This window comes from Hydra vulgaris, chromosome 04 (genome assembly GCF_038396675.1).
Source record: "Hydra vulgaris chromosome 04, alternate assembly HydraT2T_AEP".
Taxonomy (NCBI): Eukaryota; Metazoa; Cnidaria; class Hydrozoa; order Anthoathecata; family Hydridae; genus Hydra; species Hydra vulgaris.
Window position 1 is genome coordinate 51,051,702 of NC_088923.1, and position 61,535 is coordinate 51,113,236.

General features: G+C 27.2%; 1 protein-coding gene across 1 annotated transcript; it reads left to right on the forward strand.

Annotated features, from left to right (window-relative positions):
• Window positions 1–9,328: 9,328 nt before the first annotated feature.
• Window positions 9,329–36,310, forward strand: LOC136079898 (carbonic anhydrase 7-like). Its single transcript, XM_065796575.1, has 7 exons — window positions 9,329–9,453; window positions 17,370–17,501; window positions 31,087–31,424; window positions 31,521–31,577; window positions 31,860–31,944; window positions 32,021–32,199; window positions 36,051–36,310. Exons 1-7 carry the CDS (start codon window positions 9,378–9,380, stop codon window positions 36,174–36,176), a joined length of 993 nt encoding a protein of 330 aa, XP_065652647.1. The 5' UTR covers window positions 9,329–9,377; the 3' UTR covers window positions 36,177–36,310.
• Window positions 36,311–61,535: the final 25,225 nt, after the last annotated feature.

Sequence of the window (61,535 nt, forward strand, 5' to 3'; positions counted from 1 at the left end):
TAGCCCCCCTCGGTTCCTTGAATGGTAAAAATAGACAACTTTAAGGCCTTATAACTTTTTTCTAACTTTCAGCAAGTGGCTCATTTTTTCTAGAACTATTTTCTAGATATTTCTGTCTTAAAATTTGTGATTTTCATTAGCTTGTATCATGTTAGAAAAAAACTACAGCCTCCTAAACTTTGGAAAAATTCTGAAAAATGCTATATAAAGGCAAAATGAAGTTAACCGTAGTATTTTTCTATTCATCAACAAGTCCTTACATGTTAGTTTTCTAATTAGCTACAATGGTCTACAACAAATTGGCAAAATATAAGCAGCTTGTTACATTTTAGAAATCAGTTTTATCTAAAAATATATAGTCCACTTTACTAAAAAGTCCCATTTTCAGCCATTTGGGGATGGCTCGTAAATTTTTCTAACACTTTGTATTGATCTGATATTAACAGCAAATAAGGCCATTAGATCTAACTATATAAAAATGTAAACATCACAAATTTGTCATGTTCACAACAAAAATGGAAGGTTTTATTAACCCTATTTTTCAATTATCAGGGCTGAATAGTGTTATTGGAAACCAGTGCCCCTCCAACCTGCTTTCTGGCCCATGTGAGGGATGTAGCCTATCATAAGTCATTTCTTAAAAAAAAAGAGATATGGTTGGTTACTTTCTCCCTGATCTGGACTTTATACCGGATAGGAGCACAACTAAAGGGGTAATAACTATATAGAGCCTGCATTATTTTTAAAAGGTGACACTCAAAAAAAAATTTAGTTAATCATAAAATTGCGATTTAATCTTTATTATGATGATTTTTTTATAGTTGATTGAATTGCTAATAATTCAAGGCAATAGTAGGACAGTGGGTTCATACATTACTGGCAATATGAAGTATAACAAGACTAATCAAGCCATTACAATATTGATTTAATATTTTGTTTAAATAAGTTTTTTAACAAAGTATGAGTTTCAATTTTATTAGTTAATTTTAACTATTTATCTAAAAATGCAATGATTCTATATAATATACCCTTTTGCAAATGTAAATATATAAGCATTTATAACTCAAAACAACTTACCTTGATAATTTTCTGTTCAATAAACTTTGCTATTGCAGTTTGTTTCCATTTTTTTCATTACATTATTTGTATGTGTTTTTAATTGTTGGATCTTATGTATGTATGTATGTATGTATGTATGTATGTATGTATGTATGCATGTATGTATGTATGTATGTATGTATGTATGTATGTATACATACATACATACATACATACATACATACATACATATATACATATATATATATATAAATATAAATATATATATATATATATATATATATATATATATATATATATATATATATATATATATATATATATATATATATATGTAATCAAATCATTATTAAACTTACTTCTCCTATATAACTTCATTGAAAATTATACATAAGAAGGTTAAATAATATTTCATCTTAATTAAATTTATTAGATAAACATGAATACTTGTTCTATTGGTATTGAACTAAAGTTAGATTGTCATAAAAATACATACTGCAGTCAGTCTGAAATTTCAGAAATAGTAAATGAAGATAAATACCTGCTGACCTTAAGAAGTGGAATAAGAAATATTCATTTGTATACAATTTGCACTCACCATAGGTTACAATTTATTAATTACTATTCAACATACCATAAATCATGTTGTGACCCGTTCTCAATTCATTCAAAGATTGTTAAAGGAAACCTGACAACTGTCGCTCTGGAGCATAATCAACTGGACTCTAATTTAATTCCTGGGAAAAAAATACGTTTTGGTTGTGTAAGAAAAATCAAGAATGTTGAAGAAGTTGACAAGAGACATGATCCAGATTACATATCACCTGATAACTCTGTCACACAAATTGATACTATAAATCCTTGTCTTGTTAAATTTGGTGTGTCTCCTATTAAAAGATCATCCAGCATGAGTATGCTACAAATAGACAATAAAATAAAAAAGAAAGTTAAGTTGCTAAATGAATCATTGAATGCATCTGAACGAGATGAGCTTCAAATTAGTATGCTCAAAAGTTCCTCTTTAGATTTTATTGTAGAACAGCTTAAACAAAAGTTTTGTAATGAGATCAATATTTCACAAAAATAAAATTGCTCACTTTAGCTCCAGTCCATTGGACTATTCAGGAAACAATAAATGAATTTAAAACAACACAATATATGGTGAAGCAAGCTAGAGCTTTGCGGGATGTTAAAGGAATCTTTGGTGAGAGATCAACAGACATAAGAAATCCTAAAAAATTGACTACTGAAGTTGTAAATCAAATTGTCAACTTTTATGAGGATGATAGTAACAGCAGGTTATTGCCAGGAGCAAAGGATTACATTAGCATAAAGACAGTTGATGGTAGACAGCACATTCAGAAACGACTCATACTATGCAATCTTTCAGAACTTTACCAGAAATGGTTAGAAGAATCAAAATCTAATGGTGTAGTAAAGGTGGAACTGACATCATTTGCTCTTTTAAGGCCACAACATTGTATTGTTGCAGGAAAATCTGGCACGCACACAGTCTGTGTTTGTATTGACCATCAAAATCCAAATCTTATGGTTAAATCATTAAAAAATGAAATAAAGTCAAAAGATCTGATGGCCTTAGCTGTATGTTCAATAGAAAATAAACCATGTATGTTTCATGAGTGTGAGAAGTGTCCTGGAAAAAAGAGAATTGAAAAAAAGTTAAATGAACTGTTAGGGGATTCACCAAATGAAATAACTTATAAGCAATGGTTGAAGACTGATAGATGCTCCTTGGAAACTATAGTTAAAAGTTCTGATGAGTTTCTAGAAGAGTTAACAGACAAGTTATATAACCTCACAAAACATCATTATGTCAGCAAATCACAGACATTCTTTTTAAATCAGCTCAAAGAAAACATGAAGCCAAATGAATGTATTATGCAAATGGATTTTGCTGAAAATTTTTCATTTATTATACAAGATGAAGTTCAGTCATCCTATTTTTCCAAAAATCAAGCAACTCTCCATCCATATGTCATATATGTGCAATCTTTAAATGGAAACCAATCACCAGAAAGCAAATGTTATTGTGTTATATCTGACAATCTAATTCACAATACTGAGACAGTTTTCAGCTATGTTTCCAAAATCATACCAATTCTGAAAGAGGAATATCCACAAGTTCAGAAGATCAATTATTTCACTGATGGTGCAAGCAGCCAGTATAAAAATAGGTTAAATTTTCATATCACAATATTTTTAAAATTTTTTGATAACAATTACCTATTCTAGACAAACTATTTTCAGCCCTTGAAATGATGTTTTTGAAATTGGATACAAAATTGATAATCTTTAACTGAATAGGTTTTTTTCTTATTGTATTTTAGGTTTAATTTGAAAAACCTGTGTTTTCATGAAAAAGACTATGGACTAAAAGCAGACTGGCATTTTTTTGGGACTGCACATGGAAAAAGTGCATGTGATGGAATAGGTGGTACAGTGAAAAGAGTTATTCATAACCTATCCCTTCAAAGGCCAATTGGCAATCAAATTTTGACACCGAGGGACATGTTCTTAGTCGCTAAAGAAAAAATTAAAAACATCAGATATATATCATGCTATTGTCAAAGTGTATGTACATTTAGGTTATGATATTTTTTCAAATAATTGATGTCTAGTATCCTACATCATAATAGGCATTTAAACAAAAATAATAAAAATAACGTATGAATGTTATAAAAAATCAAATAGTATAGAAAAGGATTCCTTAAAACAAGACCTTACTAAATACATATTTGGAAATAGAATTATGATTTATGTTAACTCTTTTTCAGATTTATCTACATTTCTGAAACCAAAACAGCTGCTATTACACATGAAGTGCTTGCTAAACAATTTGAGAATGTTCCTGCCATCAAAGGTACTCGCTCATACCATTATTTCTCACCTCAATCATGCTGTTTAAAAGCTTATGTAACATCAATGAGCAGTACATTTGACTCTTTTCACATGCTGGAAGATACTTGCATTAATACACAAAAATCGATGAATACTGATATCAATATTAATGATTGGGTATGAATTCTTTCCTGGAAAGATAACTGATCTTAAAGGTGACACAGTTTGTATTAGCTGTTTACAAAAAGCAGGCAATTATTTCAAGTATCCAACAACCACAGATATCCATTGGTATCCAGTTAGTGACATTATTGCCACGTTACATGACCCTGAGCTCAAAAACACTAGAGGATTTTACTCTTATCTTATTAAAAAAAGGATGAAATGAATCATCATATATAATTGTTTTCAACTACATTATTATGTATTGCCATTATTAAGGGAGAATACAAGAATTTTATAAAAAAGATAACTATGCTTTTCACATAAACAACAATGCTGGGCTAGAAATGGTTTTTATAGCAATTATATAAAATTTTGTAAAACAAATTACAGATAGTGGGTTACATCCCTAAATGGGCCAGAAAGCAGGTTGGAGGGGCACTGGTTTCCAATAACACTATTCAGCCCTGATAATTGAAAAATAGGGTTAATAAAACCTTCCATTTTTGTTGTGAACATGACAAATTTGTGATGTTTACATTTTTATATAGTTAGATCTAATGGCCTTATTTGCTGTTAATATCAGATCAATACAAAGTGTTAGAAAAATTTACGAGCCATCTCCAAATGGCTGAAAATGGGACTTTTTAGTAAAGTGGACTATATATTTTTAGATAAAACTGATTTCTAAAATGTAACAAGCTGCTTATATTTTGCCAATTTGTTGTAGACCATTGTAGCTAATTAGAAAACTAACATGTAAGGACTTGTTGATGAATAGAAAAATACTACGGTTAACTTCATTTTGCCTTTATATAGCATTTTTCAGAATTTTTCCAAAGTTTAGGAGGCTGTAGTTTTTTTCTAACATGATACAAGCTAATGAAAATCACAAATTTTAAGACAGAAATATCTAGAAAATAGTTCTAGAAAAAATGAGCCACTTGCTGAAAGTTAGAAAAAAGTTATAAGGCCTTAAAGTTGTCTATTTTTACCATTCAAGGAACCGAGGGGGGCTACCTGAGAGTGTTTGTAAGGCTATAATTTCTAAACCGTTGCACTCGGAACTCTGAAATTGCACATTTAACCTGTTTACATCATTTAGATAATGATATGTAAAAATCAGGAAAATCAGAGATGGTACCCCACAAGCCATTGGTCAGGGTTAGGGTTAGGGTTAGGGTGATAATGATTTGACCCATATAATGATTTGACCCTGCTAATAATATTAAAATTGAAGCATTTTTACTTCCTACCAGGATAAAAAAACTAACCAGAATAAAAAAAGAAAATTATAAACTAAAAAATCTTTAATTATTACCCATAAATGAAAAATACATATGTAATATTGCAAATATTACCACTTTCAAATAAAATATAATTAAAAATAGCACATTTTAGTGAGCGATTGGCCATCTTTATTTTTAATAAGAACTTTTATTTGTCTCGATACCAAAACGAAAATAAAAAGACACGTTGATTTAACGTTGATTAAATCAACATTAGTTTATTAACAAAAAATCAACGTGGAATAAACGTTGAAAATTCTGACGTTGAGATTTCCACCTCGATAAGACGTTGAAACAACGACTTTTTCTTCAACGTTAGTTTATCAACTACAAATCAACGTGGAATAGACGTTGAAAGTTCTGACGTTAACATTTCAATCAATCTAAGACGTCGACATGACGTCGTTTACTTTGCTTTTGCTAAACTCCACACGTAATATTTAACAAATTTGATAACAAAGTTTCATCGGCGTAAACAAATTGTTTACGAGTTAAAACAATTTTTCAACCATTTTAAAACATTGCCTTTAATACCATAGTTTTTAATATTTTAGCAAAAATGTTATGATCAATTGTGTCAAACGCTTATGCTCAATCAAAAAATATTCCAAATGTGAATTTAGACTTGTTAAATGAGTCTGATATACTTCTTGAAGGCTGATTATTAGCATGCTTTTTTCTTACGCGTTCAAATAATCTTACGAAACTTTTATAGAGAGTCTCACTCTCAGTTGTTTTTGATTTTAAATATTTAATATAAAATTTTTGCTTATATTTAGAAGATTTTAAAATATCCTTAGTCATCCATGACAATTTAACTTTTTTATGTTTGTAATTTACTTCGACTTTTGGAAAAGCGATGTCATAAACTTGATAAAAATTGAAAAAAAAGTTATATATATTAAATTAATGTCTTCAGAAAAGTTAATAATGTCCAAATTAATTAAAGATAGTTGATATTTAAAAAATTCTAGGTTTTTAAAATAAAAATTTCGTTTTTTAAATGATTTTTTTCATTGTATAAAATTTTCGCATAAATATATATTGAAAAGTAAATAGGGAAATGATCAGGTATGTCACATTTTATAATGAATTTTTTGAGCGAATTATTAAAAATATCTTTGCTTTTAATGTTATGAAATTTAGAAAGTTATTTTTTGAGTAATCTTGGTTTGGTTTGTTTATTTAAGGAACTGCTCCATTTTCAAATAGGCCATTTATAAAACCCATTAATGTCTTTTTTGACGTAATAATCAAAGCAATTTAAATTCAGATCATCTAATATGTAAAGTAATTTCTCTTCATGGTTGCTTATATTTATAACATCACCATGTAAAAATGCACTAAAAGTTTTAATTTCGCCAGTAGGTGGGCAATAACAACAGCTAATCACATTGTTTATAGTTTTATTGATAAGTATTTCAGTCGTTAAAACCTCTTTATTGACGTCAGAAATACTCAAATCATGCCTAATATAATAACGTAGGTTACTTTTTACATAAATATTTAATTCACGGCTGTTTTATCTGTTTTCCACCCTAATGAAACCAATTTATTACCAAATTATTAATATATTAGAACTAAACCAAGTTTCATTTAGACATCTATGCCTAACTAAGCTATGGTTATGCCACCTCACGTCCCCAGTTGTTGGGTGGGCTCAACAAGAAATATGTTTTTGTTTTGTTTTAATACAAAATGGAAGGTTTTAAGATTTTCAGGCCCAAGTAATAATTTTTTTTGATAAAAGGCCTTTGATCTACTTGCTACAGCATTGAGGTAAATAATGCTTATGAATAATTCATTTTATGACTTCTAAACCAATATCGTAGAATGCATAGCAAAGTATTTTTATTGAAAAAAGATTTCTAAATTCTGAGTTACTACTATTGAGTTTAATGACAAAAAATTCTCTTGTGCACACAAAATTTATAATGAAATTGAAAATTTTTGTTACTGCTGATAGATGGCGTATAAATATAAGCCATCTATAAGCAGTAACAAGCTTTGAAAGCTTGCTGTTTAGTAAGAGTAAAACGGGTTACGGTTTTTCCATATTTTTTTTAGCTCTGTAGCTAAAAACGAAATTGACGACTGCAAAGTCTGATACTTGACAACCATTTCTAAGTGAAAACGCAAAACTGAAAACACAACTATTGATGGAAAAAGATGCCAGCAATGTTTATGAAAACTTTTAGTCAAAACCAAAGAGATATAAAAGCTTAGTTGTAGCATGATTGTAGTATATAGCAAATTGTTTTTAAATCCAGCAAAAATAAAACTTTGGTATTTATACTTAAAGTCTAAAACTTTGATATTTATACCTATAATTGAGGTGTGCAAGAAACCATTACTTCACCTTAATCGTGACTTTAGTTGTAAATAGTTTCTTATTTAATCAAATAGTTGTTAAAAATCTATCTAATAAACTTTTAAGAGACTAACCCACTTTGATAACAGCTTTCAAAACTTACAAACTATATTTCAAAACTTTGTAATTTTTTTGCCAAAGCGCCATTTTGACTTGCCGCTGGATTAATGTTACAACAAAGACTATATCGGGTTTAAAATCATTTTTGGCTTCGTTCTCCCTCCAGCTATTCTATCTCTTTGGTCAAACCCAATATAGAAATTGCCAATATAGACATTAAATTCATCCTTGAGAACATATGCTGCAATAAAAGCTTAAAGCCATTAGGTTGAGCGTGTTGAGCGCCTCTAGATTTAAGGTATCACGGAGCAAAATCAACAGCAACATTAAAGGCACATATTTCTATATCCTTTTTTTTCTATCCAATTAAAAGGTTATTATAGTGGGTGCCGTTTCTAATAGAAGAATATACAAACCATCAGCAATAAATCTCGCTTCTTGACAAGCTCCAATTAATAATTTTAAATTATTTAAGCTTATAAGATTCGATATTAAGATAAAAAACCAAATATTTAGCAAGGTGGTTATATTCATTTTTTTTTGATAAAATTTTATTCTCCAATACTTCGTATAATCATTATCTGCATTAATTACAAAATAGTTTAGAAATTCTTCTAAAATAAACCAGAAATGCTTAAAAACCAAAGCAGAGTAAGTTAATATTCTATCTAAATTTATGCCAAATATTTTTGTAAGACAGAAAAATAAAAAAATGAAAAACTTTAAAATAATTTCTTACTGCAATTTACTATCATGAATGGTACTCAAATGAATATGAGAAAATCCAAGAGAACTTACTGAAATTTTTTTTAAAAAAAGTGTTATCTGCCTAAAACTTTACAATTTAATGATAAGTTTTTTTTTCTCAATGTGATTTGAGATGAATTAAATAAAAACTTTGTATCTAAATTATTGATTTTTTCGGCAACAATCCAGTGCCTCATTAACTCATTTTGACCTAGTGAAGATAAAATTTTATTTTTACTAGGTCAAAACAAATTAAAAAATATATATATGGTTTGTAAAAACCTTAAATACCTAATGGCAATCATTGGATTCTCAAAATTTTAAAAAAGTTATCAAAATTTTATTATGTTTTTAACGCTCTAATGAACTTAGTTTCGATGTTTCGTTTGATAATTTTCTTTATAAAAGCGCACGAAAAGGCTATTTACTTATTATACTTTATATATTGCCTACATAATTACCTATTTATATATATGCATATCGCTATACACAGACACACACACACACACACATATATATATATATATATATATATATATATATATATATATATATATATATATATATATATATATATATATATATATATATATATATATATATATATATATATATATATATATATATATATATATATATATATATATATATATATATATATATATATATATATATATATTTAAAATCTCTTTGCGTAGTTTTACAATTTAAGTGTAGTACTTTAAATTAGTTTTAATTTAATATTATACATTTAAAATAAATCCCTTGATTGTTTAAACTTTAGTAAAGTAAAATCAAATCAGAGTCAAAAGTTCTAACTTAAAGACGAGATGAAGTTGGTTATGCTGTTCACGATTGTTTGTTCTTCAATGGTTCGTAGCAATACTTTAAGTCAAGAAAACAACGGTAATATTTTTTTTTTGAATAAACTTACTATGTATAACTTTTAGAAGAGCTCTATAATTACGATCAGAACATTTTTTTTCGAAGCATTACTAGTTTTTAACATTTTTTATGATAAATATGTAGTATTTCCCGATTCTTGTATATATAATTATACTTAATTTCCCAACTTTTGTGCCCAAGTAAACTATTTTTTGTTTGGACGTTATATATTTCAGCAATCATTTCGTACACGTGACTGCAGGATGCAGACTTAAAATAACTCTATATCTCAATATTTAAAAAAGTTGTTTTTAATTTGCAGAGAAAAAAATAAGTTATTTAATGATTATACACTTGTAATATTGCAAGGTAGGCGGGTAAAAAAAACCTATTTTATTCCAATTTCACAAAAACAAAATTATTCTAAAAAAGTTAAATTGATCTGATAAAGCTGAGTTGAAGTTTTATCAGGAAAAGCTAGTTGAAGACAAAAACATTTATTTATAGTATAAACTCCAATTTAAAAAAATTACACAATAATACTTAAATATAATTTATTTAACTTATCAATACTTAAGTATGATAATAAATAAACGCCAAAAAAACATGAACATATATATATATATATATATATATATATATATATATATATATATATATATATATATATATATATATATATATATATATATATATATATATATACATATAAAAAATTCCTTTATTTTTTCAAAAAAATGGTATAAAATATTTCAAGTAAAAAATTTTTTTAGGGTCCCAACTGATCCCTTAATATTTAATGGATCTGCATTTTTATCTTACGCAATTTTTTGAAATAGCATATTAAGCTTGTACTCAAAAAAATCAAAACTTTTTTAAAATTGTAAAAATAGTTATTATTTTTAATAACTGTCTCTATTTTAGATTTTATTGCGTAAAAACAAATAACGTCTTAACAGTAACCTATTATCTGTCTTCTTTTACCGCCACCACTTCACCGTTACTTAGTTTTAGTGAACAATAGCTCCATCATCAGTTTAGTTTTTAAAACTTGCAAGTATCAGCTAAAGTAAACAATAATAGTCAGAAATTTTTGTATTATATAAAAGCATAAATAAATCCTTAATAAACGTCACGGACCTTACTACAAACTAAAATTAGTATTTCAATGCAGTATGATTTTTCTCAATACAAGGGAAATATATATAATCCAACATCACACTTTTTTGTAATAAGCCACGGTATATTAGCACTGCTAAGTACATTTGAGTCACTACATGTTGTGTCATCCATTTGAAAAGACGTCTTAGATGAAAAAGATGTCTTAAAGTGCACTTTATATAATTTATTTGTTATTTTTACTATCATATTTACAACTTCATTAACAAATAAGAATTGAAAAAACTTCAGCAGGTCATTTGATGTTACAGACTAATTGACACCTGGGTCACTATAAAAAAATTGCTTACACACATCTGGTACAGAATTACTTTTGTCCAACGTAATTTATCAATAACTTTTCTTTTTATTAACAAAACAAAAATTAAACGCAATCATTAAAAGGCATTGTATGTCGGTTACTGTAAGAATTATTTTCACTCCGTTTAAAATTTTTAATTTTTTTTGGAAAAAAATCCCTTTCCTATAGACTTTAAATTAATCTTTGTCTTTAAATTTGAATGCGCAAGCTGTAAGTCCTGATATTTTGGCAAAAGTATTCGTCATTTAAAGACAAAAATAAATCAGCACCATCAAAGGGAGCATCATAAAAGGAATAAAAGAGAACTCGCACATTTATGAATATATCAAATAAAAGCTGTTTTAATAGTTTTAATCATGCTAGTTATTCAATTCTGGATTCGGCCATATCATATCATATTCATATCTATATTAAAGCTTAAAAAACACATGTACTTAAAGTAAGAAAAACCCACTGTTAATAAACAAGTAAACCATGTATAAAATGATACTTTCAATCTAGTTGCTTTTAACATTAACCGCTTCTTTTATCCTTTAATAAAGCATTAGTTACATTTTTTAATTTTGTTTTTAACTATAAGGTCTATATTACTTCAACTTAATTTAACAAATTTTATTTAAGTACTTTAGGGCATTTTAACTGAGGATTGCTATGATATAGTCCAGAGGCGTCGAAAGAATTTTTTGGTGTTCGAGATAGGTAACTTCCAGACATGGAGCAAACTCCAAACATTTATACGTTTATACTTATGTCAAATAATGAGGGTTTGCAAAAAATTGCGATGATTGGAGGCTGGAAACAAAAAAGCCCCAAAATTTTTGCCCCCCCAGCCCCAAACTTGAGAGGAACAAGTTGATGAAATATTTTTTGTACTATTCTTAACTAGACTTATATTCATCGATAAATTTTAAGTTTCATAGTATTATCTATTAGCGTTTAAAAATTATTAACATATAAAATTTGCAACCCCCTCAAATTGAGGGGGGTTTAAACTTTATATGGTCATAATTTTAAAACGCTAAAATATTTTAAAATGAAATCTAAAATTTATCGATGAATATAAGCTTAGTTAAGAATAGTACAAAAAATATTTCATCAACTTGTTGCTCTCACGTTTGGGGCAGGGGGGGGGGCGAAAATTTTGGGGCTTTTTTGTTCCCAGCCTCCAATCATCGCAATTTTTTGTAAATCCTCATTATTTGATATAGGTATAAACATATTAATGTTTGAAGTTTGCTCCATGTCTGGAAGTTACCTATCTTGAACACCAAAAAATTCTTTCTACGCCTCTAAATACGTGTTTTGACTTTGTTAAAGTCAAAACACGTATTTATAAAATAAATGGCTTTAATAAAAATTAATAAAGTTCTCTTATTTATTAAAATGCTTAACTGTATAATTTAACAATAATAGTTGAATAATGTTTATTATCATTGTATACACAATGTTATTGCATATTTAATGATAATATATTGGCATTATAGCCTTGGTATATTTGAAAACCATGCAATTAAATTTGTTTCTTAAACAAGGTTAAACAATCTTGTTTCATAATTTTATAATACAATAACATTAGAAAACTAGTTTTCATAACTTATCATAAATATGTAAAAATTTAGAGTGTTTCTGATAGTCTAAATGTTGAGTTGTTGATAATAAATTTAAACGCAGCCAACAGCACTTGTGTTTCGAAAAAAAATATTGAAAACTCACTTAATTTTTCAGCTTTATCTCGTAAAGCATAAGACTTAACAAATGCACTTAATTTGAAAGCCAGAAGTTGATGTCTCTGTTTTTATGTCTGTTTTTAGTTCTTTTTGTGTCCATAATGTGATAATTCACACTCTCATTAGGTGAAAGATATAATAAACGACGTGGTTTATCTTCTTTGTTATACCTCAAGTGTCTGAAAAAATATTCTTCACCAGTTCTGAAAAAAAAAATTTGATTAAAAAAGTATTAAAAGAATAGTTTTTTGCATGCAATCACTGAGCCATGGATATGCAGTCATAAAAAAGTCTCGTAAAATTATAAATTTACCTGAGTCTATGACGTAATTTTGAAAAACTACTCAATGTAATTGCAACAGCTGTTAGAATTTTAGCAGAACAAAAATGACAAACGCTGCAAATAAATTGCAAAAATCTTTAGCACTAACTAATATATATATATATATATATATATATATATATATATATATATATATATATATATATATATATATATATATATATAATTCTTTATATATATATATATTTATATATATATATATATATATATATATATATATATATATATATATATATATATATATATATATATATATTTATATATATATATATATATATATATATATATATATATTTATATATATATATATTTATATATATATATATTTATATATATATATATATATATATATATATATATATATGTATATATATATATATATATATGTGTGTGTGTGTGTGTGTGTGTGTGTGTGTGTGTGTGTGTGTTTATTGCAATGGTACATGGTACAAAGAGGGATGTTTATTTGCAAAATGTAAGATGTTGAAGTAATGTACAGATTTAAAGGTTGCAGTGCTACTTAAGGTCTTCAAAAGTTTCATTCAAATGCTCATGCACAATGGAGAAATATCATGTAAGTATAATTACCAAAGTTCTGCTGATGATATGGAGCCAGAAATAGCAAAACGTGTTTTTCAACAATCTATTGATAATCGAAATGTTCAATATTTATGTGATGGTGGTAGTAAAATATACGTCAATGTTAAAAAAATACATATCTTGATATAGACATCAAAAAGCTGCAATGCATTGGTTATTCCTAAAAAAGTGTTGGAACACGGCTGTGGGATCTAAAGATAAAAAGAAAAATCTTTAGTGGTAGACAGCGCCTCACAGTTGGGGTTGATTGTAATGCAGGTGACCTATACAAAATGAGGACAGAAGTATGTATGCATAAATATGAGGAGGGAATAGGATTAGCTAGACTAGTTCATTTGGCTTCATCAAAAATAACAACTTACATTTTCTACACTGCATCACTGGTTCATACAGCTTGTGCAAATACACTGTTGATAAAATAAATTAAACAACAACATATAGGCGAGGGCCGATTAAATTAAAGTTAAACTTTCAAAATAACGTCTATTGGTAAACCAATGGACGTTATCATAAAAGCAAAATATACATTGGAAGAATTAAGCGAATTAAAGTAGTTTCAAAAATGTTTTATTCATAAAACACAAAATGCTAATAAATTGTTTAATAAAATGATTTGGGATCGTATACCAAAGCAAATTGTTGTCTCGCTTACCCATATAGAAGTTATATATATATAGATATTTTTAATTTTTTTTATTTTAGGTGCCCCAAAAAGTCCTAACGTTCTTGTCACAGAGAACCGCAGAAATGTATTTACCCAGGAAGTTCACGCCTCCTTCCTTACCGTGACGCGAAAATATGTCAAGAGGTTGTTTCGAACCTCGATCTCCTGCATATAAAGCAAGCACTCTAACCACTGCGCCATGGCCACACTATGTATAAGAATATATTAAAAAAAAAATTACACATGCAACCAGGCTTTCATACAATAAAAAGCAGAATACAAAGAATAAAATAATGAAAGAATAAGAAATGCCAAAATTAGAATAAATTCTGATAAAAAATTAGGGCGGCAAATATTACGTTACAAAAAGTTTAAATAAATTACAGTTGAAAAAAATGGTGACATACGTATTTAATGGATTTTAAAAACTTGTATTACTTTTTTTTATACCTACTTTATAAATAAGAATTTTCTGTATTTAAAATTTTTACTGCATCCCCGGCCAATATATATGGAGAACTGGGTGGCATTTTTCTACGAAATTTTCATGAAGTGTTTACGGTATTATATTCTATTATATGAATGGAATGGATTTTTTTTTAAATTAAAAAAAAAAACGTTCTGTCAATAATAAAATACAAATTTGAGCCAGAACATCAGATGTCTAGTTGTGGTGGTAACAAAAAATTATGTAAAACCTGTTCCACTCATATCATAGCACTACTTTTCCAGAACATTATGGCTAAATATAAAAGGTGTGAAGTGATTGTTTGATAAGTTTATAGGTATTTAGTGGTTACCATGGTAACAGTATGGTTTTTTGAAAAAAAAAATTAATTCATTATTTTTAATTTACTATAAGCATGTTATCAATAATAATTTTGTGTAAAAGTATTAGGAATTAAAATTAGAGGGGGTGTACCCACATAGATTGGTCACGCGATCAAATAAAAATCCCCTGTCAACGCGTTTATTTTTTAAATCTTTTTGATGTATGGCCTCTAATGTATGGCATATTTGAAATATGGATATAATGTTTAGCATCGGGCATAGTCGTACATAAAAAGTTATGACGCATATGGATAGAAGAGGTTTGTTTCTAAAACGATACAGCGTCAGGAATTCATTATTTAAATCTTAGTTGAGAAAATATAAATTTCCTCTTTCAGCACAACAAAAACAGCCTGAAACTATTACATGTTTAAAAAATATAACTATTTTTTATGTGTATTAGAGATTATATCTATAAAAAATTTGAAATACAGCGTCAGGAATTTATTATTTAAATCTTAGTTGAGAAAATATAAATTTCCTCTTTCAGCACTACAAAAACAGCCTGAAACTATTACATGTTTAAAAAATATAACTATTTTTTATGTGTATTAGGGATTATATCTATAAAAAATTTGAAATCGGCGCACACGGCTCTGGTTTCCACTATCTATATCTACAGAGAAATTAAGTATTTTAATATGTTTTTTTGCGCTAATTAAGTTTGCCTAAATATACCTAAAAATCAACTCTCTTTTGATTAAGCAACCATATTTGCAGCTGTTTGAGGTCAAACATTTAAAATATGCAAACTCGGTAAATTATGCAAACTCGATGTCCGCAGATAATCTTTTTTCTTTAGGGTTGTTAATATTTAGAAAACTTGCCATCTGATGTTGTTAATGCCAGAACTTTAAAATTAAAATTAAATCTTTTTACTTCAAAAATGCTATTCCGGCTAACTAAATTTTGTATTATAATTGTGGTATTATATATAATGTATACTTTTTGTAGTTTATCGCTAAATAGTTGCTAATATGCGCTAATTTATCAAAAGTTATGCAATGAAAAATAAAAGAATAAGATACATATTTTTATAGTAAATATATCAGTATATATTTATATAGTAAACATATTTTCATTTTTAAATAAATCTTCAAACGAACTTTTACAATAAACATATAAAAAGCCTTTGATGTTTATTGAAAACAGTTGTTAACTTAAAAGCAAATTACGAAAAGCAATTAGAGAAAAATATCAAACTCATTCATTCAAAGTTTAATTACTAAAAATTCTCTTTTGAATCAATTCTTTCACACAATAAAAATTACCTATTCCAATACTTTTTTTTACTTTCTTTTCTTTCATAACCTCTAACTTTTTTTTTTTTTTTGCGTTACAGATTTTTTATCCGTATAAATCAGTTTCCTTTTTGCAATACATTCTGATTATTTTGCAAAAGTATATTTAAAATTATATTTTAAGTTAGACACGTCTATATTGAGTATAAAAGACTTTGTTAAAGTTTAAACTAAAAGCAATCCTGTTAATACTTTTACACAGTTTAATATAACACTAGAACAAATAGTTACAGCATCTAAGGTTTATATTTATTAAAAATTTCATTTAAGATACTCGGTACCAGGTTCAGCAACAAAATGGTTGATTCCAGGTACCCGGGAAAACAGCCGAATTACCGGGTCCAAACCGGGTCTAAACCGGGTACTCAGAACACCACTAGTCATGATCTTTTAATTAGAATAGAAGCCAACTTATTATCTTTTTTATTTGTCAACTATCTTTGCAAGTAACATTTAAGGGCACATTTTTTTATTGCTATGCCACAACCATAGCTATTTTATTAAAAAGAGGATTTTCCCAGAAGCTTTAGAAAATTTTTTAAATCACAGGTGTTAAAAGACAAAAGTGTTAGAAAATTTTTTTTTTTTTGATAATCAGTAGAAAAATGGCAACAGGTTAGGTTGGAGCTTTGTGACACACTAATCAATTTTTAAGTCTGCATATGATTTTTAGCATCAACCAAAATTGCAATGAATCATAGTTCCAATCAGAGCTGCAAATAAATTTAAACTTATATCAGAATTGCATATGAATTATGGCACCAATCGGAATTGCCAAATTTAATATGTCTCGAATTTGTTTGTGAACAAAAAAACCAAATTTCATTTTCCACGTTTTTTTTTATAAAAGTATAATGCTATTGGACAAAGTGTTTTGCGATAGTTGTTATGTTCTTCTCAATAATTTTGTTTATTTACATACCTTTGCTAATATTATGGAATGCATTGTTATAGTTTTAAAGTCATATTTTTTTAAGTATTTCTTTTTCAGCAAATTTTGATGAAGAGCTTGATGCAAGTCAGGAAGAGTTAATGGGCTTTGATTTACCTTCAAATGCACCCAAACGTTCTGGAGATTTAGATTTTTCATACAACACGGAAACAAAGGACGTTAAAAAAAATGGTAACTTTGTTAATATAATCAGAATATAAATTATAGTATAGTTAATGTTATAGAGTATCTTAAATAATACAGAGTTTTTGGAATAAACACAGTAAGATATTTAATATAAGTATTTATATAACAAAACTGAAAGTTTAATAGCATCCTCTAAAATATTTCAACTTTTAATATCCTTATCAACAAAATTTAATATCATTAATATTCCATAATTTTAATGTCATTATCAACAAAAAATGCGTCCACACAAGAGTTACGTCTACTATAATCTATTAGTTTAATTTTTATTTTTCAATTAGACCTATTTTTAAGAAGATTATTTCAAAACAGTTTTTCAAGTTTTGTTTATTTACATAATTTGTAAAAGTAGTTAACCCTATCAGTACTTATTGGTCATATGGATTAAACCAAAAAAAATAATAAAAAACCTGATTATTTGGTACGCATTAATATAATTAACAGTAATTAAAAAAACCGTATTTGCCACTCACATAAAGAAAATACGGTTATTCTAAAACGATCGTGCAAGCAATGTATGTTAAATAAGTTAACTCGGTGTGCCAAACTCTTAATTAAGTTAACTTATATACTAATCTGTTTAGTACGTTAAGTTTTAGTACCAAACTCTTAGACTTTGCCTTGAACGTAGTTATTTTTTTTAACTTCTGTTATAAAGACGACTTAACAAATAATAAATAAGTTACTTACATTTTGAGACTTTATAACATAAAAGAAACATTATACTTTGTCACCACTTTCTTTTCTAACCTTTTGTTTACAATTATAGACAAAATTATTATCCTGTCTTTCATTTTCGAAATTCAACTTTAACTGTGACCTAAAATCTGTACAACGTTAGGCGGCACGATCAAAGGTCAATTTTTTGTTTCTTCTTAAAAATACATTAAATGATCTCAGAGTGTTGAACTTAACGGCTGACAATAGTTACGTGACATATGACTTAAAGGATACTCGAACATTTGCCACAATGATTTAGGCACCCTAACATAGCAATAATCAAATATTTCCCATAATGGCAAAGACTAACATAACATTATTCAAAAATATTCTAGTTTTTAATTCATCAATAAATTTGTTCATTTATCAAAACATTTGCTCGGTTGTGATTCTTGTATACTTGTACAAATATTTAACATCTATTACGGACATGCAAGTTTCATCATTAATGTTGCGCTCAATATTTTTTGATGATCACAACTTTTTAAATCCACAAAACGGATATCTAAGTTGTTGCTTTAACTGTTTATAATCATGTCATTGTCAAAACGGCATGAGAGTAGACAACCATTATGAGTTTCTAGTACATTAAATTATTTATAAAACTGTTTGCTGTATACTCCAAATTATAACACTATTTGCTGTATACTCCATATTGGACGGTGAATTAAGTGAGTTTAAAATTTTAACTTTTGTTCATGAAAGTTCAATATATGCATTTATTAAATTATTGATTTCTTATGCCAATTTGAGCATGTCATTATTTGCAATGCAAAGTAAATTATAATTATACCACGCTTAAAAAAAGCATTGAATTTGACATTTAGTTTGAATTTAAATGCTCAAGTAACCAAGTAATGTTTTTTCATTTTCAGTCTGACCAAACTAAAATTTTTAAGTTATATTTTGGTTGCAAGTAAAAGTAAAAAAAAGTCTGATATATCACATTTTGTTAATGACAGCTTTAGTATCTTTAAAGTTTTTATTTGGAGCTTTAGGACTTTTGACTTGGCGAAACTACAATCATTTACATGATATGCAAGGTATTATATTTCTTGCTTCTCTAATTATTTTAGAAATTCTTATAAAAGTAAAACGCTGCTCTTCAAATTTGACACATTTGACAAAATGTGTCACTGCTGACACATTTGACAAAATGAAATGATTAAAAGTAACTAAACACTAACCTAGCAGTAGAAGAAGCACTATACAAGCAAATATAACTGAAACTTTACAATGAATAGGTTGGCTTACAATTGAAAATAAAAGACCATCTTTTAAGTTTCTACGACTTCTACCTTAGTCATGCTAAGGTAAAATATTGATCTGGTATCCTATCTCTACATTCTCATCAAGAATAGCTTTTTCATTTATGCGACCATTATTTTAAACTTGTCCTTATCAAGGTTTCAAAAGCAAAACAAAACAACAACAACAAATAGTTATATATTTTTTTTAAAGGCTTTTGTAATCAAGAAATTAAAATATCAACAAAAATAATCCTACATAAATCTTTTTAAATTGAGTTAAATTGATATGGTATATTAGGTTTAATAGTCTATTATATAATAATTTGGAAAAAAAAATTTAATCTATATATTTTTTGGTCTATATAAATATTCATATATCTTAGCGTAATTAGCTAATAGTTATACTAAATAAAGAATGGTTCATGTAAAGTTTTAGTTTTAAATTTCCCAAAAAATCTTTTTAACTGTTGTACCTAAAACGTAAAAAGTAAATAAAAGTTATTAAAGAAAACTTAAATCAAAATTAATATTAATCAAGTACGAACTAATAAAATCCTATTATTAAATACATTGTACCTAATATAATCATTGATCTTCTTTAGTACTTTCTAAAAATGATAAAATCACTTTTGTTAAAATAAATAATTTCATATTTAAATATGTTATTAAATCAAAAAAATAAATGAATTCCTAAATGCTTAGTTTTGCTAACTAATATATATTCTTTATTGGCCACTGCAAACCCGAGTAACTATCTACCTGAGTAACTATTTACCCGAGTAACTATCAGCGTAAGTTGTTCTTTAAGTCTCATTTTTTATCAGTTTAGGAAATGTGGAAATTAGTTTGTGAAATTTTTAGAAAACAACAATCTAAAACTCGTCGATCTTTATTTGATCGTCGTCTTTATCATTCAAAGAAGACGGAGTGTTCAATATATGATTGACAGTTACAGAAGCCACGGATGAAAAAAGTAATTTTATTCAAGCAAGATATAGTCAGACATGGCCTTCTTAAATTACACAGCCTGATTTGTTGCATTTTCCTTAAAAAACTAAAAGGCCATTTTTTTTACGGCTAATCTATTAAAGCATAAATTTGATGAGTCGTGTTTGTATTATAAAAATTTATTTTTATTTTATTATAATGGTTAAACAATAATTAGATATTATTCAAGTGCTTTGCATTACTTTGCGCTGGATTTTTTTTTGCTAACTGATGTCCCGTTTCAGTTTTTCCAGTATTATCGAATACTAAAATAAGCTTTCAGATAGCTATATATCAACATGCTACTAAGCATAACCTTACATGTTGCTAAGATTACTTAAAACTCTTTGTTTAAAATCAAATTAAAGGTTTGTAATTTTGTGTTTTTTATAATTAAAATTTAAATGAAGAAATACTTTTTTACAAGGAATATTTATTTGGTCTTTGTATTTTTTTTAAAATACTTTCATTAATCTTTGGTTACTAAATATTTAATTTCTTATTGCAAATTATTATAAAAAAACGTTTTAGCAATCTTTACACTGATGCAAATATCTAAAAGATTCACAAAAAATCTACCACTGCTTATTTATCTATTCTAACTAAAACGTGGCTTTTCTAACTTAAACTAAAACGTGGCTTAAATTATCCATTTTTATAATGGAAGTAGGAACAAATGAATAGCCTTTTTCAAGCAAATCATTCATAAAAATGATTTGCTTGAAGTGTTGTAATTATAACATGAAAAGATTGTTTGGTTGATGTTAAATATTCACAATTTGATCAAATTTCATTACAACTTGCAATTTGTCTATAAAGTGAGGATTTGTTATCACCTTTCACAGCAGCATTGCTGAGTTGATTAGATGTATTGAGTTTCTGCTTTAAGTTAAATTTGATGAACTACTTGTAAAACAATGATAAAAATTGTGTTGCATTATTTATTTCAGAAAAATAACTCAATATTGCAGGTGCAGTTGTTTCATTAAATATTACTTATGTAAGGCTGTTAACTTTTGTTGTTTCCATGATAAGTGATCTAATTATTTTTCTTGCTTTCTTAGCTTCCTGTTGAGTAACTGGTCTTTTGCATAAACTTTATGAAATATATTCCATGCAATGCAACTAGCAGTAATTTTAGCTTTGTCTCTGAAAAATCAAATGAGAAAGAAGGAAAACCATTTTACGGATTCAACAAGTTGTTTCATACATTTTATTATAAAACAGAGTATATCGAATAATAAGTATGTTTTAAATGCCACTTTATAAATGGATGATTTAATAGTTTTCTCTCTCCATTTCATATGCTTTATGTCATAAACCATTTTACCTATGTTAATGCATAGTTTCATTAATTTTGAAACCATAAAAATACATTAATATTGGTAGAACGGTTATCGGTAACAAGGGCTCTTATTTTAAATTAGGATTGATGAATTAAGGTAATACACTCGTTAATTTTTTTTTTCCAATCATAAACCTGTGATGCAAGGTGATTCTTCAGGTAAGTATTTCACAATATAAGAATTCAATTTTGAAGCCTTATGACCATAAAAGCAAAAGCAACTACTTTAAACAGATTACTCAATCATCACCAAACTAATTACAACTTTCTCAATCATCACCAAACTAATTACAACTTTCTCAATCATCACCAAACTAATTACAACTTTCTCAATCATCACCAAACTAATTACAACTTTCTCAATCATCACCAAACTAATTACAACTTTCTCAATCATCACCAAACTAAATAAAACTTTCTCAATCATCACCAAACTAAATACAACTTTCTCAATCATCACCAAACTAATTACAACTTTCTCAATCATCACCAAACTAATTACAACTTTCTCAATCATCACCAAACTAAATACAACTTTAAAAGTAGGCTACTTTTTGCAAATACATTTTGCTAAAAAGAAGCATGCAATCACTTCATACACAATTAACTTGAATGTTTTTTCTAACATACGACAGTTTATTAATTTTTAATTTTTGCCACTGCGAAGCCATTCAGGTAAAGAAACACGATAGCCTTTATAAGACTTAAAGAAATATGATATCCTTTATAAGACTTAAAGAAATATGATATCCTTTATAAGACTTAAATAAATATGATTGGCTTTATAAGACAATGAAAAATTAAGAATTTTATAACAACTATTGAATCAGCTTATGTCTGATGCGTGTATGTCTGCCATTTCTAGGCATACTTTAATTAAATTGCCTAATTTGTGGCATTTTGTTTGCTGCATGTTTAAAATATGCAGTATAATAGAATAAGCTCTATATGAGTATTATTTAGACTGCAAAACATTGTATTGCAATATTGTAAATATTAAAATTATGCCTCTTTTAATTCATATTAGTTGCATATATAATAAATAAAAAATTATAAACCTTTGAATTTATTTGCAAAGGAAAGTTGTGTGTATTTTTAGTAATATGTAAGATTATTTTTAGAAGCCTGGTGATATAGCTCTTTGAAAGCCTATCTCAGTATTCTGTGTCATTGGAATTACTGAGCAAGCAATTAGCTAGCAAAAAATCCAGAAAAATATAATGTAATTACTCAAAGAAAATCTAACTATTATTTAACCATTTTAATAAGTAAAAATAAAATATATACAATACAAACACGATTTACATGTTACAAAAGCAGGCTAATAGTATAAATCAAAACACCTCATCTTGTAGCAAGTCCAGGTTATAAAACAAGCAGTGTATATTGTGGATTTGGTTTGCGTAAAACTAAATGTCTATGGATATTTCGGCAAAAAAAAAAAGTGTTAATATGCTCGAAGTGCTCAAGTTTTTTTAGAAAAGAAAAAATAAATTGTGTTAACTAGATAGATCGCTCAGCAAACATACTAACAACATTGCAGTCCTCTAGAATGTTATTGTTGGAGATAAAACTGAAAAAAACGGTTTTTGTTGCAGCAACTAGTTTTTTCAATTTATTACAATTTTTATGTGTTCTAAATGTTTGATATTGTGTTTCTGCATTTAATTTTTGAATTTATTGCTCAGTGCAGTTTATCATATCTTCTACATATCTAGAAAACTTTCTGAAAAAATACTTTGCTTTATATAACAAATTTGACACTTTTGTTGACCAAAGAAGAAGAGGCTTTAACTCGTATCCAAATTAAATAATCCAGGTAATTAATATACTTAAATTTTGAAAATTAATAATTAAAAATCTAAATGATAGATCTCTTACAACCAAGTCTTGTCGCAGCTTCATCCACACCAACAGAATTTTATCCTTAGTTGTTATAATGCGTTTTTTCCATGACTTTTTTAAATTTTCACTTAAATGTAAAAATTCTAAAACTTTATCCTTGAAATAACATATCTTTTCATTTTTTTTATTCTTTCCTTAACTAACAAAAAACATTCAAAATTTTTATTTGTGCACCCAGCTTTGTGCACGCAGTTTTGTTCATCCAGTTAAAACTTTAATCAATCCGAATAGTATTATTTGTAACAACTAAACTTCGCATGTGGTATCAAAGAAAACTTACTCAGCAATATTTTACGATGCTTTTATAACAAAGGTTTCAACCATCGCAAATAAGTGATTTTAAGTATTTTTAAGTCTTTTTCAAACACAACAGAAAAAACAAAAAAAACAAAACAAAACAAAAAAAACAGGAGCAACCAGTAATGCATAATTGTGATCGTAATGAATATCCATAGGCTGAGTATATTTTTTTTGATAATAATCTTTTTTTCCTAAGTAATTTTATTTTGACCGTGATTATATTTATTTTAATAATAATTTCTCTGAGGCTTAGCAACAAACATATTTTTTGAACTATGAAAACATTCTAAAATGATTTTTAAAAGTCTAATTTTTGAGTTCCGTTTAATAATAATTAAATACTTAATAACGTATTTAGTTTGTTTTTTTCTACTATTGTTGCAGTTTTTTAAAGACGGAATGATCTCCGCCACTCATGTTTTATTTTTTTTTATTTTTTTTTCCAGTTATTTCTTCTTATTAACTTGGTTGAATATTATACTTAGGTTTGTTTGCGCTTCAGTTATCCCATAATGCTTTACGCGTAAATATTGAATAATCAGCGAAAAGGCATTTTTTCTTAAATTATTTACGATTACTTAAAATAATTAAAATTATCCGAATTCACTTATGAATATATTATATATATGAAGTTTATTATCATATATTAGAAGTAATACATTATCATATATTAGAAGTAATTAAAATCCTAATTAATTTAATATAAACTGATAAAATAGAAAAAATAAAAAATCTATTTAATAAAATTTATTTTTATTTTAAACTGTTCTAGTTTCAGTTTTCAACTCTTCTATTTTCTTAAACATTTCAGCTCAACATCAATTAGGATAGGACTTATACTTTCTTAATTTAGGCTTAAATTAAATTTGTTTCTTTTGTGTTAGCAAGACATCTTTTTTCTTATGTATTAACAAGATTTTTGACTCAAAACTCAAATTCTGTAAGTACTTAATAAGAACTTTTGATCTGTGCTTTATGCGAAATTAAATACTTTCAGTAAGTATGATAATAAAATTTGCAATGTCTTCGGTCATTGCTATTAATATCGAAGTTGCATCGAAACTTTCTGTAACCTAAAAAACAAATTTAAAAAAATTTCTTTAATTAACTATAATGCATCAATAATGTTTTGCAGATAACTATATACAAACATTAAATAAAGTATTTAATATATTTATGGATAATATATAAATATAAACAATAAAAAAAAACTACAATAAAAAATCACAAACCTCTTAAGACTAATATTCTTTTTTATGTTAAATACAGCACAATCTCATTTAAACATTTTGAAGAAAAATAAAAGTTCCAACTAAAGAAATATTTAAATTAGAGAAAGTTTACTTTTTAAGGTGACACCTCACATTGGCATTTCAATATAGTTAAGGAAATTTGATTTAGAAAGATCCTACTGCATTAGGCTTTTGGTATATCTGTCTCAATATTTTCTATCAACATATTTTAACAAAATTTTATGTCTGACATATTATTTTATTTCAATCTAATAAATTTATTGCGCATTTCAGCTTAATTTAAAGAGTAAAGTGAAAATAGTTTAACAACTTTGTTGCTTTTTTACAACCATTTTTGCTTCATAAAACTTTTATTTTAAACCCTATAAGCAAACATCAGTTGTTTCATAAAGGTCTTTTTCTGCCCTTATTAGCGATGCATCGTTTGATAATATTGACTAGTATTGATGCATCATTTGATAGTATTGATTTGTATTGATTAGTATTTTTGATTTCCCTTATAAGAATGTAAAAACCATCTCAAGCTGAGTTTTTATTACTGAAAATGTTTTTTATTAGTATGACTAAACTTAAAATTGTTCTTTTGAATAAAATAATAATAGAAAAAAACATTTTCAGTTATTTTTAATTGATAGTTGATCTTGAAAAATATTTCATTATGAAAAATTGAATTCAAAAGACTCTAATAATTTATAACTAATTACGAATAATATACTTATAGTAATAATAGTTATGATATGATAACATTAAAAAAACTGACAATTGTATTATAACTGCATAGTAAACTGCCATAAACTTGCATAAAATGTTTTGAGTAAAATATATATTTTAATAATTATTTTTTTCGTTTTCCTTATGATTTAAAGTCAAAAATCAAGAATAATTTATTAAATGAACAAGTGAAAACTCAATTTGAAATAAAAAAAAGGAGGAAAATGTAAAATGTGCAAAAAATTTTACAAAGGCAAATTAAGTAACCTCAAAGATCACCTTCTTCAAAAACACAAAGAAAAAGTCAACAAAATTGAATTAGTTGAAGCTAACCCAGATACAAGGCATCGAAATGATGAAGAAATTCAATTAATAGTTGATGTAAATCAATTAATTAGAGAAATGATTTGATTAATGATGCGCCGTAACTTGTCTTTGGCATCAGCTGATGAAATTGGAAAAATATCTTTAGTAAAATATGCACTCAAAAAATTCAAAATTTTTTATAAATCGTCACAGCATGAAACACTACATTCAACATGCATGAGAAAATATTTTTTCGCTCATAAGAGAAGAAACTGATAATGTTCTTATGTCGTTGATGTTTGATAGTGTGTCGCGATATGGAAGAAACGTATTTAGAGTTAGTTGCAGATATATCAAGGACGGGAAATAGTTGACAGAACCTTCGGCATAATTACTCAAGAAGGTCGACAGTTTGGCGAAATTTTGGCTGCTCAATTAGAAAATGTGATTGGAAAAATTGGAAATGGTGTTAATGATATCTATGCAATTTGCACAGATCAGGCAAAGAATATGGTGAAGGCTTCAAACATTCTCCAAAATGCGCAAGATCAAATGAAAGTAATCCTTGAAATTTATGGTGACGAATTTATAGATTTTGAAGATGAGAAAATTGGTATTGGCGCTTTAGAGAATGAAGAAGGGAATTACAGTGAAGCCCACTCTGTTTGCGTTGAAAAATTGGTTGGATTGTTCTGTTCAGCCATGTTTTGTGGCGCACATGTGTGTCAGCTAGCAACCAGACAATCTCTAATGGACTTATTATAAAAGGACAAAAATAGACTTCGACAAAGCACAAATTGCAACAATTTTAATTACAACTATCAAAAATGAATTGTCTATAAAAAATGTTTGTCTTTCTAGACAATCATTTTAAAAACGGACACTAAATGAACAATCTCGATTTTTTAATGAGGTATAGAAGATCTATTTAATATATAATTTGGACTTATAACGAGTAATTAAATTTTCACTGCAGCATCGTTTCAAAAACTGAAAACGAGCACAAAATTAAAAATACAATTTTTCTAAGAGAAGTTCATTTTTTAATTTTTTGTCCAGCGTGTGCTGTTGATTAAAAAGTTAATGTCTATTTAAAAACCTCAAAATGGACTATTTTGTGCTCAATTGAAGTTCATTAATTACTCAGTTCAGTTGTTTTTCAATTCTCAGTGAATGTGCGTGAAAATTTATTTTTTAAATGCCCTCTCCAGTTTGGGATTACTTCAAAAAAGTTGAAGGTAAGTTTATCATTTAAAAAATTTTCCTTAGTCACTAAAATCTTTATCACCTTCAATAAAATTATTTTAAAAATATGTGATCAAGGAGTTGTCCTTTATAAAATGTGGATTAGTAAGTAGAAGATTCCAATAGGTGTTAAAATTTATTTAGGTTTGTGAATAAAACAATAGTGAAAAAGAAATATGTTTTTTACTTTCATTTTATTGATGAATATGTACGCAAGTTTTAAACAATAATTAATCATGGGCAATGATCGTCATTTGGAGTTTTGATGTCATTTCAATATTTTTTTAATATTATAAATTTACTACATAACAATCTTCAAATAATACGGTAATGAAAGATTTCTGGTTTTATGAAATCAAGTAAATTTAGACAAAATCATAGACACCAAATAGGTAAAAAATTATGCTTTGTAGACTTATGAAGTGAAAATTATTTTTTAACTGAGCAATCTTAGGACACCATCAAAAATTTGATAGACACAACAAGGACAAAAAATTAAACATTTGTTGTGTCCATTACAACATACAGAATTGTCTATGTCTGTGTTGTAAGTCTATCCATAGACTAGTCTGGTTACTAGTGTCAGCTAGCTGCCAAAGACGTAACGTCAATGTTTGAAGATCTATTGAATAATATAAGAAAGGTTGCTATTGAATCCAAAAAAATAGCATATATTCAAACATTTAAAAATCTTAAAAAGCCTCGTATAGACATTGCACCTCGTTGGGATTCCACTTTTTTGATCATAAAAGATTTTCATACCAACGCAGAATCATATCAAAAGATGAGACACGACAAGTTAAAGTTAAATGATGCATCATGGAGCTTAATGGATGAATATTTCAACGCATTTTTACCAATACATTCGACCATGATGGATTTTCAATCACCAAAATTATCAATGAGTGAATTCTACGTTTAATGGATTCAAATAAAATAAAAATCGAGGACGTTCCAGCTGGTGATTTGAGAATAAAATTGTTGCTCACCAACGCAATAAATACACGAGAACAAGTTTTTTTTAAATGTGAAGCATTTATTGCTGCTTTAGTTTTGGATCCTAGATTTTGCTTTACATCGGGTCACCTACTGTTTAATACAGAACTGTTGAATAGAGGAAGCACACAATTGATCAAAATCCATCAAAAACTTTGCACTCGACAAGAACAGTCAAATTCTTCATTAACAGAAGAATCCATACAATTAAATGCGTCATATTCATCAAATACTTCTGAAGAGATGATTCCGATGAACTCAGAAGATATTGAAGCTGAAAAAGTACGCCGTTTCATTGAATATACTAGAGGAGGAACAAGGCAAGGTATTATTAATGCGTCGACGGAATAGCCATCTACGTACTCGCATTTCAAATGATTTTTTAAACTCTATCATGGTGGTAAAAAACAATTTGGATTTAATTGATAAAATAAAATTCGTTTAAAAAACTTGTTTACTTGTTTAAAAAACAATTTTAATTTTCTTTTAGTCAAACAACTGTTTTTCTACATGGTCTCTTAATTTGCAATAGAATCTTTTGAGATTCAATTTTGTCTTCATAGAATCTTTTGAGATTCTATTTTTCATTATGAAAACTTTTGAGGAAATGTCAATTATTTTATTGTTAAATAAATCATAACTATTATAACTAAAAGTATATTATTCGTAATTAGTTATAAATTATAACCGGTTAGTCTTCTTATTATGAATTTAATGAGCTGCCTATAATTTTTGCAAAATATTTCAAATTCTTTAGCTAAAATGAATTTAATTTGACACGAACTTTTGGAAATTTTGTGAACCGCTTTTTTCATGGAATCTTTTAAATTTAATTTTTCATAATGAAATCTTTTTCAGGATCAACAAATATTTACAAATAACTAAAAAAAGTTTTTTTTTGTTATTATTTTAATCAAAAGAATAATTTTAAGTTTAGTCATACTAATAAAAACCACTTTCAGTAATAAAAACTCAGCTTGAGATGGTTTTTACATTCTAATAAGGGAAATCGCCAATCCTAATCAATACTAATCAAAACTATCAAATGATGTATCAATACTAGTCAATATTAGTCAATACTATCAAGCGCCAATATTAGTAAATATTAGTCTATATTATCAATGTCAATATTAGTCATAATCAATAAATAAATCATAATCAATAAATAAGTGAATATATGTCAATATTACTCAATACTATCAAATGATACATCGCTAAAAAGGGCAGAAAAAGACCTTTATGAAACAACTGATGTTTGCTTGTAGCCTACAAGCCTAACCCTACAAGTTGTAGGGTTTAAAATAAAAGTTTTATGAAGCATATTTGCTCGCAAAAAAGCAACAAGTTTGCTAAACTATTTTTACTTAACTCTGTTAATTAAGCTGAAATGGGCAATAAATTTTTTAGATTGATTTTTTCTTTAACAATATCAAACAGCAAATGATTCAGATATAAAATTATGTCAAAATATGTCAATAGAAAATATGTCTGACATATTTTATGTCAGCAGAAAAAAATTTAGACATAAAATTATGTCAAAACATGTCGATAGAAAACATGTGGGACATATTTATGTATTTCATTTCGAATAACGGTATGAATCTTGCATTTATTGAATTGGTACGTATTTATTATATTATTACCAACATACATTAAAATATTAAAGTAAAATTAATTTAAAAAAACAAAAATAATTTTAAGTTTTTACTACTTTGAAAGTTATTAGTATTTATGGCGTATACAATATTAACATCATAAAATAATAATTAAATTTTTTCAGTAATTATTATTCCACATACCACAATAAGAGGAGAAAATAAACAGTTAAACAGAAAGTGCCATAAGAATGTATTCAATATTACAAAAACCACCAAATTGTGGTTACCTTAAAAAATAAATTTTTTTTTTTTCAAAATTAAATACAATTGTGTATTGAAAATGTGATAATATTTAGAGATATAGATAACAGTTACTTTAAAAGCATCTTTCTTAATAGTAACCTACTTATGAGTACCCTACTTAAAAGTAACCTTCTTAAAAGAAACCTTCTTAAAAGAAACCTTCTTAAAAGTAACCTTCTTAAAAGTAAACTTTTTTAGATTCACTTTTTAAAAAAGATATGGTTTAAAAGAGTTTTCAAAAAGCCTCAGAACTATTGCTTAAAAGTATTTTGTTATAAAAAATTAAAAAAAAATTATGCTAATAGAAAAAGGTCAAATTTACAAAATCAAGTCTATTTAATATATTTAAAAAAAATAATACTTTTGGTGAAATAATGCATCCACTCTATTAAGCCTACTATTATATCGTTGGGCCTTTCCGGGTTTAACATTTTTTGTGAGTTGACGCTTGCAATTATTATTTACCTAATTTTTGTAGAAAAATGCCGCGAAAAATAACTTAGGGATGGTGGTTCATGAATTTCCACGTTTTCATTATGCATACTTTCATTCAAATATAGGAATATAGAAATAACCTACCCAGTTTTTCAGCTAGACATTTAACTAGTATCATGCAAACTTTTTTTTATTATATTTTTTGTTTTATTAAAGGGCCTAACTATTGGAGTAAAATTAGTGATAAGTGTGGAGGCAAATTTCAATCTCCAATAAACATTGTTACAAACAGAGGGTCTGTTAACGGAAAACTCAGAAACCCCACAAGAAGAATCAAAATAACTTTTCCAGGAGAGTCTTCCTCTACTTTGGAAAATAATGGGCACACTCTACAATTAACAATAAACAAAAATAATCCGAAATTGTTTGCTTTTACTTCAAGGATTTCCAAAGAGTACAATTTAAAACAAATTCATTTTCATTTCGGATGCAAATTAGATGAAAGAATAACAGGTTCTGAACATCGTATTGACGGAAAAGCGTTTGATTTGGAGGTACACCTTAGTTTTGAATTTATAAATTTTATTATATATTTTTGAAAAAATCATTATTTTTTAAATTAAACATGAAATCTTTTTTTTTTGTTAAAGGTGCACTTTGTTTTCCAAGACAATAATAAAGTGGTTTCTGTTGTTGGTGTTCTTTTTGTAATACTTATTGCTTTTAACTAATAAATTTAAAATTTTGTTGTTGTAATTATTTATTCAGTTATGCTTAGGCCTGTTTATTTACGTTTATTATTTATGTTATTATTATTTGATTATGCTTGATTATGTTATTATTATTTGATTATATTTGATGTTACTTAAATATGCTTTAAACAATTTAATTATGCCTCAAATTATTCAAGTTTGAAATTATAAACTTTGTGAAAAAGGAAAAGTTATTTACTTAGCAAAAACTAAGTAGTACAAGTAATGTCTTTTTAGAACGAACCAATACCAAGCAATGCAACAAATAATGATATTAAATCCCCTCTTAAACGGCTATCAAGTAGAGTTCTTCGCTTCAAAGGTTTTTATTTTCTTTTTTTTTCTTTTTTAACACAGAGTTATAAAACGGACAACAGATCATTTGAATATTTCTTTAGGAAAAAAAAAAATTAATTTCTCAAATGATGTGTTAAAAAGCCTTCTACCTGAGGATATTTATGGTGAATTAGGAACTAACAACTACTATTCTTACAAAGGCTCTCTTACAACTCCTCCTTGTACTGAGGAGGTGCGCTGGAAAGTTATAGCTGATCCTAAACTTATTCAAAAAGAATTTGTAAGCATTTATTATTTGCAATATTTTTTTTTATGTTTAATTTATATTATTTATAATGATCAAATACAAGCATTTAAAAATAAAGGTTTTTAACAAATAGTTTACAATCATAATATTCTTAAATATGTAATATATATATAATATTATTTAAATCGGAACTTCTCCCTCATGAGGCCGATGCCGATACATGAGGCCGATGCCGATGTCGATGCATTGGTGCCCCCTAGCAAAAATGCAATAAATAAAAAAACATTAAAAACCAGGCAAAACAAGAAGAAAAGTTGTCATATGGATATTAAACTAAGTATTTATGTATTTATATTATGTAAATTAAACTAATTTATGTAAATTAAACTAAGAATTATATAAAATAGAGCTTGATCCTGTGACATGTAGTTTTACAACCTTATATAATTTTCAAAACTTAAAATAATATGAAGAAAAATGACAAATTCACAGGAAAAATTAGCAATATATTTAAGAAAGTATTGTTTTAATGGAAACTAACTAATATATTAAAAGTTAAAATAAAAACTAAAATCCGCCAAAAAGTTATTATTAAAAAAAGCTTGAATTACGCCCACGATTTTTAGTTTATCAGGAACTTGTTTTACCATAGGCTAAGAGAACGTCAAGTTTATTCTCAGAAAGTTTGGTAGGATCTTAATGAGAAATTTCATTAAAGTAAGTTTTAAACGATATTTGAGATAAACTGCGCTTTGCATTATACATATATAGCATCACTTGGTGAATATTAAGCTCATAATTTTATAAAACTTTAAGCTAAAGCAAAAGAGAACCTCCATAAGTGTTTCTGTTTGTCATGAATATTTTTCTGCTAACATGTTTTTTTTTTATCTAGATTTTTTTTAGTTTAGTTTGATTATTACCAGATATTGTTAGAATAAGAAGATAGCTGTACATAAAGAATGGATGTAAAGGAGGTGTATACAAAAGTTTTAAGTCTTTTTTTGAATTTGAATTATTATGTAGCAAGATAAGTATATAAAAATTTATTATGAAATTTTGACTCATTAAAAGTTTCAATTGGTTTTCACAAGTTCTGATTATTCAAGTAACAACAAAGTTATAAAAAAGATTGGATGTGAGTGCGTGTGTGATAACGCAGCGCATTTTCTCAAACTTGAGATTTTATTAAAGATTTATTTTGATGCTAAAAAGTCAACAACTAAAAAGTTAAAACTTAAACATTTATTAAAAGTCGTTTAAAAGCTGTGAACTGAAAGCATTAGTTAAAATCTCCGTATCCAACACACCTGCGTTACACAGCCAATACACCTCCGTTACTTGTCTAGTACAATTCGAAAGTTTTTTTTAATGGTTCAAGATTAAAAAATGATTTTGTTCTACATAAAATGGAAACTAGTTTTAAGACTATATTAATGTTAAAAAATAAAATATATCATTATATTGATATGAGAATGTTATCCTTCAACTTTATCTATCAAGTATCATTATGAAAATTTTGAGATTTTTTTTTTAGAATTACTCTAATTCTGACTGACTAAGGCTGATTCTCTTTTAATCACATTTTTATTCAAAAGTTTGGTAAATAAAATGAAATTTTTTTGGGTTAATGAAATTAGATAAATTTAGTTTCTTATACATTCTATGATCACATATGTCTATTACTTATAAACCTCTCGTTTATTTTATCTCATTTTTCGTTAAATATTTTTAATAGAAACTTAATATTTTTTTGAGATTAATAAAGATTTACCAGCAAATAAAAAACTATTTAATATTGTTGATGCCCAATTTAATTCTTTATAAAAATTAAAACTAACAACGGTTTTAAGTTTTATTTTTCATTCCATAGTTTTCCTTTTTGATTTGTTTTTCCAATAAATATATGTCAAAAGCCTTGGATAAGTTTATAAAAAATGTTATGGTACAACAATCACAATTAACCGCATATGTTAAATGTTTAACCAATTATATTATTGCATCATCTGTCGAATGATTCTTTTTATAAACTATATTGGTTTCAGTGAATAGCATAATGTTTTTAGTATGGCATATTGTTTTCATTTAAATGTTTATAAACGCTGTAATATATTATACATTCAATAAATTTTGAAAAGACAAGGCTGATACATGTTTGTAGTTTAAAATATTATTCTCATTGTTAGAGTTAAAAAGCGGTAAAGTTTTGGTGATTTTTAATTTATCCGGAATACAACCTGATGTAAGTAAGAGATTACAAATATAAAATAATAATGGTTAAATAATATCCAAAACAGATTTAAGCATACTAATTAGGTCTTTATGTGCACTTTTATTTTTCTAAACTATGCATTAAAAAACATTACGTAGTTTTCTTTGGCTTCAGTCCCCTATAACATAAACGGAATTCGTTACGCGCAAAATGTCCGTTATTTTTACGTAACCGAGACGTAACATAATGATGGGTGAAAAGTGTTACGTAACAACACGTAACATTTTGATCTAATGTTATCCATTGTATTTATCTACTTTGTAATCTATACTATCTATAAATATACGTTTTATCATTTTTTGTTAATATACAAATATATAGAGAGATCGCTTTAGTATATAGAGAACAACGCATAGAGAGAAAAAGTGAAGTCAAGTCAGAGAGTGTAGATAGATAAATGCGTACTATACGCATTATTGCCTTTAGCAAATTAATGTTCATATAAGGTTGAAGTTTTATATACATTTTTGCTTGTGGGTTTATAAAAACTCGTGAAGTATTACGCTTGAATTATTGACCAAAAAAAACGTAACGTAACAAAATCTAGATATGAGTTAAAATACATATAAAAATTAGATTTTTTAACGTTAAGTTACGTTTCAGTCTACACTTTTTAAAAGTTGCGCTTTTATAAGTTAAAATAAAATAATGGAAACGTAACTTTGCGAATTGAAACTTTTGTTTCGCATTGTTAAACACCGTAACTCATGATCATAAATATCTAACAAAATTGTTTATTTTACAATATTATTTAATTACTTGATTATTTATGTATTTGATTTTTGAAAACGCAATAACACGCTTGTCAAAACTATTGTAATTAAAAAAGTATTTAAAAAAATCAACCCGCGCTCGTGGTTTTTTTTTTTAAGAAAAAAATGTTTTTTAAAGGTAAATACAACTTTTAAAGCCTTAAAAGTAACGTAACGAAAAACAAAACAAAAAAATTACCTTTAAAAGTTAAAATAAATTAAGGTACAGTTAAGCAATCTACTTATTACCTTTAAAAGTATAACCAGTCAGAAGAAACGTAACGCAAAACATTTATAAATTAAACGTTTTAACTCTTGAATGTATTTAATTGACGTATTTTAATTAGTTAACGCAATTTAAAATACGTCACAAATATAAAATTCTTTACGTTACATGAGGTCTTTTTCTTTTTTTTTTAAGTTACAAATTATGACGTAACATAAAGTTAAAAAAATCTATATTTAGATTTTTTTAACGTTATAAACGTCATAACGTGAAAAAGACGTAACGTTGCGTATTGAGACTTAATTATTTTATTTTCGTGACAAAGTAACCAATTGAGACGAAGCTATTTTACAATAAAAATAAAATATAAAATAGTATTTAGCTATACGGTAACGATAACAAACATCATCAAGTTTATATACTTAATATTTATTTAAAAGTCAACGAATATAACCTTGTTACCAATTGTAACCGATTAACACATAACGTAACTTTAAAATATTATAGAGGAGTTACTTAAAAAATTCTTATTGGATAGAAACTATAATGTTTTTGTATTTGTTTTTAAATTTTTTTATTTGTTCAATAATAATGTAAAAATGATTCATTTTACCTATTTGTCTATAAATTTTAGATGAAATTTCTTCGAAAATTACCGTCTCACACGAATCATGAAGTCAATGGTCTTCTGTGTGATAATAGCCGACCTATTCAAAACTATCAACATACAGTTTATTATAAACATGAAAATGCAATTTAGTTACGAGAGGCATCTTTCCGAAAAACTTACCTGAGAAGTTTTCTCAAATATTATCATTCGTAATTAAGAAAAAAGCAACCATTGTCATAAAATGATATATAGATATATAAAAATATATTTTTTACAAATATTTTTATCGCCTTATCCTTTTTTTTTTAAGAAAATTTATCGGGTGGAAATGAAAGAACCCGGTCAACTTTAAATTGAGATTTTTCTGAAACCACAAAAGCTTTTAATTTCTTTTATTTTTTAATTAAACGTTGCTTCCTTATAATTAAGTGTATTTATAAACATTTGTTTACAAATCAATGATTTGCCAAATGTTTTGAAAAAAATTAAGGTTCGTATAAACGTTGTGAATTTTTTTTGCAAAAATCCATCTTCCTCAAATCGCTCGATTGCTAGTCGTACCTATGTCCAAAATATCTACAGTCACAGGTATTATAAATAAGTTTAAGACTACTCAAAGTTTCAAAAGAAAAACCTGGAAGTGGAACAAAGAAAACATTTCTTAAATTCAAAAAGGTAAAGTCGATTCTTAGTTTAATAGCAAGAAATCCGAACCAGTCACAGCAAGATCTCGCAAGAAAATTTTACAATTCGTGTTCTTATATCAAAAAAGTACTAAAGAAGTGATGGAATTAAAGCATTTCATAAGAAAAATGCACCTAAGAGAAGTTTAAATAGTAAAATAATAGGAATTCGACGCGCAAAGAAATTGGTGTAAATAATGGCGGATAAGTGTATGTGCATATTATAAAACGACGAAACATATTTCAATCTGGCTTTTTTACAACTTTTTGGTCAACAATTTTATTATGAAAACAAAAATAAACCTGTCGATGACCTATTTAAATATATACGACGAAAAAATTTGCATTAAAGTTTCTAATGTGGCAAGCACATTGTAGCTGTGATAAGCAGTCCTCTTGTTTTATCACTAAAAAGACTTTGGCTGCTGATTTCTACATCAAAGAATGCATCCAAAAATATCTTTTCTATTTATGAAAAAAACACAAATACCGATGTGTCTTTTGGCCAGATCTTGCTGCTTCTCACTATTCTAAAAATTTTTTATAGTGGTGCAAAGATAATAATAAAAAAATTGTTCCTAAAGGTGCAATTCCTCTACGTTTTCATGAGTAGCAAAAGTTTGAAGATTTTTGAAAAATAATTAAAGGAGTTCTTTGTAAGGAAGGCGGAGTAACAAAAAGTAAAAAAGTTTTCTATTTGTATTAATGGCGCCAATAAGGTGAAAAAACAAAAATCTGCAAAATTATGGCATCAACCCGCTATGAAAATTGTTTATTTGGCAAACAGCCCATTGAGTTCTTAAAATTTAGTTTAAACTCTAACTAATGTAAATACATTTAATAAATAAAAAAATTGAAATAAAAAGCATCTATGATTTCAGAGTAATATCAAATTAAAGTTAATTGGTTTTTCCGTCACCTACCAATACATTCTTTTATCTTCTCCTTTAAAAATGTCTCATTACGATTTGTTTGTAGTTTAATTTAGTTGCTTATGAATCTTTTGGGGGCTTCCATAAAGTACATATGTACTATTACCACTGATTTAGGGCTCCTATCCTTGTACACATCTGTATTCATAACATCTCCTTCTTCCCTACCAACTGCGTACGTTTGCTTTTTTCTATTTTAAAATAAACCCTTCAACGACAACGCATTAGTTTTTAAGAACATTTAAAGCAAACAAATCTTTAGTTAATACAACATATATATGTGACCTAACATAATTTTGATTTTTTTAACTTGTGAGATTCAATGCTTTTCTTTAAAATAAATATAATTAAGTTTTAGCAGAGACGGAGAAAGAGAGAGATACCGCGTACGTACTAGCTGTCTATTCTCCCCCTTTTATCTTATGCGTTTTTGAACATTTTTGAATAACCCCCTACTACTTACCCATACCTGAGTACGTAATATATTTAAAATCCTATTAGCAGCCGTGGCATAATGGTTAGAGTTCTGGTTTAGAAACCAGATGTTCGTGGTTCAACGCCGGCTCTAGCTCCATAAGCAACATTGGTAAGAAAGGAGTTGCAAACTTGCTTATTAAATGCTCTTCCATGGTGCTGTGTGACTGTAAGAACTTCTGGGAAAATCTAAATGTTTGGGTGCGAAACGCACCCAAACACACCTATATAATACTGTTCCTGACTGTTTGTATTTAGATCCAACATAGAGTTGTACACCTTTTATTTATTTTTTAAATGTGGTCATAATGTTAATTCAATTTCTGATCATTTCATTTTTGTGATTGGTTTTTATGTCAAATGAAAACGTGTTGTCAAAAAAGAAAGAAATTATAGCAATAGGTAGCCACAGTCTACCCAAATATACTTCGTAGTTTTGTATAAGTTGTTTAAATGGTTATGTTTTTTGAACGACCTATAATTTTTTGATTAAGTTTTGTTTGATTAGTAAATTTTTATATGTTGTAAGGTTAAACAATAATTATTTTGAAAAACTGATTTTTTCGGTTTTGAGTGGGTAAGAACTACTTTTTTTGGTTGTTTTGTCTATTTTAAATTTTTTCAAAGATAACCAACTTCTACCTCCCTTCATTCTAATATTTTGAAATATTAGAGTGAAGATTGGAAAAAGAAATAGTTTCAGAATTAGAATTCTAGTGCTTTTGTTGCGTTTAACAGTTATTTTGGTAATATTTAAAGTTTTGAAATGCCATGTTCAGTTTAATATTTTTTTCAGTTTAATATTTTAAAATGTAATGTTCAGTTTGTAATCACATCTATCGATAATCTTTCTAAACTTTTTTAAAGTTATAAAATAACATTTTTTTCATTAGACTAAATTTATTTTTTAAATCTACCCAACCACTAAAACTCAATATAGATTGACTAAGTTTTGCTTGTCCGTTTCCAATGCAAAACAAATTATATTCAAAAATTAATCTTGAAATACGTACTAAACTTAAAGCTAGATTCAATACCTCCTAAAAACTGGCAACAATGAATGCAAGAACAATGAAATGAGTTGAAAAAAGGACACATTGGAAAAAAAATAGCTTCTAATAAAATGTAAGAACAAAATTTTTGTTAAAATTTTTCTTTTTAAATTTTTAAGCTTAATTAAACTTATAAAATAAAACTTTTTTCAATAGACTTTTTATTTTAACTCCTTGTCGCCCCACTATGTTTCTTCAACTTCACTTTGAGCATAAAACAAGATTTTTAGAAATATTTTTAACCATTGAAAATTTAAAGGCATAAAAAAAACTTAGTCCGGATATTTTCTCGTAATAAAAATTGTTGAATTGTTGATTCTTTAAAGTTATAGTGTATATTGGCTAATATGCAGTGTAATAAAAATGCAATAAAAAAGTAGATTCTTATATTTTTCTAATAAATTTTATGAATTTTAAAAATGAATTAAGTTTTGAAAGTATCTAATTCAATATATGATATTAATAACAATGATTTAAAAAAAAAATTCTTTAATGATTTAAAAAGTATATCATATGTAAACAAAACAATTAAATATTTTTTCTTAAATTTAGGATTTTGAGCAGTACTTCACAGCTACTTACTTATCTTATCGTTCTCTTTTTTTTTACTGATTTTTTAAAAAAGATATTGCCTAAAGTTTGCAGAGCTGCTCAAATTGCCCCAGCGGGATAAGTTGAGCAATAGTGTGAGATAAGTTTAGCAATCAACAAACAAATCAATATACATGGTAATAAACTAGAATAAATTATCAATAAAACTTTTTTATAACAGTAAGCGTTTGTATAATTTATAAATTTTTTATTTTATACACTTTAATGACGTAAGTAAGAGGAACAAAAAAATTGAATAGTAAGAAAGTAAAACATAAAAATTTTATGCAACTATCTTAAACGCTGAAGCCCGATTTAGAAATCACTTATTTTAAAATTATATATTCAATTAACCGCTAAACTATGCCTTATCCAAGTTGTTTCTTTGTGTTCGATAGTTAAGTGTTATTTACTTTTTCCGAAGCTGCTTAACTTCCCGCTACTAGAAAAGGTGATACATTTTTTAGGATTTAAAGGGAACAATATGACTTATAAAAAACGGGTAATTTTTATTAAAAGTCCGATAAATTGGTAAAATATCTACTAAGTCATAACAAAAAAATTTTAAGCATCCAATAGAAAAACAGTGAAATTAATTTTTTTTTTGTTCAAAAAATTAAAAATTTATATGACCGTGGAATAAAAAAGACAATTTAAACTTGTCGGCACCGTTTTGTATAAAAATGTAGAGATTTTTTAAAGTTATCTTTATAAAATGTAATGAATTAAACAGATATCAGCTCTATAAAAAGATAAAGATTACAATACGTCATCGTAATCTCTACACAAAGCGTCTATCTTAAGTTTTAACAAAGTATAGTAACTATTAAAAATTCTAATAAGTGTATTAGTCCTGCACTGATAAGCATATCAAATAAAGACAAAAAGTTTTTAATTTAGCTGTAGCTTACGAAACGTATTGTTATGTTAAACAGACGTCTTGGACTCTGTAATAAATAACCGAAGCAATTTTTTCATTGACAAAATGTATATATATAGTAAACGTAGTACATGCAAAAAGCCTATTTAAAGCCAAATTCATTCTTTAAGCAAAAACTGGAGTCGTCTGTTATCAATACCAAACATACTTATAGTTTTATCTATAAAGCCTTTTGTTTTGCAGTTTATTTTGTCTTTGTCTACGCTTAACATGCACAAACCAGAGAGATGGTCATTTGATATTGTTAACCTAAGTTTTGACACGTTTTAATTTGCTAAACAATCGCTCCAACGTACATGTTGTTGCTTGTAAAGTTAACAAAACTAATTAGGCATACCTGACATTTGGATATAAATGTGTGAAAGGTAGTAAATCAATAAAATCTAGGCTACTTTTGTAATCTTGCGCGTTCCAAAAAAAAAACCAACTCAAGGCTTCAGTATCAAAATTATCTAAATTGTATACTTTATTAATCCTAGAAATCTTTTCTTTAAAGTGTTTGCAATTCAGTTTGCGCTACTTAGAGGGATGAAGAAATACTAATTTAAATTGCGCACTATTGGCTTAACAAAACCAACTCTCCGAAGAGTTGGTTAGAGAACCTAAGTATGGAATGTAAATCATTTGTGTAAAGAATTCTTCAACATTTATGTTTCCTGGATTACTTCAATGCTTTTGTCTTCCGCATTGTCTTGGAATTATCAGTTTAATATTCATTGTCTGTGCCAGTTGTACTGTTTTCTCAAATAATAAGTAACTTTTTAACTTGCAGTTGGACTTCTGGAAGATCAACTTGGAAAAATTAAAGAGCCTGTGTAACTGTTTCAAGTATGGCTGAGTACTGCGAAATAAAATGGAGACAAAATGTGAATGTACTGGACTTTGATGAACAATAAAGCTGATGTGCAACTTGCCGTGTACTTCCATTTGCATGCATTGAAAATTCTTCCTGTGAAAAAAAATATCTTCAAATTTACTACAAAAAATTCCAATACTTTTAAACTTTTGCTTGTCCATTTTTTCTCACATAGAAGGGAATATTTGGAATAGATGATCTCCTTTTTGGGCTTTCAGAAAAAAATGAAATAATTGCTCTAATAGTTCCAATAGTATTTTGTATTACAGCAACATCATTTAGATCATTAACTACAAGATTGAGTCTATGTGAGGCACAATAAACAAAAGCAGCTTTAGGGTAAATTCTTCGAATTTTTGCCTGAGCACTATTTTCTTTTCCAGTCATTCTGGAGCACCCATCATAACCTTGACCCAGCGAATTATTATAGAGAAAGTCAAACGTTTTTCAATTTTGAAAAATACAATCAGAAACCGTGACAGCGTCCATGTCTTTTAGCGGTGAAAATCCAAAAACTTCCTTACGAATTATAACCTTCTTACCAGATGTATTATCAAAACGCGTTCAAAATGATAACTGTTCAGTTCCAGAAATATCTACTGTTTCATCGACTATGATCGAGAACCCATCAGTATTATTGGCAGCTTTTACAATTTCTTCTCGCTGAGCTTGTTCAGACAAGTTGATTAAATTATTCTGCGTTTGGTTTAATGTGTAACGTTCATTTTCAGCTGCTGTAACAAAATGGCTTTTTAAAATACTGTCTCCTCCTTTAACTTTATATTCATAAAGTTTTTGAACATTTTCTTCACTGCTATTTTTCCAGCGTATTGCCAAATCATTTGTTCCGTAAAATAGTCGAAATAATAGGATACAGCTTCTTTCTGTTTTCTTCAACTCGTTTTACTGAGCTATCTACCTGGCAAAGAATATTTTTATTTGGATCTCGTATTGTTGATGCAAAGTGTTCATCATCTTGTTGAGCTCCACAATGCCATGCTGAGTTGATATGGTTTCTGGCACATTCATGAAAAGTTAATACTTTTGTAAAAAGATTAATAATGAAGGTACCTTAAATTCCTCTTTTTACTGGTTGTGGAAATAGAACACAAAATACGCAAAAATTAGCAAGTGGTACTTAAAATCAAAAGGTTTTTCGTTGTACATTTTAAATAGTGTTCAATGTCATATTCTAATTTAAAATCTCTAATTTCAAGTTTTTCAGGTTTTGGTTAAAGTGTTGCCAATGATGATAAACAAGCAACATCATCCATTTTCTGTTTTTTACAGATATTAGTAAAAGTTGTTTCTTCAACATCAGGTGTCGACTGCTGTCTGACAGATTTGAAAAATTTCTGAATATCTATGACAACTAAAAGTAAAAAAAAAAAAAGATTTACATTAAATTTCTATTTCATTAAAATCATATTTTTTTCATCTGAAGATAAAAAGTTTTGAATAAAGCCAAAAATATTAAGGAGAGCATTTCTAAAAGGGAGCTTTTTTAAGTTTATTTTTTTTAAAATGAGTTTTTAAACATTCGGATTCTTTACTGAAAGAGCTACAAATCTAACTATATTAGTATGAATAAAAAACTTGTTCATCATTTTTATTTTCGATTACAAAACTGTTGGCGTTCAAAAAATACTACGCCTGAAGTTATTATTTTTGTTTTTTTCAATGCAACAAAAAATGTGACTTCTTTTAGAAAAACACTTTTCAATTCTCAAAATTAATAAGTGAAAAAAAAAAATACTTATTTTATTAAAATAACTTTAAAAAAATTCTTAGCCATTCTTTTAAATTTTTAAAGAATTTTTTGCCAAAAGAAAATTCATTATTAAAGTAAACAAATAAAGCAAGCTTGCTCTTGCGAGAGCAGTGAACCGTATTGGTGAGGTTAAATAGTTTGTCCGAATATCTATCTCATAATCACTTGTGTTTTATAAAAATCTATTGTTTCTGTGCAATGTTTGTCTGATATCGACTCCACAATGCCTAATGCTACTAAAAAAATTGATTTTCAGAATAAAAATTTACGCAACTCTTTCTCGAACGTTGATAATAGTTTGAAAAAACTCTTACTCGCTGATTAATCTTGCTACTATTTAAGTTTTTTATGAAATAATTGTTTTTTTAAAGATGATATATAACAAAAGTTTAGTTTTCAAAAAAAAAATTTGCAAAATTTTGAAATTTCTGGGTCAAAATTCTTCACAATTTTTTTACTTTAACTGTTTTGAAACAGTTTTGAAGTCTTGAGCAATATTTTTTTTCTTCTAAAAAACTGACGCATTGTTATATTTTACTTAGTGGCATGCAGATCGGTAATAAACAAGAAACTTTTTTCATATTTAGAAAAATCAGAAGGAAGGAAGGATGGGCGATGGGCAAGTGCCCTCTCTCCCCCCCTTCCTGCTCCTTTTCCTCCCTCCTTTGTGAGCGCCTATGACTCTACTTTATTTTTTTTTAATTTTTTTATTTTCTTATTTAGGTTCCTCAAGAAGACCTTACGGTCTTGTCACAGAGCACCCTGAAAGTGCATTTAACTAGAAAGTTCATGCCTCCTTTCTTTCGAACCTCGATATCCTGCTTATAGAGCAAGCGCTTTAACTACTGCGCCACGGCCGCAAAAAAAAACTAATAAAAACTCAATTAAGAAACAACTAAAACTACAATTAAAAACTTAAAAATTAAAAACTCTTAACTGATAATTGTGAACAGGTCAGAAATGAGGAAATTAAGGTAAAGTGCAACCTTTTTTTAAAATTTTATTTTCGCTTTTCATATCAACTTTTGTCATTTTTAAGCCATATGGTAACATTAGCCAGAATTTTGCTGGGTAGTAAAACCTTAAATTTTATCTGGACCAGATTTTGCAACTATCATTTCACAATTAGATCAAGGGCATCACATTTAATCTAATTGAATTGTAGAGCTAATTGCCTATGTGCAAATTTCAGAATAGTAAATCTATATAAAATTAAATGCTGTGCAAACATGCATAAGTGAAAACATGAGCTAGTGCAAGCATGCATAAGTGCTTTGCAAGCTCGTCATAAGTTGTAATAACTATAGTAAGTCCAAATCAGCATATGTACAGACTGGCTTTGGTGCGACAAAAGATTTGGCAAATATTGGCGTAAGTGTAAACAAACATAAGTGAAAGTCTTTATAAGTAAATATCTTCAGTTTCAAAAATTGAAAAGAGTGCAAAAATATGGCATTTATGAATCAAAAAATTTGCAAACATGCACATTAGTGCAACTTTTATCTAGTACGATTTTTCATAACTTTGAAGCTGTTGTAAAAAAATATATATGTGTGTTTAGTGCTTGTTAAAAAAACAATAGGAGCAAATCTGCATAAATGAAAACTTGTATAAGTACCCCTAAAAAATATGAAAATACTGGTATAGATTCATCTTTAGAAACCATCCCTAGAAAACCAAAATGCAAAAACAAGTGTGAATCTACGTAGGCTAAAATAGTTTGCATGCACAAATGCCAACTTGCATGAGAGCAAGTCTTTTATAAGAGCAAATGCGAAAAATTAAATAAATTCAAAAACTGGTATATTTTTAATAAATGATTAAAGTAATGAAGCTATTGCCAGTCTAATTCCATTTGCATACAGTATCGACGACATAAGCGAAACATTTTCATGACGAGTTGGTTTTACTTATTGATACCGAGTTTTATGTTTTTATAAAATCAGCAATGTTTATCAATGCTAAATATTTTTACTGGTATACCAAAAATTAAAAAAAATGCAAAGAAATTTAGTAATGTGCTTGGGACTCAGTAACTCGGCAATTTTCCGTGTACTCAGTATTGGCCTTATTGTAGCAGAAGCCATAACATGGTATCTCAAATGTAATTTTTAATAACCAAATTTTTAAGTGCTGTAATTATTTGTTTAATTAGTATTTTAAATTGTATCGAAATATTATTACGAAATCTGTTTTTAGCTTAAACTTCAACGAACAAACTTCTTGATATATGTCGAAAAAAATGTTATGGGTTCGATAACCATAAAGTCTTATTTACATAATATAGGCGTGTCTCACTTAAAGTATTTTTTAAAATATACTTTTTATGCAAAATACTCAGAATATATTGCAAAAAGACGAAAGAAAAAAATTGAGTTTGAAATGAATTTAAACTCAATTTTTGAGTTTAAAATTAATTTAAATTCAATTCCTGTTGCGTAATTCGATTTTAACTAAACGTTTACAAAAGTTTAAAGTAAAAATCTAAAAACAATGCTAAATAACATAAATTTTTAAACTCAAGATAATCTGTCTTACAAAAACCTGGTGTCAGAGTGAAGATATGAGTAACTCTAATTTGCATTTAACAGATTATAAGTCTGTTCACCAACCAAGAAAAAACGGTATTGGCGGAGGCGTATGCATATTTATTCACAACTCGTTGACGAAAAAAAAAATAGACAGCCTAATTGTGAATAGCTCAAATTGTGAATCATTAACTATAGAGATAGTAAACCAAAATGAAAAAAAAATTGTTTATACAGCTTTAAATTGACCACCCAATGGCGATTACAATCAATTTAAAAACATCTTAAGACGAATATTAATTCTCAAAAAAATATTTATAATTACTCGGAGATTTTAATTTAAACTTGATAAATATAAACACTGAACTAATTACGTGTAAAGTTTTATAAATATTTTTTCTCAATTTAGTGCTTACCCCATCATTAACAAGTTGACGCACAGTGGAGTATTTATGGTAAAAAGTTTATCAAAATTATTTATCGCTTTTAACAATTAGATAAACAATTAAAAGCAGTTTAAAATCATAATATAATATTTAAAATAATTGTGCAGGTTTATTTTACTCAAAACACACTTTTACGTATAAACAATACAAAAAGAAGTTTAAAAAAAAAAAACTTAAAAAAAAAACTAAACAACAATACAAAGTGTTAAACTTCAATTAAAACATTAAATGCCTTAAGAGTAAAAATGTTTAAAAAAAGTGATGCAAATACAAACAATTTAAACAAAAGGAAATATACAAATACACATACTATAAAGGTGAAATAAACCCTACTATAAAGGTAAAAACAACATAAAATAAAAAAATATACTTAAAAAACAATAAAAAATAAACATTAGTCTGATTCATTTTCGCTAGATGCCTCCTCTTCATATTGTTGTAGTTCGTTCAATGTTCCTGGCTGCAAGAACTCTAATGCCTCACTGGAATAGCATTTCTTTTATTCTTGAGCCTCTTTCTGACACTGCTCAACAAAGGATCGGAACTTAACAGAAGTCTGTTTATGATATCCCTATTACAAATTTCTCTTAAAAATTTCCTCGAGAAATTCTGTCTATATTCACGGAAGTGCTTGTTTTGAGCCTCAGCCGCCACTTCCGATAATTGACCAATAGGCAATATAGCTTGATCAATTATTGTGGCACCATGTCTCAATATCTTGTGCATTGTAGGAGTCATTGGATACCATCCATAAATTTCAACATAAAGTTCTGCTGTCAGTTCTGCAAACTTTTCAAATTTTTCGATATCTATTTTATATCCACTTGACAAGGTTTCCAAAATGATACTACAATTTTTAATAAGTCCAATGTTAACTCCTGTAATGCAGGATGAGGTTTGAAGATCTGAGAAAAATCTTCTTGATGTATTGCCATCATTAGTATTCCCAAAACCTGCAGTTGGAATACCCACCAGCAGCCCCATTTTCTCTTTGAATTTGTTTTGAATGTTTTTTTTTGTTTCAGCTACAATTATTTTATCATCTTGTGTTCTCGCATGCCATTTTTTTATGAGAATGTGGTATGATAAATGTAGTATAGATTCGAAAAACCTAATCCTTGTATGCAATATCGATAAACCAAATTTAAGGGCATCTGGATTATCTATTTTTTTTATAGTTAAATTATTAAAGTCTTTTGATGTTAGTCCACATATATAGCACCTCATAGTAGATGTCGTGTTGGTTGCAGCATTGCATACTTTTGCATCAACCATTGTAAATGCCAAGGTATGCTTTATATGTATAATAATACCACCTTAAAACTTTGATATTTCAGTTTTTTTTAAGTTTTTTATTTGATCTTCTATATAGCAGATTTCTTCGTTTGTTATGTCTTTAGTTTCATGGATAAAACGAGTTCGAATTGGGCGACAATTTCTTGTAGAAGAGGGCACAGGGTTTTGCCAAATAATCTTCTGGCTACCAATATGACATATAAACCGTAGAGGCACAAATGAACTTTGAAAAATGATAGAGTCACTATCTGTACTATTTTGGAATTTTTGTTTAAATGTTTGCTGTTGTGAGCCATCACAACCCCATTTTGATAACATTTCTAAATTTCTTATTTCTTCTTCGTTTGAGGTTTCCAAAACTTCATCTAAATATTCACACAAACGTCTAGTTGTGTGGTCTAGAATATCTTGTAGTTTAATTTCACAACATGTTTCTGAAACTGTCATTGACTCCTGTGGAGGATAACATTGTTTTTTTGATTCTTTTAAAAGCGAATAACATGGTAAATATTTTTATTAGCTGCATGAATTATTTCATATTGTCTCCTTGTCATATTGGCTTCCACAAAAATTGATAATGCTTCCGATGGTGTGTGTTTTTTTATAACATTCGTCTGAATGGAATTGAATTTTTCTCTATATTTGTTTGCCTTTTCCGGTGAGCAGCTAATATCTTTCATTATTCTAGACGCATCACAATGTCCTGCATCACGCTGACTTATTTAGGCAGCATAGGTTAGTTGTGCATAAGATATTTGGTCTCTCAAAGCTTTTTTTCTACGTCTCTTGCTTGGCGAACTCAACAACTCGAAATCTTTTAAATGTCGACTAGGCCTTTTTATTATACAGGTGGGTAAACTTATGATAGAATTGAGCCATAGTTCATTGTGCTTCAAAAACCGTTCTTCTATGTAGTTATCAACTATCCATTTTTGTTTAAAATGAAACTTGAAAGTATTGAAGGCGTTTTTTAGTGAATTTTGTTCATTTTCAGTACATTTTGTAATAATTTTGAGATGATCTTCTAAAAACACAAATTTGTCATCAATTTTTTTCTTTTGGCATTGTTTCATAACATCGCAGAGTTCTTTTCTAATCATCTCATTCACCATTGGTTGGGATTCTGAAAAAAAAATGAAATAAGTTTTTATTCAAAAGACAACGTTTTTATCTTATTATTTAATCAAAATTAAATTTTAAAAAATGGAAGATTTATGTGGAACATTTTATTTCAAAAATGCTAACTAGAATAACTAATGTTTAAGCTACATAAAAAATCTTTGCTAAATTCGGCTTAATTCATATACGAAAACAATTTTGAATATAGTATTTACAAAAAAAAATCTAACAATTTTAGTCTCGAATATATATTTAAAAAAATCTCACTTTGTTAAGTTAAATGAAGAAACTATACATTTATTTTGTATGTACATACCTTCTTCTTCAACGTTCATTGTGATTTAATAAAGGTTTTACAGCATACAAGCTTATATAATATTTTTAAAAGTTGTGCTTGACAGGAAGCGTAAAAAAGAAGTACAATTAGCTCACGCGAAGTCCGAGTTTAAACTTTTTTTATACCTGGAAGGGATGGGTGGGCATCACTAAAATTGTTGTTCAGTGATGTAGCCTTTATAAATCTTTCATGATATATAGTATACTTTTACAAAATTTTTGTAATCGACTTTTGATCGACTATTACTTTGAGATACTCAACTGTGCGACGCGTCTAACTCGAAAAATATGATATATCATAGATAAGATTATTACTAATAATTATAGTAACTCGACAATCAGCAGTGGTAAAAAAAAAAAGGATATCAGTGACCATTTCTCTGTTTTTTTAACAGCAAATACTAAATGCTGTATAAATAAAAAACCCATAACAGTATACATAAGGCATGTAAATACATAAGACTCGATCTAAGACTAAGTTTTTGCATGAAATCAATTGGAAATTATTGAATGATTGCAATGGCATACGTGGCGTATACAATTTCATTACCATGTCTTAACAAAGCAATATGGTAAATCTTTTTCTAAAATTCAGAAAACTATAAAACTTAAAACAGTGCATAGCCCGTAGATGACTGAAGGTCTTTTAAAATCATCAACAACAAAAAAAAAGCCTTACGAAATAACAAAATCTATGAAAATAACAAATATAAAAACTAACAAAAACTGTGAAAACGAAAACTAAAATATAAAAAATACAAATATTATTTTGAAAAATTGAAAAAGAAATCTAAAAAAAGCTTCTATTCAAATCTTCTCTAGATATCATTTGGAAACGGTAATAAACTTTAGACTATAATAAAAGAAATAACAGAGAAAACAAAACTTACATCTAGCAACATCCCTAATCAACTAAAAACTAATAGAGGCAAAATTTTTTATAAAAAAAAAATTGCTAAAAGACTGAATAATTTTTTTTGAAATTTTGGGGAAATATTAAAAGAAATCTCTCTTGAAATTTTGGGGAAATATTAAAAGAAATCTAGCAAAACTTTACAGTCTTTTTTGAAAAAATCAGATTTTTATATGGACAGTTCAGAACTTTCGATTGAAGAACTTTTTTCAGTTTTTGACTTGCTCCATACGTATAAAAGTCCAGGCCTTTATGAAATTAACGCAACCGTTTTGAAAAGTATCTTTGATATTATCGAATTGTCTCTTTTCATTATTTTTACACTTTCATTAAAAACGGGGACTTTCTTGATCAATTAAAACTTGTTAAAATAATTCCAATTTATAAAAACCGCGACGATTCTTTCAAATCAAACTACAGACCCATCTCAATTCTTTCCTGTTTTTTAAAGGTTCTCGAACGAATTATGTATAATAGAATATATAACATTGATAAAAACAATATTTTAAATGCTAAACAGTTTGGGTTTTAGAGAAATCATTGCATTGAGCATGCAGTGATGGAATTGGCTAGCAATATTTTTAAAGGATTTGATGACAATAATTATACACTTGCAGTTTTTGTTGATTTATAGAAGGCACTCGACACTGTTTATTACAAAATCTTCATCTATAATTTAAAAAATAATGGAATTAAAAATTCTAATATAAAGTGGCTACAGTCTTATCTAAATAAATCGTAAGCAATGTGTGACGTATGACTTGACATGTACGCAGTTGGAAGTTATTGGTTGTGGTGGTCAATTCTTGGTCCTTTGCTGTTTCCCTTTTATATTAATGCCATCCACTTAACCTCTAAATTCATTTATTTTTTTCTTTTCTCTGATGATACTAATATTTTTTTTTCAGGGTCTAATTTAAAAATTGTTTTTTTGACTGTAAACACAGAACTAATAAATCTCAACGACTTGTTTAATACCATTAAACTGTCCGTAAACATTGATAAAACTAAATACATTCTGTGCACAGAACCATCAAAAATAACATAGCCATGAAACTTCCTAATTTTTATTTTTAAGCTACATTAAAGTAAAAGGAGTTCATTGAATGAAAACCCTAGGTATAATATTTGACGATAATTTAAATTTAAAAAATCATATACAATTAGTAGAAACAACATTTCAAAAGCTCCTAGGATCCTTTTCAAAACGAAGCACCTTTTAAATATAATGTGCTTAAAAAGCTTGTATTTTTCATTTATTCATAGCCACATTAGTTATTTCAGTATACAGTGGGCAAGTAATTATTCCTCTTCTTTAAAATATCAGACTTCTCAATTGCATGTCGATAACCACTTTTGTGGAACTATATCCTGAATAAAGATATGAAAACCATAACTTCAATTGAACTATTTAAAAGAACAATTGAACAATATTCATTAAATTTAAATAATAAAATGTTTATTGTTTCTAGAAGCAAGAACTCAGCCCTCGGTATACTCTAAAGACAGTAAAACATGGTTATGGCAGTGTGGTTTTTTTTTTTTTTTTGTTTTTTTTTGTTTTTTTTTGTTTATTTATTCAAAATAAGTTTTACAATCTAAGAATGAATAAAATACGTATAGTCAGAATTACAATTTTGTTAACGTTACAACAAGAACGCGGATACTCGCAGAAGATTATAAGATCTTGTCATCGAGAACCGCCTAAACAGATTTTAAATAATAAATAACCCTTTAATAATTCATAGACAAATATTCACACATAAATACAAATATAATTATTTATACATATTTAAACATACAAACATGTAAATAAATATACTTACACATCAATATATATATATACACATACAAATAATACGCACAAATACACATACATATATACGTATATATATATATATATATACATATATATATATATATATATATATATATATATATATATATATATATATACATATATATATATATATATATATATATATATATATATATATATATATCACACATATATATATCACACATAAATACAAATATAATTGTTTATACATATTTAAACATACAAACATGTAAATAAATATACTTACACATCAATATATATATATACACATACAAATAATACGCACAAATACACATACATATATACGTATATATATATATATATATACATATATATATATATATATATATATATATATATATATATATATATATATATATATATCATATATATATATATATATATATATATATATATATATATATATATATATATATATATATATATATATATATATATATAAGTTAAGATAAAAGATTTCGTATATATAAATTACGATAAAATATTTCCTAAGAGTATTAATAACAAACAAAACAAACTTAAAAATATATCAGAATGTTTTCAACTGAGAAAAGAATTTCTTTCAATTTTCTTTTAAATAAGAAAAAGTTCCATTCATGAGAGAAATCAAAACTTTTAACACTATTTTGTTCCATAAAAATGCTCCTCTAAATGAAATACAAAATTTACCAAAATTAGTTTTGAAAACTGGTTGAAGAATAAAATTTTCATTACGCAAATTGTATTTATTTTTAACTTTTAAAGAATATAAATTGTGAAAAGAAATTGGAGATGTGCGAGACTTACATTTAAACATAAAACACAATACATTAAAAATATTAAGTTGATATATATTAAGAATATTCATTTCGTTTAAAAGAGGCTTAGCATGATAAAATCGATGTTTAAAATTAATAAGTCGTGCAACATGTTTCTGTTGGCGATAAAGTGGTTCTAATTTCGTTTTACTTACACTACCCCAAGCCGCATTAGCATAGTTTAGATGGCAATGAATAAAAGAGTGGTAAAGCTGAATTAAAGTATGTTTATTTAGCATGCTTCTTATTTTAAATAGTATTCCTATACTTTTGGAAATTTTAGAGGATAAGTTTTCAATGTGTTTTTTCCATGTCCGATTTTCATCAATAAAAACCCCTAAAAAATTTGTAGCCGTTACTCTTTTAATTTGAATGTCATCTATAAAAAGAGCAGGCAATTCACTTGGTAGAAAATATTTTTTGTAGTATGGATGAAAAAGAGACCATTTTGTTTTTTCAATGTTAAGAGAAAGCTTATTTAATTTAAACCATTCTGAAATTTTAATTAATTCTATGTTCATACTTTGAAATAGGGTAATTATGTTACTATGAGATAGAAAAAAATTCGTGTCGTCAGCAAACATAATTGTCATTAAATTAGATGCTTCATAAAGATTGTTTATGTAAATGATCGTTTATGTAAATTATGGTTGTTTGGGGCAGCTTTTATTGAACGACACGGATCCGTTGCAAAGAGTACAAAGTAGAATGTATTAATAAGTGTACAAAGCAATACTAAAAATAGATATGTTGCCGTATGCTGCCTAAATAGACATGTTGCCAAAGAAAACCCTCCTTTTGGTTTAATTCCAAAAAGAATTTGACTTTAAATACACACCTAAAAGTGTTAAAGTGTGGTTTAACGCTAACAATCTACAAATCTAGTTCTGATAGAAAGGTTGTGGGAGGAAATTGGCAGAAAAGTTAATAGCTCAATAGTTGTAATAGGATCGAAAACAGCTAAACTGAATTAGTTCGAAAACGGACTTTTTGGAATAATATGGAAATAAAAAATAAAACTAAAATTGTGATGAAAGGAATTGTATTGGAAATCCTAATAGCAGAATAAGATCAATATAGCTCAAAAGAGAATAAGTTCAAAATGATTAAAAAATACCTTCATGTTTTAAATTAGCAAAAAAAACGAGTATAAATTGATTAAATAAAAATCGAAATTAGCAAAAAAAGACTAATATCAGTTAACTAATTAGTTAAAAATTGAGTAATGTAGAAAATTAAAAAAATGATTATGATCCTTTTTTTTTTGAACAAAATTTCAATTATTGTGTGAAATCTTAGTTTCCAAAATGCAGGTTAAGTGGAAAATTTTACTTTATCATTGAAAAGGTTCAATTATGCATGAAATAGGTCTTGGGCAAGTTGGAAAATAAAGGGTATTATAATCATGGACTAGTTAAATGCAAGACAAACAGACAGAGCAAAAGCAGACATAAAAAAAGTGTATGCAAGGCATTTTTAACGCGTTTTGTTTATTAGACGTGCAAAAAACGCACATTAGTGACTCTATTGTCTGTGCAATTGACAAAGGCAGACTCTTGATTAGCTCGCTCATTGATTTTTAATATAATTCATTGAAATTTTGTGAACATTTTAAGTTTGACGTATTTCATACAAAGGGACAAACTAAGTTAGGTTTAGTTGTTTGATAAAAAAGTTAAAGAAGTGTAATAAATAAGAAGAGTTATACAAAACCCAAAAAACTATTTTACACAGCTCTTAGTTGTCCAAAACTTATTTCATCCATACTTTTATCCATATTCTCATATCATACTTCAACCATGATCCCAACCATAATCTCGTATCATATTTCAAACATGATCCCAACCATAATCTCATATCATATTTATGCTATATGATACCAACCATAATCTCACATCATATTTCAACCATATTTATGCTATAATTCCAATCATATTTATGCTATAATTCCAACAATATTTTGTTAACTATCGGATTCTGAGCTAAAATTTATTTCAAAAATGATCCCAACCATGATCTCATATCATATTTTAGCCATGACCTAACCATAATTTCTGAGCTAATAATAAAAAGAAAAGAAAAAAATAAAAACAATAAAATAGATAAAAATAAAAAATTATAAAGAACAATAATGTAGAGAAAAATAATAAAAATTTTAAAATTATAAAAACAATTTTATAATTTTTTTGGGTTAACTTGTTATTCTAGGTGGCTCATATAGCTCAAGCGTAAATGTAATATAGCTACGCAAAATAGTAAATTGCACCTATAACAGCAAAAAAACTTCCACATTTTCCAATTTGTTTATCCCCAGAGTTTAATGTCTTTTCCACTACCAACACTAGGCATAGAATCAAACTGATTAAAATTTCTGTAAAATGAGATTGTTGTTGAAAAATCAATTGATGCTGTTGATTGATACAATAGTCCAGATTCTGTATTACTAAATGATGTAGTATTAGCACCGTTCCATGAAGAAAGATAAATGTCTTTTAATTCAGATGAGCAATATATACACATACTATTAACATCAAGTCCAGGAAATACTGAATAATTACTATAGTAATATGACGTCCAAGGTTGTATAACATTGTTAGTATGTTCGATTTCAATATTAGTAAATTTATTACAGCCTTCTAAAGAGTTATAATAATATGATCAGCAAAAATTCACTGGCCAAACCTATAGTATCTATTCCAGTAGCATCTGTAATATGAGAATAATCTCCTTTGCAGAGCCTATTATTAAAGTTTTCTGAGAACACCAGAGCTATTGTTAAAGGATATATTATATACAAATGATCCAGTAGTACCTGTATGTGACACAAGAGTCTCTGATTTTGCTCCAAGACATATTAAACTTGAAGTTGGTATTATTTCTAAACTGTTAGAAAAAGTTATTATTTTATCAACATAATTTTTTAGTTGCAGCATCACTTGGGTTAGTAGGTTCTGCTAAATTTATTAATTTGTTTGTATTCATGTCAATATAACTAGTTGCATTATTTCATCCATCTCTCCTAATAAATAAAGTATTAGCTTGAGATGTTGTTAATCCATTTGTTGTTTGTTTTATTGTTGAACCATTAGTGCGTCCGAATTTATTAACAGGCATTTTATATATATATATAATTTTTTAAATAGATTTTTAAAAAAATTACCATAGACTATTAATAATATTCTCAAAATCATATCCTTTATCTAGTTTTTTTAAAACATATAGGCTAAATGTCAACAGAATGAGGTATTTCCAAACTAAACTCTGTCACAATTATAAAAAAGGGACTTTTAAAAAAATTAACAATCTTAACTGGTGATGGTTGTTCATAAAGTCAAAACTTAGTTTTTTATCTCCGTCTTTGTACCAGCAAATCTAATAAAATCCCTGCGTACTTGGATCTCCTTTATTTATTATTCCCTATTCTTTTTTTTCTGTATATTTAGGTAATTTAACTCTTACAAATACACCTTTAAAATGTTTTATTTTTATTTTTTTTGCTGCATTGATCAATTAAAAACTTGTTAGTTGCCCATTTGGTAAAATTATAACTTCAACATCAATAAGTTTATGATAACTGTTATAAAGTATTTCCATTTTTTAATTAAAAATTGTTTTTTTTTTAAATAACTCCTTGACCTTTTTATTGACCTCTTTAACCTCTTTATTGACCTTATTGACCTCTTTATTGACCTTATTGACCTCGTTGTTGACCTTTTTAACTTCTTTATTGACTTCTTTGACTTATAAATTATTTTCTTCTTCTTTTAGTTTGTAGTGCCCATATGCTAATGTGTGTATGCCATCTTTTAAAATAACTCTTTTATCGTCTTCTGCGCTTCATGCTATTTTATTGACCTCTTCTTATTACATTCATTTTCCATATATGATTCCTTTTACATAAAAATAAACTTTGTAATCATCATGTGTTATATATTTTTTAACAACATTTTTCTTTACTCCCATGCATTTTTTGTTATCTCCTCCGTGTACTTTGTAAGAATACAACTTTGATTTGAGTCCTACAAATTCTTCAATTTGTGCTCCTGCTAATTCATCTTTAGGCATTCCTATTACTTTTTTAATAACACTAACTTTAAAATTGACATTATTAATTGCTGGGTGCTTTGGGTCAAATTCACTTGTATCAAATTTGCTTTCAATACTGCGTAAAAGTCTTGCGTTTTATTTTCGTATGCTAAAGAATCTGTATCTGTAAATAAGTTTAGCTTTATTGGAATACTTTTTTCATTTTATAGTCGTAATGAAATTCGTACATTAGAGTTTTACTTAAGTCTAATACACATACCTAAGCAAATTGGTTTGTTATAAAGTAATTTTGTTCTCTTCCTATTAACTGCATTAAATTTTCATCAAATATTGTTTGACTTTCAAAGTTAGGTTTGAATGCTAAATTCATTTCTGTCTGTTGCTAATCTATCAACTTTAGATTCAATATTCTTCATGGGTTTAAAAATGTCTTTTTCAAAATCATTAGTTGCTTTAGCTCTTAGATTTGTATTTAATTCGATAAATTCATTTAACCATTCAATTTTTATTCCTCTATCAATTTTTCTAGTCTTTACTTTTAACCTTTCATACAATTTAACATTTTTTTAATGTACTATATAATTTTTCTTTTTATTCAAGTTAGGTCCTAATTTTTGAAATTTATCAATAGTTATTCTTTCAGGTGCAAATGGATACTCATTATGATCATCATGTAAATTATATGGGTAATCTAAATCAACTTCTAGTATACAGGGAATTTATTTCCAGTTTCTTATCTCAACTTCATCAATCCATATAGAATAATTTATTGAAAGTTGCTTACTCATCGCCCATCCATATAAATTATTAGCATCTAGATACTGTAAATAGAAGTTTCTAACCTATTAAATATTATGCTAATTCAACCACTTATCTCTTTCTTTATCATTAATATCAGATAATATTCACTCAGCAATTCCAATTTTCTTTTTATTTTCTTTAATGCTGCATCCCAAGCTAATTCTGGTGATGTATAATACCAAGTGGGATTTAACTTATAACAGTTAATACAAACATCTCTAAAATTTCCAAATACATCAGTTAGTAACATCACATATGAAACGTTTTACAAATCATGGTAATCTCTAAATGTTTTACAATTTAACTTATTCCATTCAATTTGCGGATTTAAGTAATCATCATCACTTCATCATTTAATTTTGAAAAGAACAATTCTTATGGTGGTAATTGTGTCTTAAAAAATTAATTAATAGAATCAAACCAATCATATAGTTACACACCTTTTTTTAGTAACAAAGCTAATTTTTTACGTAGATATAATTTTCTTATATTTTTACATTGATCTTTTGTTAAATTATTTGATAAATTAGAAGGCAAAATCTATAACTATTAATAAAACGAAGTTCACGCTTAATTTCAACTTTCTAACCATCTTAATTAATAAACTCACAAACTTTAATTTCTTTAGAAAAGCCAATATAATATTCTTCATTGTTTGGTATACATCTCAACTTTCCTCCTGATATTTTCTTTATAAACAAGTGAGAATCAAAACCAGATAAATTGTAAAATGTAACTGGAAAGAATTTTGGAATTACATAATTTAAATTGCAATTTTGATGAACAGCACCTCTATCTTTTCCAGGAATATGACAATGGTCACGTACTTTATCTTTTTCAAAATTTTCTCCACAAATGCGAAATGAAATTGCAGAATTAAAATCTTGCTTGTTTTCAGGAGTAAATATCATCTTTTTTGGAAGTTTAATCATGTTACATATTTTCTTAACATCTTCTTCTAAGCTATCAACAAAAATTTGTTCAACATCATCCGTTTCATTACTCGAAGTAAATGAAACTGGACTGATTTGATAAATACTTTCGTCAAAACATTTAATATAATAACAGAATGAACTTGGAATATGTCTTTGATATTGCTTAGTATAGGAATCATTCGGATTTGGTTCACAAGTGTTAATTGGTTTGATAAAACTTTCAAAGTCGGCATATACTACAAACGGTACTCTCATTGATCTATTATGGTTATTGAACTGCATTGTTGAATTTGGTGGTGCAAGTTTAATACGTACTGAATCATGTGTGTCACAATACAATTTATAATTAGATAAGGATTCTTTAGTGTTGAATTCGAATAAGCAATTCCTGCAATTGTATATATTATGTTGATTCTTAGATATTTGTGAATATAATAATCAACTTAAACTTTTAATTAAACAATAATGATTAGTAACACCATTTGAGATTAATAGTAAATCTATTAAATGTTTACGATTATTATTTTTCAACATATGCAAAATATTGATTGATGAATTTTCACGTTCAAATACATTAACACTGATATCTCTATTATTTTTCTCAAATTGTGTAACTTGGTATAATGATACTGGAAATTCTATTTTTTCCCAAACTTTTTTTTCAGCTTGATTTTTAAATTGCTTATATACTCTTCGAGAATTATTATCTCTTGAACCTAATGCTCTTGCAATACACCATTTAAAACACTCATTATCTTCATTTTTTATATTAACTATTGCCTTTTTAGTTGCTAATTTTTTATCAAGTGGAATGTATGATTTAGCTTTAAGAGGATTATACTCAATAATATTTATATCCATCTTTTTGATAGAAGCAAATCTCCAAACTCTAAATGATGATAAATTTTCTAGAAGTCTTAGCTTTGATATTTCATATAGCTCATTCAAATCTGTTGAATCTAATACAACTTGATTCTTAGTTCTTAATAGAGCAGTTGTGATTATAGTTTCTCCTGTTTTAATATCAGTACGCTTTATTTCAAAATAGAGAAGTATATAAACTTTTCATTTTCTATTTTTATTTACTATTTTAATTGAACTATTTTTCATGCTTCATAAATGATATAGCAAAGTAACCTATTTCACCTTTAGCTGTAAATTGTTTTTTCACATATTTAACAGATGATTGTGTTAAATTAACACTCTAGTCTGAAATGGCTTAAAACTTGAACTTGAGTTTCCGAAGAAACCCTTTGGGGGGATAAAAGTACAGATGTTCCCATTTCAAAAAATGAAAAATTGAAATCAAACTATTTCGTACGATAAAGAAAATTGATTGTGAGTTTTTAATATTTTATGAAGAAATGCCGGTTGACATACTTATTGAAAAAAAATAATTTTGACTCATTCTAAACTGGAAATACTATCCAAATATTTCTATATGTCGCATATTTGAGTGTTTGGAATTTAACTTTTATGTTATTTTGTTAGAAAGATTAGAAAAATCTTTCTTTTTATTAAGATTTTCAATCATTCCTAAAAAATCTAATATAATAATATTAATATTCAAAGATTCTATGTTTTCAATGAATATTTCTAACCACCTCATTTGTAATTTCAAAGTATAAGTAATTATAACAATGGAAAAATAACGCTTTTTGAAATAAGCTAAAAATGCTAAATTTTGTAGTTTGCACAATGTCATAGTAAGGGTGGCAATCTTGCAAAATGTTTTTTTCTCTTTTTTGGGGAAAAGGCATTGACCCTTAGTTGCTATGGTATATGAATTGTGTCAAATCAAGCAATTTCATTAAAAATGCCTAACTCAGCTAAATCTTATGATGCAGAAATATCCCATGATGCATCTAAAGATTTGAAGTTTGGAGAGCAGATTGCATCATCTACAATTTTTTCAAAAGATGCATCTCCTCAAGGAACCATCAAACAAGAAAATCTGGGGGTGGAAGACCATTGCTTATAACACAAGGTATTGTTTTGGAAGATTTATTTTACTTTTTATAATACAGATATATTTGTATATGGCTTTTTATCAACTTCCCATGGACAAGCCTTTGTTTAAAGGAATACAAAAATAGTTACCTTTGTACCAAATTGATAAAACTAAAAGAGAATTCTACATAGAATAGACTAATTCATTTTTCTCACTTCTACAACGTTTTTAGGCCCTGCTTGTTAAAAGGAACTCTTTAAAAAAGAATCTGAGTTGACTTCCTACGAATTAGTGCATAGGAAATCTAACACAGGGTAGCCAAATACAGGAATGAAAAAACTTGTTACAACTCTCAATCAAGTGTCAAAATCCAAAATAGTTGAGACCAACTGAGAAAATCTCTCAACTTGGTAAGCAGCTTTCTGATCACTTCACACAAACAACATTTGATGTTCATCGTGATCAGAATAAAATCAGTCATCAAACAGTGGTCCACTGCAAAGAACTATGTGCATTTAAAAATGAAAATTTCAAAAGAAGTTTCTGAAATTTGATTCTGTTGTGGCAGCTTGCTTTGGCAATGCACTGGATGAAAGCTATATTAATAAAATCAAAAGCTTTGAAAGCTATTACCTTTAATTTACAATAGCCAGTGTCACTCTAAAGGTTCAATCAGTTTTTTATCACACTCAAGACTTTGTTGCTCATAGAAAAGAGTCTTTGGGGCGTTACAGCAAACAAGCAACTGAGTCTATTTATCACAGCTTCAGTGTTTATTGGACTAGAATTAAAAAGCACTCTTATCACCCAAAAGCATCAGTCTTTGAATACAACAGTTTCCTTAAACTATACACATAATGCTGGAACATTATGTGTATAGTTTTAGGAAAATATAAACATGCTACATATAGAAATATTTGGATAGTATTTCCAGTTTAGAATGAGTTAAAATCATTTTTTTTCAATAAGTATGTCAACCGGCATTTCTTTATAAAATATTAAAAAATCAAAATCAATTTTCTTTCTCGGACGAAATAGTTTGATTTCAATTTTTTATTTTTTGAAATGGGAACATCTGTACTTTTATCCCCTAAAGGGTTTCTTCGGAAACTCAAGTTCAAGTTTTAAGCCATTTCAGACTAGAGTGTTAATTTAACACATTCATCTGTTACATATGTGA

Coding starts and splice junctions, on each gene's coding strand:
- LOC136079898 (XM_065796575.1), top strand. CDS start 9,378: ATGAAGTTGGTTATGCTGTTCACGATTGTTTGTTCTTCAATGGTTCGT. Junction 9,454..17,369: donor TTTAAGTCAAGAAAACAACG/GTAATATTTTTT, acceptor TTTCTTTTTCAG/CAAATTTTGATGAAGAGCTT. Junction 17,502..31,086: donor AAAGGACGTTAAAAAAAATG/GTAACTTTGTTA, acceptor GTTTTATTAAAG/GGCCTAACTATTGGAGTAAA.